The sequence below is a fragment of the Alligator mississippiensis genome, chromosome 7, assembly GCF_030867095.1.
Source record: "Alligator mississippiensis isolate rAllMis1 chromosome 7, rAllMis1, whole genome shotgun sequence".
Taxonomy (NCBI): domain Eukaryota; kingdom Metazoa; phylum Chordata; order Crocodylia; family Alligatoridae; genus Alligator; species Alligator mississippiensis.
The window spans coordinates 44,113,448-44,185,536 of NC_081830.1; the positions used below are offsets into that span (position 1 = coordinate 44,113,448).

Genomic DNA, 72,089 nt, shown 5'->3' on the forward strand with positions numbered 1-72,089 from the left:
TTTGTGTTCTGAGCTGTAGGAAGTTGGCTTCAGTTCTGATGATGAGGTTAAGTTAGCAAGGTTTGGTGCTTGTTTGAATTTACAAACTGCTTACTTCCCCTTTAAGACAAGCACACCAGTTTTAGATGGCTAATTTTGGAGAAAAAGTTGTATGTGGTGTGTGAGCACAAACAATATTCTGATAGACTGAGATGCACAGGATGGATTTTCTGTGAACCAAATGAACTGGAAGTCTTCATCTGTAACTGGTGCAGGATATATCTAAGTTCTGCTGAATCAGTTTCTTACTTTTAAAATCTGGTATCTGCAGTTGTTAGTGGATTCGTGTTGCATTTTACTCTGTCATTTGTTACTAGACATTTAAGAGGTATTTAAAGTATCAATATTCAGTTTCTTCCTGAGTAGAAATCACTGTATTTTTAAAATGCTGTGCAATGGCATCAGGTTTTATTGATACATCTATACACACACCTCAAGCTGTTTCACTGGTGTTTTCTTCTTTCATAGCTCTCAGAACAATAAAACAAAACAAAACCTTCATCAAGAAAATGTGCAGAAGTAGAAGCACTGTCATTTTGGTTGGCTGGACCTTTGACTAAATAATTTTGATGCATAAATTTGAAGTGAAACATGCAATTTTTGCAGTCTTTAAAATGCTTGACTTTGGCACTTTCGGATTCTCTTTCAGCTGCTCTTTTGGCATACCAGCTCCAAAAATGATTGTTACTATTGCTTTCAGTTTTAGCCATGGCAATTTCCACTGTCACTGCAAGCCACTGATCCATTACATCTGTCCACAAATATAAGCTTATCTTGGAGCTTCTAGACAAATATGACCTAGCTCATTAAGGACACTTTTACACATGCTCTGGTGGTGAGGGAGTGTGTGGAGGGGTGGCAGCACTTTAATTAGAACGCCTTTGAAAGCCACTTTAATTAAAGTGCTGCTGGGTCTCCTGTATCAGCATCCCCAAGCTTAAAAATGACAATGAGGAGCTTGACCTCAAGCTCATTCAATGACCTTTAATTCAAGGATCCTCCCTGCCATTTTTAAGCATGATACACAAGACACAGGAGGTTGCTGGAGTGTGGCAATTACTAAGGCGCCCCAGGGAGTGACTAGGAATAACGGGTGTAAACTAATTGAGAGTGTATAGTCACCTGGCTGGGGTCATCTGACCTCGGTCCTCTTTCCTGCCAGGGGCAGAGGGTCAGACATGATGATCCATTGTGGTCCCTTCTGACTCTACAATCTATGAATCTATAAATCTATGACTGGCCTATGCACAGTCCTTCAGGCCCCCACAGACCCTACTCTACATGGCCTCTGGCTCGCTGTCCCACACCAGGCCAAACTCGGCCTCTGGCTCCTCTCTGGGCCACTACTCAACCCCTCATTGGGGCCACTGCTCCGCCTGCCACAACAGGCTATATATAGTCCCTGGACTGAAGAGAGATAGAATTTATCACTTGGTGCTTGGTGAAAAATGACTTCTGATCAAGAAAGTAAAATGTGTAAATAAAGCTTCATATTTGAAATCTAATCTCTTTTCCAGCCATTCAGTTGTCCCAATAAGGTATCACTCCAAAAAAATATCCTTGCCTCTCACAAGTGCCATATAGCCATGCAGGCCAGGCATAGACATTATACTTTTAGCAGTATAAGGGATTGGAAACTGATTTATACCCATAACAGAACAGAAGTTTGGCACAGACCCTTGTTTAAAAATGCTGCAACCTGGTTTAAGATTTCCTCCCTCCCTCCCCCCACAGCCACCAAAGGGAAAATGTATGTTTTGTTAGCAATAAATGTAAACTATGCCGCTTACAGAAAACTGTATAACTTACATCGATTCAGCCTTGGGCTTTCTGAACATCTGTGCCTAGCTGCAAAAGCTAGCATGGTGTATTACAAAGAGTGCATACACTCTTTTAGACAAAATCATCAGTATGCTCTAATATTTGCTACTCAGTCATTTCTTAATTTTTTTCTGCGAGACATGAACTTTCCTGAAATTTTTTACATTTTAGCAATAATATTGTCAGCTATTTTGTATGTCAGTTGTGTTATTTTGATTAGTCTAATACCATAAACTCTTCTTTCTTTCCAACAGTTACACAGTCTACCCTCTGCCCAGGTTTGAATCCACATGCGGTTCTGTAGTCTATACCCTCTGTAAACTGGAGACACTTCACTGCTCTAATTAAAAGCTTTGTACCTAGGAAGATAATATCTGCTACCAGCTTTTTCTTCCAATATTCACTATTACTAAAACAGCATTAATACAATTATCCTTTTGAGACACAGAAACTCTCCAAAAGCTTTTTTACATGCCACATAGTGAGACTTCTCTAACGTGCCCTTTTATTCCTTAGCTTTTTATTGGCAATATCTGACATACATGCTTTGAACTTCTGAATCTTTTTTGTTTTATGCTCAGTGTTCCCAGGAGTTCTATTGTTGCTGACAGTCATAATGCTATGATTATATTGTCTTTAGTTACCTGGTTTATTTGCTGTCTTTGACTTGATGTATCTAATTGTCTCGATTAACTGGCTGAGCTCTACAGTCACTTTGTGGTAGTGATATTATGGGTAAGTATAGATAGTAAAAATGCCTGAGGTTCAATCAATTCAGTCTTTGCAAGTTAGTCTAAGCTGCAGAGATTGAACTAGCAAGCAAGCAAACAGACATTCACTTTTGAATCAGGAAACGCAGGCGCATGCTTTTAGTGACTCAAGCCAAAAGTCATGGGGTGCAAGAACACACCTCCCAGTCTACCAGCTCCAAGGCTTTTCCCCCGCTCCCTGCTCCAGAGGAGGGGGCATGGCCAATCCCCAGCCCAGAGCTAGCTGGAGGGTCTATCTGGCAGGGGAGGGAGCAGCACCTGCAAGGCTGGGCGGGGAAGTAACGACATTGATTTAATAAAAGCTTGAACAAAAATAGTTCTCTCTGAAGCAAGCATGTATTAAACAGAAGGGAACAACCCCACGGAGTCCTGTTGGCTGTGATCATGGACCTCAAATCCCAGAGGCACCTGGAAGCAGGAAGAGGAAGTTATGAGCAGGGTTTTGTCTGATTTTTAAAAATTCCCAATTTTCATGATGATTTTGTGATGAAAAGTAGCCAAATCCACATTTTTCCATGATTAAAATGAAACATCAGTGTGTGTGTGTGTGTGTGTGTGCGCGCGCGTGCGCGTGCGCATGCATGTGCGTACTTGGTGTTTCATTTAAGTCACAGAAAAATGTGGATTTGGAGTTACTTTTGAAAATGGGGGATTTTTTAAAATCAGAGACAACCTGAATCCCTGGTGATGAGCAACCCTATAGAGTCCTGCTGCTGTAGGTCTGGACTACAAATCCCAGAGACTTCAGGGGCAGCAGGAAGAGTAAACACACAGCCTATGCTGGGATGCTGGAGGACTCTGATTAACTTAAACCAGGAAGAGGTCTGGGACAGAATTTTTATAAACAGGTTTGACCCAAAACAATTAAGTCAAATAAGGCAGACAAGGTTCCTTGGGTGAATTTGATATCTTTTATTAGACCAACCTAAATGGTTGGAGAATAGTTATTAAGCAACCTTTCGGGTTCAAAAACCCTTCGTCAGGCTAAGGAAGCTGCAGCAGTTGGTGTGTGCTCTTCCTGGATGGAATGAAAAGTAAACAAGCCAGGGGCTGGGCTGGGGAGTCAGTTGCCAGGCAGATTGTAATGTATCAAAAATCCAATGGCTATGTTTAGTCCCTGATCTCTAGTATCCAGCAGGTTGATGAAATGGAGCTCATAGGCTCGTCTCTGGGATGTGTTGTGTAAATTTCCCTTGAGGATCAGGACTGAGAGATTGGAGAGAGAGTGGCCCTCCTGTGAGAGATGTGCCCACACCATTTAGGTTGGTCTAATAAAAGATATCAAATTCACCCAAGGAACCTTGTCTGCCTTAAGTCTAATAATACATTCAACCAGATTTATCTTAAACCAATTTCAGCTGTTTTGAAACTAGTTTATATGCTCTGCACTTTTGTTCTTGTACATGTTTAAACAAGTTTCTGAAGACTTAAACTGGTTTATGTGTAACTTCTGTTCCTGACCTGTGTCTCAGAGCTTTACATCAACACTGCGACTTACACTTTGAAGGTGCTGCTTCTCTACTAGACAGATCATGTTGCAATGAATATATGAAGCATTATTAGTAAAGACAGTATAACGAAGTAGAAGAGGGAAGGTACACCCTCATATATATATATATATATATATATATATATGCACTATTACAAAATAAATATACTTCATTCCAAGCTAAGTTGCTTTTTGATATAAAAAGGCAGCCTTAAATCCCTATTTGTGAATTGATTTTCAGTTGAACTCTACCATTTTGAACTCTTTTGCTGTTGATCAATATTCAATACAAATATCATGTCATCTTTCAGCTGACAGCCTATGTCTTACTTGTTTCATTTTTATCATGTTTGTTTTGACTTTCAAATAGTTTTGAAATATAAATACCTTGTACCACAATTTCTTTACAGCATTAAATAATGAACACCCTCCTCAAATCTCCAAAGTGTCTAAGGTATGAAAATAAGGTATTGTGGAATAGATACCTCTTTTGATAAATATGGAAGTAGTTTGGTGTGTGTACTCACATTTCAAAATTTGAGAAGAACTGTTTGAGAACATGCTGTCTTTTCATACTACATGGTCTAAATCAGGTTTTAATTTTTAAAATATCTTCTTTTTAAGCTTTCATTGCTTGTTGAACAATCAGATACATGACAAGTAATGGTGTTTTATACTTAGTTAAAAAGGGTTTTTTTGTTTTGTTTTAATTTAGCAGCTCTTGCTTTTCCCATCTGAACTTTCATCAGACCCTGTTTACCACTAACTTCACACACCTCTAGACCACATAATACCTTAATTATTATGGGGCTTTAAGGGTGCTTGAGTGTCAATATTTTACAGCCTTACTGAAGTCCCAATTTGAGAGAGTTGAGCCACTTATTTAAATTAGTTCAATGAGTTAAGTGAGTCAGTTCATTGCTCTCAGTCCCATATCAAATACATACTTTTATCCATTTCTTTTTTCAAACCAATGGGGCCTACAATGCTCTGTCAAGCTTCATAAAATTATATTGTAGAACTTTTGTTTAACTGCACCGATGGGCTTTTTTTTTTTTTACCCAGTTTTACCTATACCCATCTAATTTCTGTAAGAAACCCCCCCGATAACAACCACAGGTCTCTCATCAGAAACACAATACTGCTGTTCTAATAAGCTATTTGATTTAAAAGATTCAGAGTTCTTGAAACTATACAAAGGGTTTGCCCCCAAACATCCATTATGTTTAAGACACAGGCTCTCAACAGAAACAGTGCTACAGTTATTTTCTACTAAAAAATTATTTGCAGCCACCGACTTTATATTAAATCACACATGTGTTTATCCCCTCACCATACTATCTAATTTAAATTTTATGGATTTCTTCCTACCAGGATTTTGTAACATCTATTATACAGCTTAAAAATCAACATATATCATTTACCATCAATATATACCATTAAACAAAGAAAGGAGATGTTATCTTAGCACAGGGACAGACAAAACTGTTACACTGAGTTTAAAGTTGTGCGAAGAGCATATCATTCACGAGGGCTGTGCGAAATTTCACTGGCTGTTTCATTTCAACACTGTTTCGACTCATTTCGAGCACAAAACAGTGAAATTGAAATGAAACAAAGGGCTTTGAAACAACCTCAAAAAAACCAAGGACAGTCTAAATGTTTCACGCTTCGAAGCAGCCCACGTGAGTTCCCCTCCCCAGCACTAGGATTGATCAGGCTGGGCAAGGGAACTGAGCCCGATCGCTCAGTTCCCCTCCCCAGCACTGCAATCCATTGGGCTGAGGAAGGGAACTGAGTTCCCTTCCCCAGCCGAATCCTAGTGCTGGGGAGAGGAACTCAGCTGGGCTAAGTTACTTTCCCCAGCCCAATGGATTGCAGTACTGGGGAGGGGAACTGAGCGATGGGGCCCAGTTCTCTTCCCTAGCCTGATGGATCACAGTGCCGGGGAGGGGTACTGAGTGATGGGGCTCAGTTCCCTTCCCCAGTTCAATCAGGCTAGGGAAGGAAACTGAGCCCGATTACACAGCTCCTGTACCCCTCCCAGGGCTGTGGCCCCTAATCTGCCTGCTGGATGAGAGAAACCAGGTGCTGCTGACTGGGACCAGCGGCATGCTGGTGCTGGTTCCAGGCAGCAGCATCCAGCTTCCCTCCCTCATCTGCCAGGCAGATCAGGGGCCCGCAACCCCAAGAGGACTGCCACAGCCCCTGCAGCCCTCCCAGGGTTGCAGACCCCCAATCTGCCTGCTGGACGAGAAAGGCTGTTTTGACTTTCCCCATTATAGACTATGGGTGGAACTCGAAACAGCGGCAAAAAAGCGCCACTGTTTTGATTAAATGAAACAGAGCAGAAGTTTTGAATCAAAACGCAAATCAAAATGGCATGGTGCCGTTTTGCAGAGCCCTATTATGCTCCAACTGATCCATTGTAACTCCATGTGTTTGTTCTAATCTTACATTAAGTGAAAGTTAAATTGTTGCAATAGCCCTGAATGAAGCAACTACTTAGTTACTGTGATTTCTCCTCTCCAATTCTACTTTCCGCTTGGTCTCTTCCTGGGATACTTCCTGCATATATGCACAATGTCTTCTAGCATTTCTACCCAAAAAATTGTCTTGCTTTCTTTAAGGGCCAACTGCCTGACTTCTTTCAAAACAGCAAGTTTTACCCAAGACTTCTCATTCAAGGAGAGCAGGCCTTCCAGATCATCCCCTCTAGACTGTATTCACACACAGAGTCATAGAACTTTAGGGCTGGAAGGGACCTTTGGCCTGTCATCTATGAAAGGTACTGCCATAATCATAGCATTTGTTTTTCTATGTTTGTGACTTTTGTTTAAACAAAAGATTTGCCTCTCTCTCCCTTGTATTTTTCCCAGCGATTGAGGTCATACCCTTGTCCCAACATGTGACGGTTTGGACTGACAAACCTACCAGCTCATTAAATTTAATAAACTAAAGTTGTCACTAGCTTCTCCCACTCTACAGCCCCCAAGTCTAGAGACATTGGTTTCTGGCCAACTAATAACCAGAGGGCTGTTTGGAAATACAAGCTTTCCTGATTTCTCACACTGGAAACGGGGGCCTACAGCATCCCTCTTTTGACAACAAGCTTCTTGTCGCTGGGCCTCAAAATAAACTTTCTGCATTTGTTGGGCTACTCCCAGTATCTCTTGCTAGGTCTACTGATACTGCAAAAGTTGTAAAAGGACCACTCAGGTCTGTTGTTACCAGAGGATCTTTCTCCCATCATCTCTACTGATAGGCAAACTCCACCAGGAGCTTTTCTGCCTCAATCTCACTTTCTGGTCTGCTCACATTTCCACCACAAGGAGCCAGCAGTTTGCCTGTTTCCCTAATCTGAGGAGGGTTTACTGCCACACCCAAGTTCCCTTTCACAGATTTAGTCTTCAGCAGAGTATAGGCAAGGCATCAAAGTGAACGGAGCTCTGCTCATCCTGACGTACTGCTCTTCCCCATCATTCTCCCTACTTCACAACCTACTAGAAGATTTTGCAACCTTCCAACAACCCTCTGCAGTGTCTTTCTGTCCCTTATAGGAAACACTTCCTATCTGAGTCTGCTAACTGGACAGAGATAGCTGGACCCTTAGGTCTTAAAGTGAGAGACCATCCTGGACAGCCCCATTTTAAGGTTGCTTCTCCAATGATAGCCAATATCTCAGCTCTTACCTCAGTCCCCCTTCTTATTGGCAGTATCACAGACTAAAAGTGGACCAAGGACCTCACCACTAGGTTAAAAGTGAGGTTGAAAGTGATCTCATCACTAGGTTAAAGATGACAATGAAATAGCTCATTTCCCTTGATCAAGCACCTACACTGGGATAACTGCAGACAGATAACACCTAGCAGTATAAGTTAGACCAGTGTAGCGTTTTACATCTGTTGTTTTTTTTTTCCCCTACAGGTAGTTCTACACTGGATTTGAATAAATTATACTGGTGTAGGACTGTTATGTACTGGTGTAGGACTGTTTTCATTGCATTGTTACAAGCACCGATAATACTAGCAAAAAGATGTCAAGTGGCTAGGCGCTGTCTCAGCAAAGGAACAAAGGATAAGTAGTACATGCTCAGCCTCTTTCTGCTGTCATTACTGCTGGGTTTCTAAAGTGCTCAGCCAAGAATACCTCACCCCTGGAACACTAGTAGGAATTTAACTGCTTGCCAATTAATTGCTTGTTCTGGGATGAAATAAAAAAAAAAAATTTATGATATTGTTGTATCTGTTATTTCCAGAAAGTCCATTTCAAAATGCCATGGTTCTTTTTTTACAATTTAGTGAACTCCCCTTTAAGTTGAAAATGTTAAATATTAAATGTTGATTCCTATCGAGAGAAAATATAATTTAGGTGAGAAGCATTGCAACAGATAAAATTGGTAACGGATACACAGGAGACTAGATTAGTGTTTCTCACCCTTTTTTATACCAGGACCCATTTCTAAACATCAATGGCCAGCCCTGACTCAGTGCCCCACACTCCTGCCCTGCTGCCCCCCACCCCCAGGCCTCTGCTCCCAGCGTGTGAGGCAGGGGGCGGGTATGTGTGGGGCCTGGAGGCCCCCAAGCAGGCTCTCACAGGCTGAAACTCTGACAGCCTGCAAAGGAAAAGCCACAGTTTCCCACATTTTTTCCTTTAAAAGAGAATCCATTTTTTAAAGTTTGTTTGTGAACCTTTCATATATTCTTGCAGCTCACTTTAGGGTTGTAGCCCACAGATTGAGACACCCTGCTCCAGATAAGCATCTATAACTAAGAGGAAGTTCCATAATAGAATTCAGAAAATTTTGAGCATGAGGAATAAATTTCTCCACTACTGCATTGTGGCTTCAGATGCGTCTCGTGTGGGGAAAACTTTTGGTCTTCAAGGAAAGCAAATTCAAGCAGAACAACATCTGTGTCTACTAACCATTCTCCTTGGTGTTCAGCTAATCAAGTCTGCACTGAAGCTTCTCTTGTGAACTAAAACCTTTTTTCAGAGATAGAAAGAGGTAAGTTTATTCTTTCATTTTCATTCTTATCCAATTTCCACAAAGTTTTCTTCATAATTAGCCAGAAGGATTTTCAAGGTAGGTCAATATTTAAGGTTAATGTTAGAATAATTCATTATCTTAAAAATTGTTAAAGCAATACTTCAAATGTTATCTGCCTTCGTAGACCTTGGACTTTTATTCTAACTTTTGTCAGATTCTAGATATTATTCTATCATGCATCTTCCATTAAGACTGAATGATTCAGGTTCAGGTAAATATTGCATTTGTCTGAGTAGCAAACAATATATACATCATTTTGATAGATAATATTTGCACATCTGTAGCATTTTGCAAATGAGGATTTTTAAGCATTATACATCCGTAAATAGACTTTGTCTGACCACAATATGTGTGGAAGGTAGTGCTTCCTTCTCCAGTTCTTAAATAAAATAACTGAATCACAGGTTGGTAGCTCACTGGGATCAGGGTCATCCTTTTATTACTTGCAAGCCCAGGGACTAGCATCAGGAACTGTTGGATGTAGGATCCACCATAGTACAAATAATGATAGGAACCAATGAGAGCAAGGCACCTAGTTCCTGTTCCCTATCAGTAAGAGTTTGGTGCCCCATTTTCCCATGTTCTCACCAAAATTTAGCCATAAACACTAAAAAGTGCTTATGTTAGAAATACTGGGAACAATTAATTTGAGGACTGTCGATGCTGACACGTTCTCTGACCATAATCTAACACCTGACCCAGCTCAGGTTCTGATTCCGGTGGGATTCTCTGGGAAGTCTGATTCATGTTATAGGCCATCTCCGCTATTAAGCCAATATTTCTAATTCTCAGACTAGAATTTCTCCTCTTTCATTTCCCTCCCTGATTTCTGGGAGTTATAAAGCAAATGAGGCTGGTTTTATTTTTTCCTGTTAGCATTTTTTTTTCCTGTTAGCATTCAGATGTTTTTCCCATTAATTTTTTTCAGTTAAAAAAAAAAAGTATGATTCTGTTCCCACTGCATCATACTGAAGATAAAGCTATTCAGATTTCACACCCCCACTGTTGACTGCATTGAGCATAAGAAAGGAAGACACATTTTACGGACTATATAGGAATTATATAAGGGATCTGGCTAATGGGCATCATGGATCTGGCTAGTATAATATATTGGTGGGATTCTTAAAGATAGTGGAAATGCAAAAAAATATTGTTTGGGTATAAATAAGAAGAAATGCATATGCCTCTGCATGACAGAATGTTGATCTCTGCTGGGAAAGTCCCACACTGGGGAGTGTGTAAGTGTCAGAGGGTAAGTGTCATACACAGCATCAGACACAGCTTGGCAGACAAAATAGTGACTCATGGGCTCCAAGGTAGCATTATTTTTGATAGAAGAGAAGTACATGCATTAGAGGAATAGGACAGAGAAAAGTAGTCAAATAGTGAAGGAATAGTTTCAATGTAAGGTCCAGGACTTGTTGGAAGGAGACCAGTGCATTGACCACAGCCTTCTTTGCTTGGCAGGGAAAGGTATTAAATGTGTGGAGGTGGGAGTTGTTTCCTGCTACAGAAAAGAAAAGAGTAGGTTAGTTGTTTGCAAACCTGTTGACAAGAGGTAGAAAATGGGCTGACTGGGAGCCATGAGAGAATGGGATGCAATGAGGTGCATCAGAGAAAACAGGAAACCAAGAGAATATTGCAACACGTAAACATGCTGAAAGTTTCTGTAGTTTGAAAGACTGAAAGGATTGTGGGAGTTTCTAAAAGGGAGGAAGGTAAGACAAGTGCACCATTTAGCTATGGAATGAGAATACCAGAGAAATCATATAGTGCACTGGATATAGATATTAAAAAGTGGGTAAATTACAACTTAATCAGTCACACCTTCCATCACATAGATCTCAATTCTTTTTCAGAAACTGCTTGTCATGGAGAGCTGCAGCAACATCAGCAACAACAGCACAATGCAGGAGAATATCAAGCTCTTTCAACAGATATTTAACATCCCAGTTTTCTGTTTTGGAGTCATTTTTAATGTTTTTGCCTTCTGGGTGTTCTGCTTCAAACTGGAAAAATGGACAGAAACCAGAGTGTACATGATCAACTTAATCATTGCAGACTGCTCCCTGCTTTTCACTTTTCCTTTTGTGATGTATTTTGAATGGAATAACTATCCCAGAGATAACCTCTGCTTAGCAATACAGACGATACTTTTCACAAACTTTCCCATGAGCATCTACATTATCACTCTCATAGCAGTGGATCGATATATTGCAATAAAACACCCTCTGAAAGCAACTACCTTACGGTCTCCATTGAAGTCAGCCACTGTCTGTGCATTTCTTTGGATAACTATAGCAATGTATGCTTACTTCAAACCAGTTACCACAGAAATGGGGACATTTTGCTTTAAAAAGAGCTCTTTTGAACCTTACTACAGAATAATATTATCATGTATTGTGGGTTTCTTTATCCCCCTAGGAATCTTGAGCTTTTGTTCTATACAGGTCATCAGGTGTCTCAAGGAGAAGACAAATGCAACCCCACGTGAGGAAAAGTTAACTCAGAAAGCTCTCTACATTATCTCTGTGAACCTGAGTGTATTTATCATATGTTTTCTGCCTATTCATGTTGCTGTGCTTCTTCACTTTGCAATGGAAGTATGTAAAGCCACATGCTCCACACAACGGAAGGTTAAAATATTTGTTCAAGTGGCTGCAGGGATAGCACGTTCTAACTGCTGTTTGGATGCCATTTGTTATTACTTTGTAGGCCAGGAATTTAAAGAAGCTTCTTCTCTGTTCTCGCATTTTAAGTCTCTGCAACGTAGGGCAAATTGAAGCCAAAGGACAGAGCAAAACACAACCATAATGACAATGTGAAAACGTATGATACTGGCAGTTCCAGAACTCAGGTAAGACTGTATTCCATCTATTAGGCATCTAAGTAAGTGGCATTGAAGCATCCAAGTGCAATCCTATCCCACCATGCTTGAGTTCCTGAAACGCCATGATGATGTCTACTTTTGAAACACCCCTTAGAGAGAGACAAAATGCATTACAGCCCTGAAAAATATTATTCATGAGGAAAGGCTGTAAAAACTAGGAATATTTGGGGGGGGGGGGACATTGGATAAAAGCCATGAAATACCTGAAAAGTGATAATAAAGAGAGTGGATATACATTGTTCTCTGTGGTTCTAAGGGACAGGACTAGCAGAAATGGCCTCAGACTGCCACAGAGGAATTTTTGCTTGCACAATAGGAATAAATTTGTCACTGTGAAGTGGGCTAAACATTAAAATAGGCAACCTAGAGATGTGGACTCTATCCCTGGAAATTATCAAGAACAGGTTAGGCAGACACTCGAGTGAGATAGTTTAGTCAGGTATCATCCTGCATTCAGCAGTGGACTGGACTAGATGACAACCTGATTTCCCTTCCAACCCTATTTTCCTATGATCCTATGACGTTAGCCTTAAAACAAATCAGAAGAGGTAATGGGGAAAATTGCATTTGCAAATATCCAGGGCCCCTAACAGGATGAGGTAATATCATTCTTAGAGAAACCTAATAAGAGGAAGAGGTTCTGGCCCTAATGTCACCATTGCTGTCTGATAGTCTCTGGCCCATAATGTCTGTAATTAACGCAGATAATAATTTTTAGTTGCAAAATGTGCCTGGATTCTGATCTCATATACTAGCCACACAACACAAAAGGGACTGAAATGCAGTTCCTGTTGATACACTGCTGTCACTGAGATAACAGTCATGTTCAGTGTCTCCTTTCAATGACAGAGACTAAACACGATATACAGAGCAAGGTCTGTTCTTGTTTTTTCTGTGCTGTTCTTTGTATATGCAGGACTGAATAGTTCACTCCTACGCTGTAAATTGGAAAGACATATAACTATAGCATGTGATAAACTGGAAGGAACCATGATTTCTTTCTTCCATGCAAGTGTCAATTAATTTCTTATACTGCAGTATATATATCTGTAAACATAAAACAAATGATGCTATATTGGAATGCAAATATCAGTATTTTCATCTTTCACCTTACTGTCTGTTTACATAATATGTCATACACTATTTTCTTGTTTCTCGCAGGAAAAAAAATGTAAATTTGGAAGACATAGCATCAGCCTCTTTCTGTAACCCTAATTGCCATTACTGCTGGTCAAATACTGGTAGAGATGAGACAATGGCTCAGTTACTATACGTTTTGTGTTAGTTTGGTACGCTGTTATAATTTAAAATTGTTAATTGTTTAATTGTCCTTATAAATAAAGATTATGTGTTTTATACATAAAGATGGGGACAGAATTGTGTGAAAATTAATGAAATATAAACAATTAAAAATTAGAAGGGATGTCTACAAAAAGTAAAGACATGATAATATGGTATCAGTAAGTGAATTTCTAAACAGCCTTGTCTATGGTCTGATGATTATTCTTCCACTGTAGTAACATACCTCAGAGCACTCCCAACAATCTTGTTGGTGCTACATTTTGATTACAGACAATGAAGGGAAACAGAAAATTAGCCAATGCAAACAATCATTATGCAAATCATTAAGCAGAAGCATACCAGGTCAGCACTGTGACCTGGGTAGTGACTGCATATTGGACTACAGCTGCAGAGCCAGCAGCCAGGCCAACAGTCAATGTATTTGTATGCCCCCCACCTCTCTCCCCCCAACCCAAGTCAGCACCTGCAGTTGGTTTAATAGGAACACACACATCTTATTTATGCCCTGTCATAGATTCATAGATGTTAGGGTCAGAAGGGACCTCAATAGATCATCGAGTCCGACCCCCTGCATAGGCAGAAAAGAGTGCTGGGTCTAGATGACCCCAGGTAGATGCATATCTAACCTCCTCTTGAAGACCCCCAGGGTAGGGGAGAGCACCACCTCCCTTGGGACCTTGTTCCAGACCTTGGCCACTCGAACTGTGAAGAAGTTCTTCCTAATGTCCAGTCTAAATGTGCTCTCTGCTAGCTTGTGGCCATTATTTCTTGTAACCCCTGGGGGCGCCTTGGTGAGTAAAACCTCACCAATTCCCTTCTGTGCCCCGTGATGAACATATAGACAGCCACAAGGTCACCTCTCAACCTTCTCTTGTGGAGGCTGAAAAGGTCCAGGTTTTCTAGTCTCTCCTCGTAGGGCTTGGCCTGCAAGCCCTTAACCATACGAGTGGCCCTTCTCTGGACCCTCTCCAGGTTATCCACATCCCTCTTGAAGTGCGGCACCCAGAATTGCATGCAGTACTCCAACTTCAGTCTGACCAGCGCCCGATAGAGGGGAAGTATCACCTCTTTGGATCTATTCGTCATGCATCTGCTGATGCATGATAAAGTGCCATTAGCTTTTCTGGTGGCTTCGTCACACTGCCAACGTATGTTCATCTTGGAGTCCACTAGGACTCCAAGATCCCTTTCCACTTCCGTGCCACCCAGCAGGTCATTCCCTAGGCTGTAGGTGTGCTGGACATTTTTCCTCCCTAGGTGCAGCACTTTGCATTTCTCCTTGTTGAACTGCATTCTGTTGTTTTCTGCCCACTTGTCCAACCTGTCCAGGTCTGCTTGCAGCTGTTCCCTGCCCTCCAGCATGTCCACTTCTCCCCATAGCTTTGTGTCATCCGCAAACTTGGATAATGAATTAAATAATGGACTGAAGGAATGTAGGAGCATGTTGAGCGAATGAGAGTGCTTTTTGCCAACACTTTGAAGTTTGGCTCTTGATTCAGATGTTGACAACACTGGTACGTGGAGTTTGGCTTGTGTCAAATTTCGGCTCATGAATGGTGATATCATTTACAGACTGGGACTGACTAATTATTATTTGGGGTTTGGGGCTTCCATCTTCTGGTGGAGCAAGACTCTGTTTTTCTTGTTGTATGGGAACCCTGAATGATTGATTATAATGTCTATGATATAAGGCGGGGGTAGTTAACCAGGGGTACGCATACGCCAGGGGTACTTAGAAAGGAAGTAGGGGGTATGTGCAGGCAGGCGGGGATGGAGTGTGCCCTGGGGCATGATGGTGACATCTTCCCCTGGTGACTTCTCATACTTTGCTTCTTACCCGGGGGAGGGGTGCACCGGGCACCCTACACAGCACACCACAATGCCTTCCCGGCCCCCACCTCAGCTCTCTCTCTCTCTGTGCCCACTCCCAGGAGCAGGCCTGGGGGGGTGAGGGCAGCGGTGCCCCTCTGTGAACCACACACACTCCACCTGGCCGGCTGGCAGGGAGCAGGGCTCACACATGGCAGCCGCTACCACCACCACCCTGCGCTGCTGCCACTATGCCCCATGCAGCTTTCCTGTGGCTGGTCACATATGCAGCTCCACATGCTGCTGACATGCCTTGCATGCCACCCATCAGCAGCCTGTGGAGCCACGTGTGTGACTGACCATGGGAAAGTGGCTCAGGGCACTGCAGCAGCAGCATGGGGTGGTGGAGGCTGCCATATTCGAGACCCGCCCCCCCCAGCTGGCCAGCTGGGCAGTGCATGTGCAGCCTGCAGAGGGGCACCATTGCCCTCACCCCACCCACCCCCAGCCCTGCTCCTGGGAGCAGGCACAGAGTTATACTCCCCCCCATTCTTGATCTGGTCTTCCCCAGGCCCTTTTCTCTCCCCTACCCCACCCCTTCCCCTCATGCACACTTACCTTCTGGGTAGGGTTGTGTCTGCATCTCTGTGTATCTGTCTGTATGTGTGTGTGTGCATGTGTCTGTGTCTGCATCTGCATGTCTGTCCCTGTCTGTGTGTGTCTGCGCCTTCATGTGTGTGTCTGTGAATGTGTCTGTGTCTTTGTATGTGTGTGTGTGTCTGTCCCCTGCCTACCCAGCCACAGCAGGCACATGGCATTGCATGCCTCTTGGGGCACTGGGATGCAGAGTCCAGCCTGCAGCAGCAGCTGCCTCCACCCAGCACACAGATCTGGGGGGCATGTTCCCCCTGGATCTCTACCAGGGTGCACGCAACAGCAGGAACTGCCCCTCCCTCCCCGCACCTCCTAGATGAACTGCTTTCATGGTGCAGTCCCACACTCCACCCCGGCTGTGTTGCACTTGCCCCTGCCCGTGCCCCTGCCCCTGCCCATGCTCCAGCCTCGCTCCCTTCCTCACCGTGGGGTCCTCGATCTGCACCCTCCCCCCCACCTCTTAAAACCAAGATAAAAATATAAAGGGGTACATGAGCTGAAACTTTGAGGCAGAAGGGGTATACTTGTTAAAAAAGGTTGAAAACCCCTGGTATAAGGCATTGGAATGGTAAACAAGGTGGTAAAAGGTACTCAGGAATGAATAAGGTGAAATTTAGGTTCATTTGATTGATACTGGAATACTGGAGCCTTTACACCATAGTAGTCCAAACATGATATCAAAATAGCAGTGCTAATGCTTCTATGGTGCAACATCACTGGATGCTCTGAGGGAAGATCCAAGATGGAGAAGAAAGCACCTGTACCAGCCAGCTCTAAAAAGGCAAGTATAGTGTGCTTGGAGTGGGGTTGGGAATCTTTGGCATTGGGGGATCCTTGAAGGTGTTATTTAGGGAAAAGGAAGGAGGGTATTTCAAAAGCAATTTTATATATTCCCTTGACATGAAGTTTGCTATACCCCATCAGGTTCTGTTCCCACTGGAAAGGCAGAAACCAGTGCTCTAAGAAGCCATGGTTTTGTAATAAGATCTCAAACTGGATTTCAGATGAGGTTTAGTTCTTCAGCATGCTTCTTTGTACTGCTCAGTTTGAGATGCTTTGATGTTGACTAGCTACAGAGAAATTGCAATTTAAAAAGAAAACAAAATACACGTTCTGGTATGGATAACAAAGTGCAAAAGTGAAAGTCTTTGCTATTAATTCTGGGGATTCCTAGTGAACACATGAAATACTTTTAAAAGACTATAAGGCGATAAGAGAATTAGCAAAATTAAAGTTTTTTAACTCTGAAGATAACTACCCAGTGAAACTTCTGGGCACTTGGTAGGGTCTCCCTGATCTGACTTCTTTAAATCAGCAAAGAGGCTAGCTTCTATTCCCCCTATTAGATGTCTAAACAGTACTAAGGCCTAAATAGTATTTCATCCACTAGATGTTTTAATACGTAGGTGCTGGGAAGGTCCTGATGTAGATGACCAGAATCATGACAACATCCTATTTCGCTTGTGGAAACACATATGGCCAAATCTTATTTCTTTTTATGAATGTAAATGTCATGTACGCAGCCATGTAAGTGCTGTTCTTGGCACACATTTAATTTGGGATTCACCTCTGTGGACTCAAGAATGCACGCTTCAGAGAGCATGCTCTGTAGTGCTGTGTTTCTACCAGGCAACTCAGTAGTGAAATAAAATCACACAGTTATAGAGGTGTAAGATGGAGTGAATCCTGACAGCTAAGTCTCAGAAAGCCATAACCAACAGATACTAGACAGTAGAAGAAGAGGATAAAGATCCTGTCATGTTTTACCCCAATTGCCCACTGTTGAGAGCACTTGCCCTGAGAGCAGGAAATCCAAGTTCAAACGCCATCACCGTGGAAGATGGGGTTGTTCCCAGGTTGCCAAAGCGTCCAACCAATCATATCTCAGTTTTAGAACCTTAGCTGGGATGAAGCTACCTTCCAATTAAATGTTTGTTCTTTGACTAAATAAAAGGTTTATATTCTGGAGATGTCAGTCAGACCTTTTGCCACTGGAAACTCTACTTGAAAATGCTACAGCACTCTTGTCACAATGTACTGAACTCCCCTTTACATTGAAGACTAGGACTACGAAATGTTGATTCCTTGCTAGGTAAAATATAACTTGGGTGACAAAACATATTACAACAGATTAAACTGGTATAATGGAATCAGTAGAGGGCTTTAGATAAGGATCTGTCACTAAAAGGAAGTTGCAAAATACCAGCCAATTCATAATCAGACAGTTTAGAGGATAAATAGGACATTTCTTTACTACTGCAGAGTGGCTTCTGCCATCCCTGAGCAGTGGGTGAAAAGGTCTTTGTACTTTTGCTCTGTGCACAAAGTAAAAGCAAGAAGAACTGTATCTGTGTCTACTAGCCATTCTCCTTGGCATTTATCTAGTTAACTTTGCACTGAAGCTTTTCTTGTGGATTAAAGTCTTTTTTCAGGTAAGTAGATAGAGGGAGGCAAGCTAATTCTTTCATTTTCATTCTTATGTAATTTGCAATATGTAATTAGCCAGAAGGTTATTCAGAGTTGTTCAGTGTTTTAGGTTATTAGTAAAATAATACTCTAACTTTGAAATTGTTAGAGTGGTACGTTAAATGTGATCCGTCTCCACAGACCTGGGACTTTAACCATAACTTTTGTCATGTTCTCTTTGTTTGTTCTCTCACCTATTTTCTGTTAAGACTGAATCATTTGCCTTTAGTTACCAGGCTTTTGTTCTAAATAACAAACATTCATACAAACATCGTTCTGCTATAGAATAGAAAGAACATATTTGCATGTCTATGGCATTTTCCATGGAAATATTTAGAGCTTGACACAGCCATAAGTAAAGTTAGTCGTACAACAGTCTGTGAGAGGGACAAGTGCTGTTACCTCTATTTTACAGATGGAATAACTAAACCAAGAGTCTGTAGCTCTGTGAGACCAGAACCATTCTTTTATTACATATGTGGCCAGGGACCTGAGGGGAGCTGTTACACCTAGGATCCATTGATACACAAATAATGACAGTATGACAGGTTTGCAAACAAGGAGAGGAAGGCACCCAGAACCCATTCATTGTCACTATAAGTTTGGTGCCTAATTTCCTCACATTTTCTTGAGAAATTAATACTAAAATATGAAGCACTGCTAATTTAAGGAACATTATGAACACTTAAGTTTGAGGACTGTAAATACTGACAACAAACTTGCAAGCTCTGAACAAAATTCCTGCTGTAGCTCATGTTCTGATTCCAATGGAAGTCCTTAGATTAATTTCATTGCATGTTTCATGTGGCCCCATCACTGGGTTCTAAACAGCAAGTCATTCTAACTCATTAAGTAACAATGTCTTTGGTGATCTTTAATTATTAAATCTTAAAAGCGATTTACTTCTATGTATCCATGCATGGAATGCAAATATATTTCTTGCAATAAATTACTTTAAACAGTTTTAATAGATGACAGATTAGGTCTAAATTCTGCCATCATTCACGCTATCATTGCTACTAAGCCAGTATTTTTAATTCTGAGATTGGATTTCTCCATTTTTATTCTTCTTTCCTAATTTCCAGAAGGTATAAAGCAAAAGCTGGTTATATATTTCCCTGCTAGCATTCAGATTCTTTTCCTGTGCATTTTGCTCCTGCCAAATCCCAGTGTCCTCGATGTTTCATGTTTGCTGAATAATTACTTTGTCATTAACAAGTCGTTGCAATCCAGACTGCAAAGTTCTTATTTACATTGGGTAGCTCTCACTTATGTGTGTATTCTCATTTATGTCAATCGAGCTGCTCACCAAAGAAATCAAGGTTGAACAATGCATAATTTTGCACATTCACACACACATCAGGCAGGATTGTATAAACTGTAATCATCCTGAGTGGTACCTCACAGCACAAACACTCACACCTGCATGGGAAATCAAAAGGTTAATTGGAGAAAGGGGATGGGAAAAAAAGAATTATCGGGGTGTTGATAAAAATCAATGAGTACAGCTCTGATTCAGACAGATTTCTGGTTTCTACTGAGACAGTCCCAGACCACACCAAACACTGATATAAAAGCCAGACATAGCCCAGTAGATAGAGCAGTGACCGTAGGCACCAAGGAGCACTGTTTAAGATAAAAAGCAGGTAAAAGCATTGGAGGAACAGGGCAGGGAAGAGTAGCCAATTGATAGAACTGCAGTGTAAGATCAAGGAACTTTTTGAAGAAGAGTGGTGCATTGGTCACAGATGTCTTTTGTTGGTTGCTTGGCTGTAAAGGAGAAGGTATTAAAACTGGAGAGATGGAAGAAGTCTCCTGCAATAGAGAAGAGTGGGTTGGTCATGTGCAAATCTGTTGACTGGAGGTAGAAAATGGGCTGACATGAAAAAGTTGTGAGAGGATGGGATCTAATGAGGTACTTTGGACAAAACATGAAAAACGGGGGAATATTGCAATATGTGGAGATACTGGGTGTGTCTATTCAAGATGCTTTATTACACAGTAGACTAATCTACTGCACAGTAAGGTGTCCCTATGTAACCATACACAGGAGCTACTGAGCAGTAGTCTATTGCACAGTTTTCTACTACCTGTAAATACAGGTAGATTGACCACCAGTAGCTACTGCATAGTACCTTATGGTTACATAACTGACTGTGCACAAATTACTCCTGGTCAGTCCAGGCACCAAGGGGTGAGAGAACTCACCATTCCCCTGGGCACCTGCCAGATGCCGGGGCCAGCTCTAATCACAGAGCTAGGGTGCACACAATGTCCCCTGACTCAGCAGCAGGCAGCTCCCTGCCCCTGGCTCTGAGGTCAGAGCCAGGGCTGCGACACTGTCCCCTCCCACAGGCAGCTGCCTGCTGCCAGGCCCAGCCCCAATCATGCAGTTGTCCATGGAAGGGGACAATGTTGCAGCTCCAATCTCAGAGCCAGGGACCAGGAGCTGCTTGCTGTGTAGGCAGAGGACATTCTCCCTGCCCCAGCTCCACAATCAGAGTAGGGGGTTGGCAGCAGGCAGCTGTCTGGGGCAGGGATAGGGGAGGAGGTAGCTGCCTCGGAGGTGGGACAGCTCCCTCCACCTCCCAGAATCCAGGCTGGCACCTGGGGGGAGCCTAGAGCTCCCTCTAGCTGCCATATAGTAGCAGAGCGGGGCAGGAGTATCCCTGCCCTGAATTGCTCACATCGGGCACATCCAGATGAGCGTGCACATGCCTCTTGCAGCATCTCAAAGCCTTTTGAGATGCTACAAGAGGCACACTCAGGAACAAAAAGATGTTTCCTGTGCTGCAAATTTGCAGTGTGGGGGCAAAATTAGACCCCTGGATATCCAGCGGTCAAAAAATACCCTGGGTGAAAAAAGCAGGGCAGGTCCTGGGCCGTGCCCTGAGGCAACCAGAAGCTCAGGTCCTCCACAGACATGCTCTGGTAGCCAGCCAGGGCATCTCTATGAGTGGCCCTTGACACGGTGCTGAAGCATGTGCCGCAGGGAGCTTGACCTGGGCTCCGTGCCAGTAAGTAGGGGAGGGGAAGGAGAAGGGGGGAGGGGACCATGAGGAGACCCCTGCCAGCCCCAGCCCCTGCCTACTCCCTGAGCTCCCCCAATTGCTGCCCTGCCCAGCCCCAGCCCCCACCTGCTCCCAAGGCCCCCAATTGCTGCACCTCCTGGCCCCATCCCCCTCTGAGTCCTGCAGGCCCCCCGATGGCTGCCCCACCAGCCCCAGCATCCTGACAATTAAAAAAAAAAAAGCCCTGCACTCATAGACAGTAGCAGCTGCTGTCAGGGGTAACTGGGGCCTCTTGGCAGAGCCCGCCCCCCCTCACAACACAGAGCAGCAGGGGGCAGCAAGGATTGGTCCCAGCTGCCTGGCACCCACACTGCCGCTGCCCCATTGTGCAGGTGAAGCCTGGATTGGCAGGGCGCTGCATGGCTCCATGCACTGTCAAGCAGCTGGGGCCACTCAGGCTGAGTGCTACCAGGCTCTGGGTGACAACCACAATGCTGGGGGGCTGTGCTGCACAGGGGGGGCTCTTCCCAAGAGGCCTCAGTGGCCCCAACAGCAGCTACTATTGTCAATGAATACGGGGCTTTTTTTTGCTGGGGCCAGGTGGGGCAGCCATCAGAGAGTCTGGGGGTGAAAGTGGGGGATGGGGCCAGGTGGAGCATCCATTGGTGGGTCTGGGGGAGCAGATGGGGGATGAGGATGGGTGGGCCAGTCATCGGGGGGTCTGGAGGTGCAAGCAGGGGGGGCAGAGACAAGCAAGGCAGCCATTGGGGATACTGCAGGAACCAGCGGGGGTTGGGGCTGGGCAGGGCAGCAATCCAGGGAGCTGAGGGAGCAAATGGGGGTGGGGCATGTGGGCCCTGCAGGGGAGGGTAGCCCATGCAGGAGCCATGTGGCCCCTGTTGGTGGTGTTAGCTCTTGTTGGGGGGCTCTGGCCCCTGACAGGGGGGCTGTAGCCCTTTGGAGGGGGAGTCCATGAGCTAGTCCCCCACGATCCACCCACACATCCCATAGCCCCTCACATCCCTCCACAGCCACCCATATCCCCCTACCTGTGTCCCCACCCCACTTCTGCAAACCCCATATCCCCCCAGCACACATCCTGCATGCCCAGCTGCCAGACAGAATGACACCTGCTGACAGAAGCTGTGGCTGCAAGGGCATCTGTCCCCACATCCTGGTTAGTTAAAGGCTCAGGGGGAGCTCTAACTTCTCTATGGTAAGAAAACCAAAGGCAAACAGCAAAACATATAGGTATTTAGAATTCATTTTATTAAGATGATAGAAATATTGGTAGGCTTCCAGATTGCTTTAACACTGTAGATATATAAATAAAATTGCCCAACTGATCACTGTCTCTCTGTCTCTCTCTGTCTCTGTATAGTGGTCTTTTGTTTTAATTGTGGAGGCACATTGATTTCAAGGTATTTTTACAGAGTGACTTTGGGATTTTTTTATCAGGGATTTTTCAGTTTTCAAATAGGGAATACCAGAATTCCTGCTAGGGAGGCCAGTGGCAGGACACAGGCAGAGGAGCCTGCTTAGACCTTGCACCTGGGACCCAACTGAAGGTGGCTGACCTCCTGGCCAATTGGGGCCATGAGGACATGCTTTGACAGTTCAAAGCAGGCCACTGCACTGGGAACATCTTCTAGGCAATAGCTGCCCAGATGGCTGGGCAGGGGCACACATGGAAGTAGTGCCGCACAAAGGCCAACTCTACAGCCACAGCCCACTGGCAGCTGGCCCAGAGGGGCAGATGCCTCTACTGGGTGTGCAGTCCCCATCCAGGTCTGGCAGGTGCACAGCAGATCACAGCCAGGCAGCAGCGCCCACTGCCAGACTGCTGCAGTGGGAAGAGGGTGCAGGGAACTCTCAGGGCTGCTGCAGCTGTCCAGCTGGCACAAGGGGTAGTGTCCCCAGGTACCAATTGGCCAGGCCCCAGAAGCTCCTGTCTGTTTGTATCCTTCAAGTACCGTGGACCCTAAGGCCCACCTGGCTAACTAATAGCCCCTACTGTGTGAGGCCAATGGGTGAAAGATACAACAGAATTCTTGGGACAACAAAGGCAAAAAACAGAACAGGCGTAGTGTGAGGGTCAAAGGGTCAAAACGTGTAAATGAGTGTGCCTGAGGGGGACACTGATCAGAGCCCCCTGGGTCACACCCACCAGTCCTCAAAGGCATCCGAAGAGACAGTGGACACCTCCCACTGGTGCTCTGCCCTGAAATGTGCACAGACAAGTGAGAGGAAAGTGGCCCTGCAGTCTCCAGGCACCTTCCCGGCCAAAGCCTCCTTCAAGTACAGGACCCACTTTGCCAGGGCCAGGAGGAGGTTGAGCAGGAGGTCCTGGGACTTGGTGGGGCCACAAATGGGGTGACCAAAAACAAAAAGGTGAGGGGTGAAATTCAACCAGAACCTCAGGAGGAGGTTCTGGAGGTGGAAGGACTGCAGCCTGGTGCACCCTAGGGTCATGTGTGCCAGGGTCTCCCTCTGCCTACAGAAGGGGCAGGAGACTGGGGTGTCTGTGAAACTTGCCACATACATGCTCATGGCAATGGCTCCATGGAGGAGCCACCAGCTGGGGTCCCTGGTGGCTTGTGGGATGAGGGTGGAGTACAGACTCAGCTGGGATGCCCCAGCCATGCCCTTGCCAAGCAGGTCCCACCATCCCCAGAAGTTCGTGAAAGGGAGTAGCCCTGAGCTACTTGCCAGTTCAGCTTTGGGGCCAGGACAGAGCAGCTTTTTACACTGCTGGGGCCAGCATAGATGCTGGTGCCAGGCTCTAGCTCCCCCTGGCTGCAGACCCAGGAAGAGCCAGGCAGAGTTATTTTGCCCCAAGGGGCACAACTTGCACCACACCAAAGTGCATGTCTGGGCACATGTGCTGAGACAAAAAGCCCAAGTTCAAATTTGCACCACTTCTATTTGAGCTGCTGCAAGGCCTGTATGCCTGTATAGACAAGCACTCAGGGAAAGCTTACTACACAGTATTTTACAGTAAGCTTTCTGAGCATTAACTGTGTGTGTAGACATGCCCACTGAAAGTTTCAGGAGTTCAGAGGAGAGAAAGGCATGTGATGTGTTCTAAGAGGAGGAAGGGGGAAAACTGCTCCATTTAGCTATCTATCATAGGCATGGCACAGCTGTGCTGTGACCACTGAGTATCCTACTTGATAGTCTAAGTATTTTGCTTTGGAAGTCCAAGTACTCTTTGGACAAACTTATGCTGTTGGAATGAACTGAAAATGAAAAATCCTTTGGCATATACTACCCTGTGGACAGTTGAAACTGGGATGAGGACATCAGAGAAAACACAATCTCTACTGGGCATAGTTATTTGAAAAATAAATAAGTTATAGCTTAATCAGCCACATGTTCCCATTCATATCTTGTAATTCTTCTTCTGCAGCAACTGCTTGTCAGGAGCACCTGTGGCAATATCACAGTGCAGGAGAAAGCCAAGTTTTTCAACAGATTGTTAATATCTCAGTCCAGCTTTTTTAGAGTAATTTTTAATGTCTTTGCCTTCTGGGTATTCTGCTTCAAATGGGAAAAATGGACACAAACCAGAGTGTACATGATCACCTAAGTCATTGCAGACTCCTCCCTGCTTTTCATTTTTCCTTTTGTGATGTATTTTCCATGGAATAAACATCCCATAGATAAGCTCTGCTTAGCAATACAGATGATATTTTTCACAAACATGGCCATGAGCATCGACATGATCACTGTCATAGCAGTGGATTGATACAATGCAATAAAGTACCCCCTGAAAGCAACTACTTTACGGTCCCCGTTGAAATCAGCTGCTATCTGTGAAGTTCTTTGGATAACCATAGTAATATATGCTTACTTCAACCCTTGATTTGAAAAAGAACAGGAAGGATTTTGCTTTCAGAAGAGATCTACTGAACCTTGCTGCACAGCAGTATTCTCATGTATTGTGGGTTACTTTATTCCCCTAGGAATCTTGAGCTTTTGTTCTGTACAGGTCATCAAGTGTCTCAAGAAGAAGACAAATGCTATACCTCATGAAGAAACGTTGACCCAGGAAGCTCTCTACATTGTCTCTGTTGACCTGGGTGTACTTCTCACATGTCTTTTGCCTTTCAATATAAGTCTGCTGCTTGGCTTCGCACTGGATGTAGTTGGAACTGTATGCTCCAGTTGACATTGTTAGAACATGTATTCAACTAGCTACAGGGATCGCACAGTAATTGCTGTTTAGATGCCCTTTGTTATTATTTTGTAGCCAAGGACTTTAAGGAAGCTTCTTCTGTGTTCTCCCTTTATGAGTCTCTGCAGTCTATGGCAAATCAAACCCAAGAGACAGAGCAAGAAACTAGCATGCACTTTTGCTATTGCGCATTAGGGCAACCTAATGTGCACTTCCTTAGTACCTTACATTAGAGATAGTAAATTGAATACAGAGTAGCAAAAGTACATTAATGAATGTGTAGATGTACCAAGTGTCTTCTTATGATGACAGAGACCAATCACAAGCATATTCTGTTCTTGGATTTTTTGCTGTGGTTTTTTTTACATATGCAACACTGGACAATTCACTAGCCCCTGCTGTTATCTGGAAACGAACATTACTAGAGGATGTGATAATCTTCATAGATTTCATAGACATTAGGGCTGGAAGGGACCTTGGAAGATCATCTAGTCCAGCCCCCTGCCCCAGGGGCAGGAAGTCAGCTAGGGTCAAAGGATCCCAGCAAGATAAGTGTCCAAACACTTCTTAAAGAAGTCCAGAGTAGGTGTTTGCACCACTTCTGGAGGGAGTCTATTCCAGGCCTTGGGGACTCGGACAGCAAGGAAGCTTTTCCTTATTTCCAGCTTAAAATGGTCTTAGAGGAGTTTGTGACCATTGGACCTTGTCATTCATAGATTCATAGATTCATAGATTGTAGAGTCGGGAGGGACCACAATGGATCATCGTGTCTGACCCCCTGCTGCTGGCAGGAAAGAGGACCAAGGTCAGATGACCCCATCAGGTGATTATTTAGCCTCCTCTTGAAGACCTCCAAGCTAGGTGATAGCACCACCTCTCTTGGAAACCCATTCCAGATCCTGGCCACCCTTACTGTGAAAACTTTCTTTCTAGTATCTAACCTAAATCCACTCTCAACTAGTTTACACCCGTTATTCTTAGTCACTCCCTGGGGCGCCTTAGTAAACAACGCTTCCCCTATTCCCCGTTGACCTCCCCTAATAAATGTATAGGCAGCCACAAGATCTCCCCTCAGCCATCTCTTGTGAAGGCTGAAGAGATTCAACTATCTCAACCTCCCCCCGTAGGGTCTATCATGAAGGCCACTAATCATGTGAGTGGCCCTCCTCTGGACCCTCTTGAGATTCCCCGCATCCCTCTTGAAGTGTGGCGTCCAAAATTGGACACAGTACTCCAACTGTGACCTGACCAGTGCCGCGTAGAGGGGGAGAATCACCTCTTTTGTTCTATTAGTCATGCACCTGCTAATGCACAACAAGATGCTATTGGCCTTGTTGATGGCCTCGTTACACTGCCAGCTCATGTTCATCTTGGAGTCAGTTATGACTCCAAGATCCCTCTCTGCCTCCGAGCTGCTGAGAAGGACACTCCCCAACCTATAGGTGTGCTGGGGGTTCCTCCTTCCCAGGTAGAGTACCTTACATTTATCTTTATTAAATTGCATCCTATTTCTCTCTGCCCATTGAGCCAACCTGTCCAGGTCAGCCTGAATCTGCTCCCTGCCCTCCGGTGTACTAACTTTTCCCATAACTTGGTATCATCAGCAAACTTGGAGAGGGTGCTCTCCACGCCCTCGTCCAAATCGCTGATGAAGATATTAAATAATATCGGTCTGAGGACCGAACCCCGGGGGGCCCCACTGCCCACCTGCCTCCAGGCCAAGAAGGAACCATCCACCACCACTCTCTGGGTGCAGTCCCTAAGCCAGTAGATCTCCCATGACCACTGCCTCCCTCGCCTGTGTGGTGTCTGCTTGCTGCCCAGAGAATACATCGTCTAGCTGTTGAGCCTGATGAGGAGGCCTGTAGTAGACCCCCGCAACCAAGTCCTTTTCCCCTGGTCCCCCCCGGATCCTGACCCACAATGCCTCGGTGTTCCTCTCTTCCACCCCCGCCTTAATGGTGGAAGATGTATACTGCTCCTTAACACAGAGTGCTACCCCCCGCACCTTTTTTCCCCACACTGTCGCACCTATACAACCTATACCCCTCAATGCCTACCACCCAGTCGTGTGTAGAATCCCACCATATCTCGATTAGTTTGACTAGGTCATACTGGGTGCTAGCAAGCAAGAGTGCAAGCTCCTCCTGCTTGTTCCCCATACTCCTGGCATTTGTATAAAGACATTTTAGTCCCCCAAGGGGGGCTCTTGGTGCCCCTGTGCCTTGATGGCGTGTGTTCCCTTTATTATTTACCTGGTGTGGTCTGGTGCCTTGTTTATGGCTTACCAACTCCTTAATACTTACCTGGTGCGATCTGGTGTCTTGTTTGTGGTTTACCAACCCTGGGCTCTCTTCGACCACCGGTTCCCCAACCCCCATCGAGCCTAGTTTAAAGCTCTTCAGAGGAGATCAACCAAACTGTGGGTGAACAGATACTTACCTCTGAGAGAGAGATGAAGATCAACATCTCCCAGGAAGCCTCCTCCCTGGAAGTGCTGGTCATGGTCATCCATTGGGGCACTCTGGTGAACAGGCATTCCCCCAGATCCTGATACACATATGTGATGTACTTACAGGCTTCCGCCAGGTCCCCTCTGAGCCTGTGCTTTTCCAGGCTGAAGAGTCCCATGGCTCTCAGCCTGTCTTCATAAGGCCTATTCTCTTGCCCTCTGATCATGAGCGTGGCTCTCCTCTGGACTTTCTCAAGCTTCTCCATAACCTTCTTGAATTGTGGAGCCCAGAATTGGATGCAGTACTCCAGCTCCAGCCTCACCAAGGCTGAGTACAGCGGGAGCATGACATCCTGAGATTTACTTGAGATGCATCTATGGATGCAAGCCAGAGTTAAGTTTGCTTTCCCAGCTGCAACATCGCATTGGTGTCTCATGTTCATCTTGTGGTCAATCATGACCCCCAAGTCTCTTTCGGCCATGGTGCTAGTGAGCGTAGCACTGCCAAGCCTATAAGCATGCTGCAGGTGGAGGGTTTTCCCCAAGGTGGAGTACCTTGCATTTGTTGATATTAAATGTCATCAGGTTTGTATCTGCCCACTTTTTAAGCCTATCCAACTCAGCCTGGATCCCCAACCTATCCTCAGGTGTGGACACTCTACCCCAAAGTTTAGTGTCATCGGCAAACTTCTGACACCAGTATCCACATCGTTGATAAAGAGGCTAAAGAGAACAGGTCCAAGGATGGAGCCTTGGGGGACACCACTGGTCACAGAGCACCATGAGGATTCACTTCCATCGACCACCACTCTCTGGGTCCAGCTTCAGAGCTAATTCCCCAGCCATCAGACTGTGATGTACCCGAGGCCACAGTTGGCCAATTTTTCCATGAGGAGATCATGGGACACCAGATCAAAGGCTTTTTAAAAGTCCAGATATATAATGTCAATCTCTTCTCTTCTCTTACTATCCCTTGTCCAGGTGATATGTCACCTGGTCATAGAAGGACATGAGATTGGTCAGGAAAGACATACCTGCAATAAACCTGTGCTGGCTTTCCCTCAGGATGTTGCCACCTGCCAGCTTGTCAGTAATGGTCTCTTTGATAATATTTTCCAGAATGTTTCCAGGGATTGAGGTCAAGCTGATTAGCCTGTAGTTCCCTGGATCTACTTTCCTCCCTTTCTTGAAGATGGGCAGAACATTCAGGTACTTCACCTGAGCGCCAGGAGTTTTTGAATATCTTTGCCAGTGGCTGGGCTATGACTCCTGCCAACTCCTTAAGTACTCTGGGGTGCAATCTGTCAGGACCAACTGACTTGAAGGTGTCCAGCTTCTCAAGGTGTTCCTCTACATGATCTACACCAATGCTGGGTATAAATTCACCCTGGCCGTTCTGCATCATGCTAGGCAGAGCGGTCCCTTTGGGTTGATGAAAAACTGACATGAAGTACCCATTAAGCAGGTTGGCTTTTTCCGGGATGTTGGTTGTCAGTTGTCCCATTTGGTTTAGCAGGGATCCAATGTTATCCTTGCTTTTCTTCCAACTTCCGACATATCTAACAAAGGACTTCTTATGTCTTTGATACGTGTAGCCAGGTGGAGTTCGGTTGCAGCCTTGGCTTTTCTGGTTCGCTCCCTACAGGTATGGACCAGTGCAGTATAATCCTCCTTTATGGTGATTCCTATCTTCCATCCTTTATAAGCTTCTTTTTTGGCATAGGAGGTTCACGAGTTCCCTGCTGAGCCAAGGGAGTTGCTGTGCCCTTTTGCTACCTTTCCTCCAAGATGGGATGGACATCCCTTGTGCTTTTAAGAAGGCTCCCTTAAGAAGCAACCACTCCTCTTGGACTCCTCTCCCTGTTGAGTCATGGCCCCTTAGGGCCTCAACAATAAGCCTCCTGAGCTGATCAAAGTCAGCTTTCCTAAAGTCAAGGGCTTCTGCATTGCTGACTGACTTGCCAGGTTTGCAATGGATAGTAAAAGCGATCAGCTCATGGTTACTGCCTCCCAGCTTTCCTTCGATTTTTAGGTTGCTGACTAGATCATCCCCTTTAGCCAGTACCAAGTCTAGCAGCACTTTACCTCTTGTTGGTCCATAGATTTCTTGGGTCAGGTAGAGCTCACCCAGGCATGTGAGGAACTTTTGTGACCATTTGGATTTGGCTGAATGCTCTTCCCATGAGATGTCTGGGTAATTGAAGTCTCCCATGACAACCACGCACCGAGAGCGTGTAGCCTCAGCCAGTTCCCTGGTGAATTTCTGGTCAACTTCTTGTTCCTGGTTAGGAGGTCTGTAGCAGACTCCTACCATTGTTGTGTCCCCTGTGCCACGTTCCCCATGTATCCCCCAGAGGGTCTCCAGTCATCCTCCCTGGATGCCAATGTCACCTTGCAGGGACATGTAGCTTTCCTTGACATACAGAGCTACACCTCCACCCCTTTTATCTGCATGATCTCTCCTGTACAGGGTATAGCCGTCTATACCTGTGGTCCAGTCATAGGAGGAGTCTTACCAGGTCTCCATTATTCCTATGAGATTGTAGTCATTCTTGTTTAGTAGGAGGCCCTAACTTGAAGGAAGCAAGTTTATTTCTTCAGTGAAAGTGTCTATAATACTGCAGTAAATGTGTGTGAAAGTAAAAAAGCAATGTTGTACTGGGATACAAATACTGATGTGTACCCGTTCTATAGTATAATGCTTCCCAATTTGCCAAATGCTACTTTCCTTCTGCCCCAGCCAAATAATATAAATGTGAAGGATGTAGTTTACATCCTTTTTTTTTCTGCTTGTCTAAAGACCATTAGCACCATTCAGAAAATGATGTATATAAGGATATGGCTCTGTTATTGTGATATTAAGCTTGTGTTAGTTCAGTACATTGTTACAATTAACAGCTATCAATTGTTATATTGTAAGTATCAGTTAAGAGTATGTATTTTTAAGAATGAGAGCAAGATGGGGAGTGTATTATGTGCTATTAAAATTATGGTAGTAAAAGAATGATATTAAAACTGTGAAGGTCCAGAAATTATGCAAGGCAAGAGTTTCTTATGGTAGTATCTTTTATTTGACCAACTATATAGTTGGGATAAAGTTAGATAAGCTTTTGAACAAAAAAATAGCCTTGCATTCAAGGCTCCCCACAAGAAGTCTGCATGTCTTATTTTTATCGCAACTTCAAAGTTGATCCAGTAAAAGATACCACCCTAAGAATCCTTGTCACTGTTAAAATTAGTAGGTAAATGATGAAAAATGAGAAGTTAAATAGTCATACCTGTAAATGTAAGGATGTGGGAATGAATGAATTTCTAGGAAGCTTAGTAATGAGATTCTAGATATATTTGTTAGACTCTGTCACCTATAAATGGAACAGTAGTAGCATATTTAATAAGCCCTCCCATCTTGCTGTTGCTATTTCTAGATTACAGACAATGACAGCAGGCGGAATACTACCCAAGGCAAACTGAAGTAGACATTGAGTAATGAACTGAGTGAACAGGAAAAATGCTGTGCAAATGCAAGCACTTTTTGCCAACGCATCAAAGTTTGGTTCTTGATTCAGATATTGACAGTGTTGATGCGTAGATTTTGGGCCTGTGTTCTATTTCTTTTCCTTAATGTTCAGAAAGGTAAGGAGAAGAGTTTTTAGACAAGCTCTGATAACTTCTTGTTTGGGGTTTGGTGCTTCTGTCTTACAGCGAAACAAAACACACTTCTTCCTGTTTTGTGCAAGCCCAGAATACTTGATTATCTTCTGTGTTACAAGCCATTTAAATGTCAAACAGGGTGGTCAGTGGAACCTGGAAATGAATGAGGTGAAATGCACGCTCATTTGTTTGAAGTAGTAACAGCAGGACCATCACAGTGCTGCAGTCCCATGCTGGTTTCCAAACAGCAGTGCTAAAGTCTGCAAGCTTATGCTTCTATACAGCGACCTCCTGGGATGCCCTGGGTGCATTGTGACCCACTGTCCTTAAGGAGATTTTCAGCCCTAGAGCCATTTGGTGAACTTGCTGATATGTCTCAGCCTTTATGCCCCCTGAAATTTGTGAGGTATGCAAAGCACTTCAAAATTGAAGTAACCAGAATGAAGTACCAGGATGGGGCGGGAAAAAATTGTGCCAGGCAGCCATAGAAATCCAGCAATAATGAAGGGTGAGATGGGGGGGGGAGCAGGTGCTTGGGATTGTTGGTGTGGTGAGAATGCTATTTAGTGCAAGGGAAAGAGGATATTTTAAAGGCAATTTCAAATTTAGCCCTGACATGAAATTTGATACACCCATCAGATTCTGTCCCCACTAGAAAGGTAGCAACCAGTGTTCTAGAAAGTCTTGATTTTGTAACAAGATCCAAAACTGTCTGGGTTTTGATGGGGGTTGATGTTTTCTGGGAAGGTTTTGTATTGTTCACTTTGAAGCTCCTTGGTGCTAACCAAATGCATAGAAGTGGAGATTACAAAAAAAGATAATTCCTGTGTTAATAAAAAAGGGAAATAAAGCCTTTGCCTTAATGAAGCCAAAATTTCACATCCTAGTGAATATATGAAATACTTCTAAAATACTAAAAGAAAAAGGAAGAATTAGAAAGAACTAAGCTTTTTGTGGTGAAGATACTGGCCACTGGAATATTCCCTGTGACCTTGGTAGATTCTCCATTACGTGACATGTTTAAATCAAGATCAGATGCTTGCTCCTGGTCCACCTATTAGATGTCTACGTGGTACTAAAGACTAAATCTTATTTCACGCATTAGATGTCAGATGTGAAGGAGCTGGAAAGTCCTAATGGAGAGGATCAGAATCACAGTAGCATTTTAATTTGCCTGTGGAGGCACACAATCTTGGTATTCCTTATGCACCTAAGGGGCATGTATGCAGCCACAGCACCACTGTTTTTGGTACTAACGTGCAATTCAGAATTCAGGTCTGTGCACTCAGACCTATACACTCCACTGAGCATTTTCAGTAAGGCTGTGCTTCCTCCAGGCAGCTGAGTAGTGCAATAAAATCACCTGTTAAACATTTCATAAAAGCCACAACTAATAGGTGTTAAACATAAGAGGAGGATAACAGTCCTCTCACATTTTAGCCCCAAAGTCTAGTGTTCAGGGCACTTGCCCTGGAAATAGAAAAATCAACTTCAGGCTTTGCTACCTATGAAGGATGGGGATTGGTACTAGGTTGCTAAAGCATCCAGCCAATAATAATTCAGGTATGCTAGTAGGAATGAAGCTGCTTACCAATTAAATGGTTGTTCTGTGACTATATAGAAGGTAATCTAGGTTGTAGCCACATTGGTTACAAGTAGGCAAAAGGAAGATTTACATAAATAGAAGGTTAACATTCTAGTCATGTCATTGTCAGACTATTTCCTGTGCGAAACTAATTTGAAATGCTATGGGTTTTCTTCCACCATTTACCTAACTTCCCTTTAAGTTTAAAAGTTAATACTAAATTTCCTTGCTGGGAAAACATAATTTATGTGAAAACTGTATTGAGGCAGATGAAATAGAAATAATGGAATCAGTAGAGGGCACTAGATAAACATCTCTCACCAAGAGGAAGTTTCAAGTAGACAAACTGGACAGTTTATGGCTTAAAAGGGTAATTCTGCACTATTGCAGTGTGGCTACAGATATGTCTGAGCACTGAAGAAAAGACTCTTTGGACTTTTGCTCTGCAGAGAAACCAAGTTCAAGCAGAACAGCATGTGTGGCTACTAACCATTCTCCTTAACATTAGATAAACAAGTCTGCACTGAAGCTTTTCTTGTGGATTAAAGCTGTTGTTCAGAGAAAGAGAGAATCAAGTAAGTTCATGCTTTCATTTTTATTCTTATCTAATTTGCAGTTTTCCTAGTATTTACACTGAAGTATATTTATAGTTGTTCACCTGTCAATCTTAAAATTGAAATAATGCTTTAATCTTAAAACTGGTAGAGAAATACTTCAATTCCAATATATCTTGGAGTTTTACCCTAACTTATGCCATGTTTCCTGTGCTTGTTCTTTCATGCACCTTTCATTATATTTAATTACTTTGTTTAAGGTATTTATTGGGCTTTTATTCTAAGTGGGTACATCTACACAAGATGCTTTACTGCAAAGTAGCATAGCTTACTGCACAGGATGTACTCTGTCCAAGTTTGCAGATGACACAAAGCTATGGGGAGATGTAGACACGCCGGAGGGCAGGGAACAGCTGCAAGCAGATCTGGACAGGTTGGACAAGTGGGCAGAAAACAACAGAATGCAGTTCAACAAGGAGAAATGCAGAGTGCTGCACCTAGGGAGGAAAAATGTTCAGCACACCTACAGCCTAGGGAATGACCTGCTGGGTGGCACGGAAGTGGAAAGGGACCTTGGAGTCCTAGTGGACTCCAAGATGAACATGAGCCGACAGCGTGACGAAGCCATCAAAAAAGCCAATGGCTCTTTATCGTGCATCAGCAGATGCATGCCAAATAGGTCCAAGGAGGTGATACTTCCCCTCTATCGGGCGCTGGTCAGACCGCAGTTGGAGTACTGCGTGCAATTTTGGGCGCCACAATTCAAGAGGGATGCGGATAACCTGGAGAGGGTCCAGAGAAGGGCCACTCGTATGGTTAAGGGCCTGCAGACCAAGCCCTACGAGGAGAGACTAGAGAAACTGGACCTTTTCAGCCTCCGCAAGAGAAGGTTGAGAGGCGACCTTGTGGCCGCCTATAAGTTCATCACAGGGGCACAGAAGGGAATTGGTGAGTATTTATTCACCAAGGCGCCCGCGGGGGTTACAAGAAATAATGGCCACAAGCTAGCAGAGAGCAGATTTAGATTGGACATTAGGAAGAACTTCTTCACAGTTCGAGTGGCCAGGGTCTGGAACGGGCTCCCAAGGGAGGTGGTGCTCTCTCCTACCCTGGGGGTCTTCAAGAGGAGGTTAGATGAGCATCTAGCTGGGTCATCTAGACCCAGCACTCTTTCCTGCTTATGCAGGGGGTCGGACTCGATGATCTATTGAGGTCCCTTCCGATCCTAACATCTATGAATCTATGAATCTATGAATCATGTGCATCTACACGTGCACATGCTTACTGCACAGTAAACCTTGCAAATTGCAAGCAAATTTGCTACTTGCAGATGCAAGTAGCAAATTTACTTGCGATTAGTTACTATGCAGTAGTGCTTTTGTAGATGCCTGACCAGGAGCAAATCTGGTCCCAGTCAGCTGGACACCAGAGGGCAGGATACCGCTCCCTGCCTGGGGAGCTGCCTATTACTGGGGTGGGCTCTGCCACCAGAGCCTAAGCAGGGACTATGTCCCCCTGACCCAGCAGCAGGGAAGTCAAAGCCCCTTGCTTCTAGATCACGATCAGGGAGTGGGGACTGAGAGATCTTTATCTCCCAGCCCCCCCACTTCACCATTGCAGTTGGGGAGTGGCAGGTTAGGAGATCCTTATCTCCCGGTGCCTGTTTCCTGGTCAGAGGCCAGTGCAGAGAGATCCTTATCTCCCCGTGCCAGGTTATGACCGCAGGGCTGGTGCTGGGTAATAAGGATCTTCCAACTCTGGCCCCATGACCCTGGAACTGGCGCTGAGCTCCCTGCTGGAGGGGGGTGGGGAGTCTATTCCCCACCCAGCTCTGCAGTTGTGGAGCTGAGTGTCTCCAGCCTGTTCCCCACCCAGCTCTGTGATTACAGAGCTAATTAGGGAACAGACACTCCAGCCCCTGCCCTGAGATTACAGAGTGGGGGTTGGAAACTGTCCCAGTCAGGGGCAGGTCCCAGCCCCATGCCCCAATTGGGCAACTGAGGCACAGGGCTTGGAAAGAGCTGCAGGTGTGGGGAAGGTCCCAGCATCCTTCCCTGATCCACTGGTGGGGCTAGTAGTGAGCCCCTGGTGGGGTGGGAGCCTTACTGGCTAATTCAAGCAGGGGGCTGGGACCTGCCCTTCCCTGCAGCTCTTTCCAAGTCCCCTGCCTTGATCAGGGAACTGGGACTGGGAGCAAGTAAACTGCTCCTGGATCAAATGCATGTGTAGACACATGCAGTAACAAACAATTTATACAAATATCATTTTGCCATGCTATAGGAACAATATATTTGCATGTCTGTCACATTTTCCACATAAGGATTTGAAGTGTGATACATCTCTTAGTAAGTTTAGTCTTGCAACACTCTGAGGGAGGAGGGAAAGTGCTGCTGGCCTCATTTTACAGATGAAATAACTGAATCCGAGGTTGGTAGCTCACTGGGGTTGTGGCCATCTTTTCATTACGTGTGTGCAAAGAGGAACTAGGAGAATGGGGCTGTTACATGTAGGATCCATCACAGTACAAATAAAAACAGTAACACAATATTTGGAACCAGAGAGTGAGGCACCCAGATCCTTTTCCCTGTCAATAGAAGGTTGGTACCTAATTTTCTTAGGTTCGCTTGAAAATCAAATCCTAAAATACTAAGCAGTACTAATTTTAGAAACATTGTGAACAATTAAATTAGGGTACTATAAATGCCAACGACAAAACTACAGCCTCTGAACCTAATCTAATACCTGATCCAGCCCATGTTCTGATTCCAGTGCAAACCTTTGGATTAATTTTCTTGTGTGTTGGTCTGGCCCCTTTCTTGGCTACTAAACAACATTATGCAGCCATGCTATCTTCAAGAAAGTTTAATTATTAATTCTGAATAGCGATTTTATATAACACTGTATTAAATATAAATGTGTATATATTTGCTCTAAATTACCACAAACATTGACTAATGGACCACAAATTAAGTCTGATTCATGCACTAAGCTATCATAGCTATTAAGGCAATATTTTAATTCTGAGATTAGGATTTCTCCTGTACTCTTTCCTCATTTTGGGGATAGTATACAGCAGAGGGAAGCCAACCTTTTTAGCAGGTGTACTACAAATTAGCCCCACACCTTCCCTGAGTGCCACTCCAATCCCCTTCCCTTGCCCAGTCTGCTGCTCTGCTTCCTGCTTACTTCCCTGCACTCCCTGCCTGAACTGCTACTTTGCTTTCTGCTCCCAGCCCTGTTTGTCAATGTGCTCCCAGCTCCCTCCTCAGTCTGCCATGTATTACACACACAGGATGCCCACACTACTTATGGCACTTGTGCTGTAGGTTGGCCATCCCTGTTGTAAAGAATGAGGGTGGTTTAATTTTTTTACTGTTACCACTCAGGTTCTTTTCCTGTGACTTTCTCTTCTGCCAAAATCTCGTGCCCCCCAGTGTCCATGTTTTGAAAATATTTTTCTTTTTGTCAACATGTCATTGATATCCAGACTACATAGGCCTGATTTGCAGTGGGGAGCACTCACTTCTCTATGTAATCCCATTTGAGGTCATTTAAATGTTCACCAAAGTGACAAAGGTTGCCTAGTACATCTTTTTGCATATTCACTCATGCAGTGCAGGATTTTGCAAACCTTCACCAAAAGAACATAAGAAGTGTGGTACTGGGTCAGACCAATGGTCCATTTCACCCAGTATCCTGTCTTTGACAAAGGTAGTGGATGATTTAGAGGGACAGCAGATGGACAGGGTATATCTAGAGTGGTCTATCTCTTGTCATTTTCTCCCTGGCATCCGTGTCCTTGGTTTAGAGATGCCAGAGAAACATCCCTGACTATTCTGTTTAATAGCTAGTAATGGATCTATCCCTAAGCCCTGGCTCACCACCCTGAAATGGCATCCCATAACAGAAACTTCAAACTGAGAATCAAAAGGAGTCTTATACTAAAGTCCTCCTCAATGTGAATAAAGGAGACAGAATCTGGCTCTTGAACATTTAAGGCCACATTTTGATGTTCCTCCTCAGTATCTGCCTAAGTAAGCCTCCAGTGGGCAGCGCTGGTGATGTTCTTTCCAAGCCTGTTTCCTAATCATAAGGCCAGTATATCATGCTAAAGATGGGGCTATTCCACATTCTGCACCCCCACTATTGCCAGGGGTGAGGACAAGAAAATCGACACATTTTATGGATCATACCTAGGAATTGGTTAGCCTGTGCAGCAGATTGAGTAATAAAATGCTGCTAGATGTTTTGAAGGCATGGCTAATTGTTGATAGATAGAAGAAATGTGTGATCCTCTGCTTTAGACAGGCTTCTGACCTCTGTGGGGAGGGCCCCAGACCAAGCAAAACACTGCCTATCCATATCAGACAGGGACTGCCTAGTAGCATAAGGAGGGGGCACAAGAACAGCAGCCACTGGTGCTGCCAGGCCACCAGCATCTGCCCAGGATACAGACCATTGCAGTTATGTTGCTATGCCCAACAGATAGAATAGTGAATTAATAATTATTAATGATACTAGAATTATTTATGATACTAAGGGTGCTCATGCATTGGATAAACAGGGCAGGGACAGAAGCCAAGTGGTGGTTAAACATTTGTGGTGTAAGATCAAGAACTTCTTGAAGAGAGTGTGGTGCACTGGTCACAGACTGCTTTGTTGCTCATTTAGTACTGAGAGAGAAGCAGGCATTAAATGTGTGGACATGGAAACAGTCTCCTGCCACAAAAGCGAGAAAATGGGGTTGGTCATTTGCAAACTTGCTGACTGGAGGCCACAGGAGGATAAGATCTGATGATAAAACAGGAAGGAGAGAATATTGCAATATGTGAACATACTGAAAGTGTCAGGAGTTCAAAAAAGAAAGAGGAGTATCTTAGCTAGCTAGCTATCATCGGCGGGGATCTTTGTTTTCTCTGTTTAAGAAATTGTAAATTCTCTGATTAAAACCTCCTCAAATCCATGTTTTTCTGTGATTAAAATGAAACGCCACTATATACATAGGCATCAGTTGAAAACAATGTTTTATTAATATAGTTAATATAGTTACAATTTTAAAGCAATTTGGAAGGCTACCGGTGCCTCAATCACTATAATAAAATTAATTCTAATACCTGTACATTTTGGCATTTGATGTTGGGTTTTTTATCATGGAAAATCAGAGCTCTCCCGGCCCCCTTCTCTCACCAGGACATGAATCCAGTTGCAGCTGCCTCTCTCCCCGCTCCCCACTGCCCTGCCCATACCGTTGACCCTTACTCTCCACCCACTGCCCCCAGTCCTGCTGGTGCCCCCCAGTCCTGACCCACTTCCCCCCTGCCCCTTCAGGTGCCTGTCACTCCTGACCAACTACCCCCCACCCCACCCCACCCCACCCCTTTAATCTGAAGATTATGAATATTAAATGTTGATTCTTGTCAGGAAAAAAAATCATTTGGGTAAAAAACCTATTGCCACAAACAAAACTGGTATAATGGAATCAGTAGAGGGCACTAGATAAGAATCTGTCATTTAGACAAAGTTTCAAATTAGACAGTCCAGACAATTTGAGGCTCAGGAGAGCATTTCTGCATTGTTTAGTTTAGCTTTAAATGCGTCTCTGGTGTGGGGAAAAGAATCTTTGGACTTTTGCTCTTCAAGGAAAGCAAGTTCAAGCAGAACAGCATCTGTGTCTACTAATCGTTCTCCTTGGTGTTCAGATAATCAAGTCTGCATTGAAGCTTTTCTTGTGGACTAAAGCCCTTGTTCAGGGAAACAAAGGAAGGCAGGTAATTTCATTCCTTCATCTTTGTTCTTATCCAATTTGCACCATGTTTTCTATGTCATTAGCCAGAAGGATATTCAAGGCTGTTCGCTATTTACGTTTAATGTTAGAATAATTCTTTAGCCTTAGAACTGCTTTCATAGATCTTGAATTCTTGCCACAACTTTTGTCAGGTTCTGTGCACTTGTCCTCTCATGAATCGTCTGCTAAGATTGAATCACTCTTCTCTAGGGAAATGTTGTACTTCTATGCTAAGTAGGAAACAAATAAGACACACAGAATTTTGAAAACATAATAGGAGCAATGTATTTGCATGTCTGTAGCATTTTGCAAAGAAGGATTTTAAAGCATTATGCATTGATAACTAAGCTTGGTCTTTCAGCACCAAGAGGTGGGCAAGTGCTGTTATCCCCATGTGATAGATGGAATAACTGAATTAAAGATTGGTTGTGCATTTGGATCAAGATGATCCTTTCATTACATGTCTGCCTGGGAACTGACCCCATAGAGCTGTTAGATGCAGAGGAGGATTAAGGTGTATTGGGACCCTGGGGAAACACAAAATTGGAGGCCCCCTGCCCCTACGGGAGCTGGGCTGCAGCGGAGGAGAGGGGCCCCTTCCCTTCCTGGTGCTGGTGGGGAAGCTGGGTGGACCCTGCTGGGCTTGTGGGGGAAGCACATGCCTGCCTCTTCTCCCTGCTCCCTGCCTCCCTTCTCCCACAATGGCCGAATGTACACATGCGCACACACACACACTCACACAGGCATGCAAACACACACAGGCATGGACACAGACACAGGCGTGCACTCTACTTTCACTCACTCTCTGCACATGGACACAGACACAAGTACCCTCTCCCTGCCATGAATACAGGCACACACACAGGTGCGCGCACACACACACAGATACACACACACAGATGCATACATGCACACACACACACACACACACACAGATCATACACACAGCCATATGCACACATGCATGCATGTGCAAACAGATGCACACACATACACATGCCCACATGCACACGCACACACACGCACACACAGATGCATACACACAGACAGAGACAGACAGAGACACAACAAATACATGCACGCACACTCACACTTTCCCCTCGCAGGACCTCTCCCCTCCCCATCTCTCGATCACTCTGAGCCAGCCCCACACCACCCACTATGAGCTGCCCATGTCTCCATCTAGTTCCCCACCTGCCCCTATTAGATTTACCTGCAGGTAGCTGCTGCCCGGCTGTGTCCCCTGCCACTGCACAGATGCACAGGGCCAGGCCAGGTCAGGCCAAGAGTGTCGCACCAGGAGTGCCGCACCGTGCCGGCAGCGCTGGGAGGGGTGGGTACAGGGGGGCTAAGATGAATTTAAAGGGGCTATAGTCTGCCAAGGCCTCCCCCTCAGTGCCACTGCCCGCCTGCCCGCAGAGGCATGGCATGGTGCTCCTGGCGCATCCCCCACCCCATTGGTGGAGGGGCCCTACTTCCAGTTCCCAGGGAAGCAAATACGAAAGCCATGGTTTTAAACTTGGTGCCAATTTTGAAACCATAGCTTTCACTTCCCTGCTAATGAAGATCCCAGGTGCTCCAAACTGGTAGTGGCCCCTGGGCCCAGGGCCAGCTGGCCTGTCCGTTACGTCACCTACGGATCCACCAAAATAGATATAATGACCAATAGTATCACAGGTTTGGAATAAGAGACAAGCACCCAGATCCCATGCCCTGTCAATGGAAGTTGTTGCCTAATTTCCTTTACTCATCTTGAAAACCTAACCCTAAAGTACTAAGCAGTGCTTATTTAAAAAACATTGTGAAAAATTAAGTTTGAGGACTATAAGTACTGACAACAGACCTATGTTCCCTGAACCTAATCTAATATCTGATCAAGCTCATGTTCTGATTTTAGTAGGAGTCCTTGGATTACTGATAATTTCATTTTCTGTTGGATCTGGCCTCATCTCTCGGTGCCTAAAGAGGAGTTATTTCTAAATTATGCTGTCACTGTTTCCAGTTTCCAGGGAAGTGTAATTATTATTTCTTTATATCAATTAATGTGTATACACCAGCTGCAAATATATTTCTTGCTCCATATAACCGAAAACACTTTCTAGCAGACAACATATTGAGTCTGATTCATAGTCTAAGAAATCATAGGTTTTAAGCCAATATTTTAAATTCTCTGACTGGAATTTCTTCTTGCCACTCTCCTCTCCTGATTTATGGGAAGGACAAAGCATGGGAAGCTGGTTTTATTTTTTCCTGTTAGCATTCAGTAAAAATACTAACAGAAAAAATACAGATCCTTAAGGATTCATGTTTTCTGAATCATAGATTCATAGATGTTAGGGTCGGAAAGGACCTCAATAGATCATCGAGTCCGACCCCTGCATAGGCAGGAAAGAGTGCTGGGTTCAGATGACCCCAGCCAGATGCCTATCTAACCTCCTCTTGAAGACCCCCAGGGGTCATTTCTTTGTCATTAACAAGGCACTGTAGTCCAGATTGTACAGACCCCTGTACAATCGCATTGGGGAGCTCTCACTTATCTGTGTAGTTGCACAGCCGGGGTGGAGTGGGACAGGGCACGGGACAGAGCTGTGAACAGCTCATCTGGGGGACACGGGATGGGCGGGCACAGCTCCTGCTGCTACACGCACCCTGGGAGGGCACAAGGGATGTGTGCCCCCAGATCTGCGTGGGGGGAGGTGGGTTGCAGCTGGGGCTGCCACAACCCACCTTCTTCCCAGCAGGGGAGGGCTGGGCCAGGCTGTGCTCAGGGCAGATAGTGGCAGCACTGGGAGGGGGCTGCAGCCACCCCAAAATCCACCTCCACTGGGCACCCCCTGGATGAGCCACTTGGGGCTCCATCATGCACCCCATTTGGAGGGGCTGAGTGCATGTGCATGTACGCATGTGCTCAGCCCCCACAAATATTTTTTTCTCCCTCTGCCTATGCACAGAACATCAGTGTAAGTGCCAGGCATAGCCAGCTGATAAAATAGTGACCCAAAGGTTTCTTTGTACCATTGTTTAAGACAGAGAAGTGCAAACAGGGGAGGGAGAAGTAGCCAACGGGTGGTGAGACAGTTGCAGTGTAAGATGAAGGAGCTTTTGTGTATTGGAAGCGGATGTCTTCATCAGTTGCTTGACTATGAAAGAGAAGAAGGTATTAAAACTGGGGAAATGGAAAAGGTATCCTGCCAAAGAGGAGAAAAGCGGGGTTCAGTATTGCAAATATGTGACTAGAGACCACAAGAGTATGAGAACTAGTAAGGTGCATCAGAGCAAACAGGAAAATGGGGGAATATTGCAACACATGAATATACTGAAAGTGCCAGGAATGCAAAGGAGAGAAGGAGTGTGATATGGTCTGAGAAAGGGAGACAATTTCACTATGTAATTATCTACCAGAGAACAGCTGTGTCGCTACCACTGATTATCCAGTAGCTTTTGTGAGGGTGCAAACAGAAGTGACAATTTTTGCCTGATCTGGCCACAGAAAGCAATTTATAGCTGTGGCCAAACACAAGTGCACAGCTGCAAACTGCTTATAAATGGCCAAGTGAGTGAAAATCTGACCTTTCATTGCATGAGGTATTAGATAAAGATGTTACAAAATGTAAGTCATCTGTAACTTGTGTTTGCAGAGCAAACAGCCTGTCACTGTTTTCAGAATGGGAGGGGGGAAGGGAGCAGAGGGCGTTTAGTCCGAGAGTTTTTTGGTTCCCCCTGGAAAGTGGGGCAGGTATATTATAACCCGCCTAGGTAGGGGGACTCCAATTCACCTGCCCCACCCTTCAGCACCAGCTGGGGAGCCCCCAAAATGAGCTCCCTCCTCTGCCTTTCTCCACTCTCATCCTGAAAACAGGCAGCACTGGCAGAGCCCTGGCCATTGCTATGGGAACCTAGCTGCAGGCTCCCAGCCAAAACTATATTCCACTCTCCCCTGAAACCAACCATGGACTTCTGTTTAGTCTGGGGTAATGCTGTAACTCAGAACGCTTGGTAAAAATCAGCTGGGAGCTGCACTTGTGTCTGCACCTGAATGTCCAAGGACTTTCGGATAAACTTCTTGTGCTTCAGAAAGGAAAAATCCCTTGAAATCTGCTCTCTGTGAAGACAATACTACCTTGGATGAGGACATCAGAAAAACCATACAATCCACTAGGAATAAATATTAGAAAAATGATTAAGTCATAGATTAATCAGCAACATGTTCCTTCTTATATCTCTTCATTCTTCTTTTGCAGCAACTGCTTGTCATGAACATCTGTACCTACAACCCTAACAGCACACTGCAGGAGAATGTCAAGCTCTTTGAACAGATTGTTAACATCCCTGTTTTCTGTTTTGGAGTCATTTTTAATGTCTTTGCTTTCTGGGTGTTCTGCTTCAAATTGGAAAAATGGACAGAAACCAGAGTGTACATGATCAACTTAGTCATTGCAGACTGCTCCCTGCTTTTCACTTTGCCTTTTGTGATGTATTTTCAATGGAATGACTATCCCATAGATAACCTCTGCTTAGCAATACAGACAATATTTTTCACAAACACACCCATGAGCATCAGTATTATCACTATCATAGCAGTGGATCGATACGTTGCAATAAAGTACCCCCTAAAAGCAACTACTTTACGGTCCCCATTGAGGTCAGCTGCTCTCTGTGCAGTACTTTGGATAATCATGGCAATATATGCTTACTTCAACCCTCGATTTCAAAAAGGAAAGGAAAAATTTTGCTTTCAGAAAACATCTTATGAACCCCTCTACATAGCACTATTCTCAAGTATTGTGGGTTACTTTATTCCCCTAGGAATCTTGAGCTTTTGTTCTATACAAATCATCAGCTGTCTCAAGAAGAAGATAAATGCAACCCCTCATGAAGAAAAGTTGACCCAGAAAGCCCTCTACATTGTCTCTGTGAACCTGAGTGTATTTATTATATGTTTTTTGCCTTTTAATATTGGTCTGCTTCTTAGCTTTGCAGTGGATGTAGTTGGAGTTGTATGCAACACACGACTGAAGATTAGAACTTTTATTCGTGTGGCTGCGTGTGTAGCAAACATTAATTGCTGTTTAGATGCCCTTTGTTATTACTTTGTAGCCAAAGAATTTCAGGAAGCTTCTGCTGTGTTCTCCGTTTTTAAGTCTCTGCAGTTTAGGACAAATCAAAGCCAAGAGACAGAGCAAGTGAACATGTAAAAATGTATGATACAGGCAATTCCAGAGCTAGGAAAAGATCTTATTCTGCCTTTTGGGCATCCATGTAAGTGATATTCAAATATTTGAGTGTGACTCCATCCCACCATGCCCAAATTCCTGAAAAAACATTAATATGTTTATTTTTGTAACACTCCTCTACCTTAGTCTTAAAGCTAAGTCACAAGAAGCAATAAAAAAAGAAAAGGGCAAGGTCACTTTTTGCATTAACCATTTTTCAGGACTCGAGTGGGATGGAATCATATTATACTTTGAGACACTAAATAGGAGGTATAACCTCAAGCCCTGATGTAAATACTGATGTCTAATAGTCAGTTCAATAACCGTTATTAAAAGGTTCACTCCCCCTTCCTGGAAAATGGAAGGAAACCTAACTATAGCATGTGATAAATCTGGAAGGAAGCTGTGACAAACATTTTTTAAAAATAAAAGGAAATGCTGTACTGGAATGGAGATGTTTCCTTTTCATGTTGCAAAACGTCTGTATTATTTACCAAATGATTATTTTCCTGCTGGGCCAGTTAGGTGATACAATGTAAATTTGAATGATGTTGCTTCAAACTTTTCTTTTGTTAGCCAACGCTGTCAAATATTATGTACTATGAAAGTGAATAAGTTAAAAGCAAGAAGTTAAATAGCAATACCTATAAAATGTAAAGATATGAGGATTTAATATCACTGAATGACTATCTAGGAAGCTGTCATAAGATTCTAGATATCCTTGTCTACGGTCATAATCTGTTATCTTTATGTCGTACAGTTAGAACATTCTACATGACCAGCCCCAGTGGTCCTGTTGGGGCTATTTCACCATTACTGGGCACATCTACATGAGATGCTTAACTGCGCAGTAGCATATCTTACTGCCCAATAAGTGGCGCATCTATATGTGCGCTCATATACTGGGCAGAAAAACCTCTAATCATGAGATATCAAATTTACTTGCAATTAGTTACTGCTCAGTAATGCACATATAGACTTGACCCAGGAACAGATTTGCTCCCAGGCCATCCCTGCCACTAGGGGGGCCATCCTCAGGCTAGCCCCAGGACTCTGGGCTGGGATCCTCTCCTGCCTCTACGGCAGCCCCTGCCTCAGGCCTTTAAAAGCCTGCAGGCATTTTGAGTCCTGGGCACACCAGCAGGCAGCCTGAAGTGACTCCAGGCTCCTGTGTCCCCCTGGGCAGGCCACAGGTCTGGTGCCTCTACCTGGTACTGCAGTAACACGTGCCTCCCAGGCCCACGCTGCCCAGGGCTGCAGGCTGCTGTAGGCTCCAGCCAGGCCTGGCAGCCCCCTGCAGGCAGCATCTGGCTGCCAGGGCCAGCTCTACCTGCCTGCAGCCCACCCCCAGCAGCCTGCCCTGCACTTGCAGGTGCTGCAAGGCATTGCCTTTGCCACACAGCTGTCAGTCCATCACTGGGCCCATGCTGGGCACTGTGGCAGCTGCCCAGGCCCAGAAGCACAGGGACAGGCTCAGGAACTGGCACAGGACCCATGATGGCCTCATGATGGCCCACACCAATGCCCACACCTGTGCCTACTGCTTGGGGTCACAACTGATTGCAGGAGGAGACTGGTAACCTCGTGGCGCTGGGGTGGGGCAAAGCAGAGGTGCAGCACCAGTTTGAACGGGGCAGGCGCTCCAATGCCCATGTCTGTGAGAGGCTGTCGGGCTGGATGCAGGAGTGCAGGCACAACCGGTCAGCAAAGCAGTGCTGCATAAAGGTAAAGGCCTTGTCGGCATAGTGGGTTGCCATCATTGACCATAATCTTCAGTCGAGGAATGCCCATAAGTACATGCTTTTTATGTGGCAACTGATAGACATCCTCATGCTCTGGGACCCAGACTGCAACCACGCTGTCTACAGCAGTATGGGTGGCCTGCCCAAGCCTCCACCCTGGCCTGGCACCCACAGTGACACATCACCGGGGGAGGGCACCTCTGGCATCCAGCAGCCCATCTTGCTGAGCTCCCCAGCTTCAGTCTCCACCAGCAGCTCGGAGAGCCCAGGCCAGTGCCTGCTGTACCAGCTCTGCAGCCCCAGCACCCACCACAGGCATGGCCGACCATGACACAACCAGCTACCGACAACACAAGATCCTCCCCAGGAGGGGACCCTGTCCAGGCACCCACCTGCTGCACCACACCATTTGAGAGCACTGCCTGGAGCCACATGCCATCACCAGATGTGACCACATGAAGCCTCCAGCCACACCAGCCCCAGCCATGTGGTAAGGCCCGCACTGGGGGGGAGGGCCCTCCCTGCCCCTGCCCCTGCCCTCTGCCCCAGCCCCAGCCCCAGCCCCTGCCCTCCACCCCAGCCCCTGCCCCTGCCCTCCCAGTCTGCCCACAATCCCCTGGCCCCACGTTCCCACCCCAAAGCATGCAGGGAAGTGAGATACAGTGCAAAACTGTGTCCGTGTGCCTGCAGCTAGGTGGGTAAGGGCCTTTTGCATGTCAAAAAACACATTAATGCCAGTGGTGATGTCCTCCACAGCTATGGGAGGCAGGGGCATGAAGCAATGGAGGTTGCAGGCCAGCCTGGGTTTGCCCCCAACACCATCATAGCTCAGGATCCCATGCCAGGTATGCAAGTATGCATGGGGCACCTGGTGGGCAAAGGATGAGGAGGCTTGGAACTGGGCAGACAGGGAATTCCAGGCACAGCTCCTGTCTCTGGAGCACAAGTGGGTAGAGGCACTGCAGGAACAGAATGACATCCTGGCCTGGATACTGCAGGCCATGGATGACAACCGCTGGGCACCATTCTGGCCCTGACGGTCGCCTTTATGCCACCCACTGCCCAGGCCTCACCCTAGCCTTGCCTGCCCCTTGACAGCCACCTGCTACCCAGCAGCAGGCCCCCACCTGGGCCTGGGAGAAGGTGCTGCACTGCTTCCAACAGCCAGGAGCCTTTGCCCCAGACCCTACCCTAGGTCTAGCACCACCCCTTTGGCCCCTGCCCTGAGCCCAATCCCATTTCCATGTGGGTGTGGAGCCACAGCTGCCTGCAACAGGGCCAGGACAATACACCAGCCCTGCTGGGCCACAGCACTACCTGCTGGAGGGGGAGCCACACACGCCAGAGGAGCACCTTGCAGATGTTATGCAGCATGCAGGCTGTAATGATGACCTAGGGAAGGTTGTCTTTGGCAAACTCAAAGCAGGCACTGAGGATGTGCCAGCATGCCTTCTGACAGCTGAAGGCTCACTTCATCAGGACGCAGGTCTGGCACAAGCAGTGGCTAAAGTGGGCCTGGTGGGGGTCCAGTTGGCTGGTGTAGGGCTGCATGAGCCAAGGCAAAAGCAGGTAGGCAGGGTCCCCAATGAGGAGGGGCAGGACCACAATGGCACCCAGCTATAGGTCCGGCATCCCCAGTGCAAAGTGCCCATTCTCCACTAAGCGCAGCAGACCAAAGTTCCTGAAGATGTGGGTGTCGTGGGTCCTGCTCACCCAGGCAGCAGTCATGTGCATGAAGGCTCTGCGGTTGTCCACAGCGGCCTGTAGCACCACAGAGTGAAAGCTTCTCCGGCTGTAATAGGGGCAGTCTCTAGGGGGCAGGAGGTGACAAGGATGAGGCTCCCATCCAGGGCCCTGATGCACTGGAGGAATCATAGCTCATAGAACCCTGCCACCACCACTAGGGGGGGTCATGCATGTAGAGCACAGTGTCCTCCAGCACACCTTGGAGGGTGCCACACACCTTCAGGATGGTCTCCCTGGCAGTGGCCTGCCCATGCCAAACAGTTGGCCAATGTACTGCAGGCTAGCAGGCATGCCCAGCTTTAGCAGGGTGAGGGCCAGCCAGGTGTCCGCAGGGAGAGGCGGCCACATGCCCATTTGCTGCCACTCCAGATGTAGCTGGAGCTGCTCCAGGAGGTCCCAGAAGGTGGCCCAGGTCATGCATGAATGCAGGAAGAACTGGAAGTCTGCATAGTCACAAAACTATGATGTGATTGGAATAACAGAGACTTGGTGGGTAGCTCGCATGACTAGAGCACTGTCATGGATGGGTACAAAGTTCACAGGAAGGGGAGAAGAGCAGGAAGAGGTTCTCTTTATGTAAAAAAGCTGTATGACTGCAGAGTTCCTATATGAAACTGGAGATAGGCCTGTTAAAAATCTCTGGGTTAGCATCAGAGGGGAGAGCAACAAAAATGATGTTGTGGTGGGTGTCTACTCCATACTCATCCTGACCAGGAGGATGAGGTGGCTAAGACTTTCTTCAAACAGCTAACAGAAGTTTTCTGATCACAGGCCCTGGCTCTCATGGGGGACTTTAATCACCCTGGCATCTGCTGGGAAGGCAATACAGCAGTGCACAAGCAATCCAGGAAGTTTTTGGAGAGTACTGGTGACAACTTCCTGGTGCAAGTGTTAGAGGTGGCAACTGGGGGCTGCATTTTTCTTGACCTACTGCTCACAAACAGGGAAGACTTGGTGGGGAATGTCATAGTGGATGGCAACTTGGGCAGCAGTGACCACGAGCTGATTAAGTTCAAGATCCTGAGGAAAGGAAGAAAGGAGAGCAGCAGAGTAAACACCCTGGATTTCAGAAAAGCAGACTATGACTCAGGGAACTGATGGGCAGGATCCCCTGGGAGGCCAGTCTGAGGGGTAAAGGAATCCAAGACAGTTGGTTGTATTTTAAAGAAATCTTACTGAGGGCTCAGGAACAAACCCACTTGATGCACAGGAAGAGTAGCAAGTCTGGTAGAAAACCAGCCTGACTTAGGAGGGAACTCTTCAGTAAGCTAAATCACAAAAAGGAAGTTTATAAAAATGGAAATTTGGACAAAGGACTAGGGAGAAGTATAAAAGTATTGCATAGACATGCAGGGGTGAAATCAGGAAGGTCAAAGCGCAACTGGTGTTTCAGCTAGCAAGGGTGAAGGGTAACAAGAAGGATTTCTACAGGTATGCCAGCTGCAAGAGGAAGATCAAGGAAAGCGTGTGTGCCTTACCGAATGGGGAAGGTGACCTAGTGACAGATGATGCAAAAAAGGAAGCACTCAATGCTTTTTTACCTCAGTTGTCACAGGCAAGGTCAGCTCCCAGTCTACTGCATCGGGCAGTGCAGTTTGGGAAGGAGGTGATCAGCCAACAGTGGCAAAAGAACAGGTTAGGGAATATCTAGAAAAGCTGGACATACACAAGTCCATGGGCCCAGATGCGATGCACCCAAGGGTCTTGAGAGACTTGACTGATGTAACTGTAGTGCCACTGGGCCATTAACTTTAAAAGCTCATGGAGATTGAGATAGGTCCTGGATGATTGGAAAAAGGCAAACATATAGTGCCCATCTTTAAGTTAGGAACTATTTAGAAAAGGTGGATATATACAAGTCTATGGTGCCAGATAGGATGCACCCAAATGTGCTGAGGGAGTTGGCTGATATGATTGCAGAGCCACTAACCATCATCTTTGAAAATTCATAGCAATTGGCAGAGGTCCTGGACAACTAGAAAAGGGCAAATATAGTGCCCTTATTTAAGAAAGGGAAAAAGAAGGATCCAGGGAACTACAGACTGGTCAGCCTCCCTCAGTTTCTGGAAAAATCATGGAGCAGGTTGTCAAGGAATCCAAGCACTTGAAGGTGGTGTTTAGAAACTGTCAGCATGGATTCACCAAGGGCAAGTCATACCTGACCAACCTGATTACCTTCCATGAAGCGATGACTGGCTCTGTGAATGCAGAGGGAACAGTAGATATGATATACCTTGACTTTGGCAAGGCCTTTGGCAAGGCAAATTAAGATGTCACCCTGATTCTGGTCATCTACATCAGGACCTTCCAATACCTACACCTTAGACATCTAGTGGGTGAAACAGGACTTAGCTCTGAATACCATTTAAACAACTAATCAGTAGAATGTGATCCAGCCTCTGATCTTGATTTAAAGATGTCAATTGATGGAAAAAACACTCACCATCATTAGGTCTAAATTTAGACCTAAACCTCACTCCAGCCCGCATCTTGAATCTGTCCCACTGGGCAGCTACAAGAAGGTAATATGTGGGGTGAGGGGAAAAGGGGAAATAAGTAAAAATTGGGGAAAATAGTAGGGGGATTAATGAGATGGGTGCTTTCCTGGTGAGGTGAATATGTCCATTCTAATTGAGTCCCTCCAAAGCAGAAATATTTCCAGTCCTATCTGTCCATGTTATGTAAGGACTAAAAAATGCTAGGTACATCAAGAGCAGGGTTGGAGGTTGTCTCACTTGTGGTCTAGTGGTCATGTAGCCCTGTGGGATCAGGCCAACTCTCAGGATGTCAATATTGCGCTGTTAGACAGGAGGGTGTGACACAATTGCACATATACAAACACACAAATCAATTAGGTGCACACACACACACACACTACCAGCTCAGGCACATACACATCCCAACCAGCCTAGGCACATGCAAAGCTATCACCAATTCAAGCACATGTACTATACACCCCAAAAGTTAGACACAGATCACTAATTTGTATATCATGCACACAATGCCATATATATATATATATATATATATACACACACACACATACACCAGGTAAGTTCCTAACTTGGATGGTACAGTGTGTATGTGTGTGCTTGGGGTACAGGTCAGATGAGAGAGAGAGAGTTAAAGTGTAGGGAGTGAAAGTTGCTACAACCGAGATTAGAACCAGTGGACTACAGAGAAGCGGGCTGAGGAACTGAGGCTTGAGGTTTACTTACGGTAGACTAGGGCTGGAAATTGAGGCAGACAGCTGAGATACTGGGGTGGGGCAGATAAGTGGTGGCAAGGAAGAGGCAGCCAGGAAAGAAACTGAGGCAGTTTGGGGGGGGGGGGGGTGATATCTACCTATCCAGGCTGGAAAGGGGTCCTTGTCCAGTAGGTGTTGTCCAGAGGGGGGTCGCCGGCAGGGCCTCTGGGTGGATAGGTGGTGTGGCATGGTGCTGGTCCAGATGGAGAGGGCATCCCACTGGGTCTGTCTTCACTGCCTCTTTTATAGGGGCACACCTTGTGTGACCCTAGTGACAGGAGGCATGCCAAGGCAAAGGTCAGCCCCTGGCGCACTGAGCATGTGTGCTCTATGCAGGGAATATGCAGTTTCAGGTGTCTGTAATGGTGGGGTACAGTGGTAGAGTTGCTGGTTCCACAGGGTCTTTTGTCTTTCAAATGCTGGGTCTCTGTTCCTGGGTGAGGTCCGTGGTTCCTGGATGAATCAATGTGAGGTGATGGCCTGGTCATTACAGGCCATTCAGTAGAGGCCTGCTACCATTGTATTTCAATCATTCCCAATCACTCTCATTCATCCGGGAACCAGTTTACATGAGAGAGATCATACAGTTGCAACACAGGGGATGCCTGGGCAGAGGACACAAGATGGACACTTGACATACAAAATGGAAACTTGACATTAGTTTGGTTCACTTACAAACACAGGCCTAAACCATACAATATCCATATGAAACAATAAAAATCAATATGAAAATGATAATACAATATACAACACTAAAAATCAATACAAACCTAATAATACAATATAAAACAGTGGATATCCAAAACCAAAAACTTGCTACCCAAATAAAAATGTTAAAGCTTATCCTAAGTCTCAGCTTGTTTATGCTTGTCTATAGGAAATAGAAAGGGAAAGAAAGAAAAGCCAGAAATAACTGGGAAAGGGAAGGGCATGCATATCTATCATATATATATAAAGAAAAACTGGGGGTATTGCTCCAGTCAAAGCAGCTTGTTGAGAAGCCAGAAATATGGCTGAAACTTCCAGGTGCTGGGTGGGATTGGAGGGAACTCTAAAGGAGTGGAAGACCTTCATCTCCAGTTTCTTAACCACTAAGCCAAAAGACATGAGGCCTTCCCTTGCCATTTTACTCCTGGTAGGTACTCAGGGGAACAGAATCCCAAACAGCACTTCAGTGCCAAAAATCCAGTTACACAGGTACATACCTGCCACTAGGTAGGTAAAGAGAAACAGGACATAGCCTGGAGTTCTCCTGTACATACAATGGGGCATGAGTACTTATCTCAGTTGTATCCCCAGATACACACACCAAGGTTCCTTCTAAGCTGCGTGTGTGCATGGCTGCACGTGATTTAAAATCTTGCAGTGCGCTAACTTTTTAATGCCACGTATCTGCCTGGAGCTGGGCGCGGAGCGCGGCAGAGGACACTTACTGGAGGTAAGTTCCTCACTTCTCATGCGGGGCAGGCAGTGGCTTCTCCTCAAGGTGAGGCAGGGGCAGAGGCAGGGGCTGGGGCTGGGGCTGTGGGCTGGCGCTGGGGACCTGCTCCGCCAGCTCCGAGGAACTGCTCCGTTCCCCAGCCCTGACGCCATGTGCCTCCTCGCTTCCCAAGGCGAGGTGGGGCGGGGGCTGAAACTGGGGCTGGGGGCTGGTGTGGGCTCTGACAGCTCTGGGGAACAGATACAGGAGGTATCAGAGGCTGGGTACACTATGAGCTTCCAAAATGCAAAGCTAGCAAAGAGCCTGGACAATTAATATAGCACTAGGACATAGTCATTGACTCCACTAGCAAGCCCTTTCCCACACCATTCTTCCCAGCAGTATACAGAGAGCATTCATCGCTGTTTCCTACCAGTTTTGATTATTTCAATTTGCAAAAGATTTTTATCTGTAATAACAGCAAAGTGAAATGACTCCAGCCACAAGATGGAAACAACCCACAAATTACTGAGAATCAGTGTGCTGAATATTTCTTCGATTTACCATTAACTCTACTAATGATTTAAGTGTTCTAGTTATACCCATGAATAAACTGCTGTCTTGTGAATGGCTTTAGATCTGGAAGGAAATAACACTTTGCATCTCAATCTCAATTCAAAGGGAGGACTGTTTTAAGGATAAATTAGCCTGGTTACAATAAATTAGCCTTCGGTCTATTTGGTCAGGAACGGACTGAAGCGGCGCACTCATGAATTACTACACGTTAGAGGGAACATTCTCTCTCACACACACACACGCACGCACGCACACGCACACTTTTTGTCCAGAGAGGAATCCTGCTTTTCCCTGAAGGAGCACACTGTTCCTAACGGTCAGAGCACTTCCTTAAGACAGGGAAGTCAAGCCTGTTGCAGCTCCCATTCCAGACCAGATCCAGACTGCGGGCCTCCTTGTGGTCTGGATCCAGATCCACCTCTGACAGCAAGGCAACAGTGGGGAGCAAGTTGCATCAGGGAGTTGCAGGGGTTAACGCAGCCATCACTCACCCTGCTGCCACTGAAATACGTCCCCAACGGGCTCCATATCCTGGAATTTGATGCTGGGACCGGCCCCCAAATTCCCAGCCCCTCTAGGATCCCCAATCCCAGATCTATCCCACAGGCACTGCTGGCCTAAGGCCTTAGAAATCAGGGCTCTCTCTCCACCCCGCTCCTACCCTGCCTTCCAAGCTTCAGACTTGCACTGAGGATGGGGGCATGGGAAATTTGAACACATCACCTATGTCTTAGCTTAGAACCCCAATGTTATGGGGCAGATCATGACTGCCAGCACCTTCAGGTCCTTTCCCTCCCAGAGAGCTGGACCGTGGTGAATGAGGTTCATGTGTAGGCTTTCTCATTTCCTGACAGGCAAACTAGAGACTTTGAGGTTTGCTTCTGGCCATTCACCAGGCTTTCATTTCCTCTTTCCAAGGACAGATACACACTTCTTCCAGTTAGGGATTTATAGTCATGTTTTTCTAGAGGCCTCTTCTATCATTAAGAACTGTGGCAGTAGAGACTGCCACTCAAAGGCCTTCCAAATAGTGCAGGCATCTACTCTAGCCCCACAGTGAGGTAGAAGCAAATGAAGAGAAACCCTGTGAGGAAGCCTGTCTTCTGCCCCCAGTGCTTTTTATGTAGTGTCCCGAAAGACTCCATATAAAAAGTGCCCAAACAGCTCTGGGAGCATGGGCAATCCTTCCCACTCCACCTCATTAGAACAGCAGTTGTTTTCTGGGTTCAAAGGCTCAGGATCTGTCTTGGTTGGCCAGTCTCAACCTGAAGGTGCTCTCAGTCCTGCCTGGTCTGGGCCCTGATGATGAGGCTATTATCATGTGCTGTGGAAGTTCTGGGATCAACTCCTCATAGAGGGAGGTGAGCCTAAAACAGTGCTTCTTGAGAACAGGGGTGCCTTGAGATCCTTTCACAGGTGCCATGCGGTTCTGCACAATGTTAACACTGTTAGGTGCAGAAACATGATTCACAAGATAAACTCAGAGTTTTCACATAGGAATCCTCAGTGTTTAAAAAAACCCCAAACTGACTTGTTATGGCCTTTCTGAGTTCTTTGCAATAGAAGAATTTCTCTAATATTTTTCTGAAGTCCAAAAAAAAAAGAGTGAAAAACAAGAGTTGGTATTGTCCAAGGGGTGTTTTTTGCCTAATGAGGGGGTGCCTCGAGTCTAAAAAGGTTGAGACCCACTGGCCTAGGATATGGGTCTCCTCTGTCCTGGGTAGGTATTCTAACTACTACACAGCCACACTAACCAGCTGAGCAGAAGCTGGGATGGACAGACATGTGCTGTCTGTCTTTCATGGGTTTTGGTCAAGTACAATGCTAAAGGGTTTGTGCTGTACTTTGTACCTATAGTGGCCCTGTATTGCAAAGGCCTATAAATTAACTTTGATGCCTCCTGTACAGCATGAGATTGCTTCTGAACACATGCAGTAGGATGAAACTTAGTACTATAGGGTATTTAGCCATATAACTGAAATTTAGGCTGCTACAGGAGCTGAAACAGCACAGCAGCAGGTAACTTGGATTCCCTGAGACTGCATATCACTAATGCAGTAAAAAGGGATTCTTCCTTAAGTTCAACCCCTATTCCACTTGTCTTGAGTTCCTGGAAAACTGGTAACACCTTCAGACTCTAGTACAAAAATGTGATAAGGAGGAGGAAGACACACTCACTTACTGGCTTTTCAAAGACTCAAGCAAGTGCAACAAATTAGCAAGCACTTAGACACCTAAATACCACATCCTAGCTGATTAACTGGAATAGAATCTGAATGTCCTGGGTGTCTTTCTAAAAAAGATGTGGTAGTTCACCTAAAAGGTGTGGCCTTGGCACAGGCACTGCAAGGTGGAAGGCTATGGATTGTATTTTGTAGACTGTCAGATGCAGTGATCATAATGGCTGTTATATTGCCTTTAAAAAAGAAAAAACCTTTGAATCCACAAACAGCTCTTAAATAACTACTTATTCTTGTTTTATAAATATAGTGTCCCAGAGTCCCAAGGGTCCCATGCTTACATTGTACACTAGTGTACATTACTCTGGGATGCAGTGCAGATAATTAACTCATGTTAGGAAAGCAGCCTGTAAGCCCTTATTATAGCCCTCACCACTAGATGGCAGGGAAAAGGTACTAACCTGACTGCCTTGACCAAAAGGGCTTCCTTAAGATGAATGCTGTGAACATATGACATATCAAGGATGCATTGCATTCAAAAGCTTGTCTAAGTCTTTTCCAGTCATGCAGCTGGTCCACTAAAAGATAATCACTCATGAAAATCCTTGACTCTTGCAATGTAGATGATTATATTTTACTGTGTATTTTTTTTCTAGTTGTAGGGAACCTTTAGGCTGGAGTTAAATGAGTTACTTTGCTATATACCATATGTCTATACTACTTTTACGCTAGTGTAAAGGCTGATTACATGGTGTAGTCTGACTTATCCAGGTCCAAATTTTGCATTTTGTTACATCATCTAAACTACTGAAGCTGCTCTGGTGCTGCTGAGGGAAGACTTCAGCTCCCCCTATCAAATTTATCTTTTTGCAGACATTACAGATAACAGTGGATCCAGAAGGAAACTGCATTAACAGCATCACAGTTGCTAAGACTGTTGACATCATTCCAGTCATCTCTAGGATTCATTGTAAACAAGGATGCCTGGTGGGGATCCAGCTGTAAAGTGAACATCTGCACCGAAGCCAGAGCATGGGTGGCCAACTTCATTAGTATAGACTGTTGCCTTTCCCATAACTTGCCACCCACACATTGACAGTAAACAATAAATAGCTACACTGTGCTCAGCTTTATAGTGTACGTACACTTGACGTATTCATACAAACACACACTATATCAACAACTATATTATCATCTGCCTAGCAGTGGGCAGTACTGCAGTGAAGTATCCCCCAAAAGTAAAAGACGTGGGGCTTTTTAGAAAGGCAGCTGTCATTTGTGTCCTTGTTTGGATGTTAGCTGAATGACAGACAAAGAAGTTTAGAATGAATTCAACAGACTCTTTGAAACAAGCATTTTTTTCAACCGTTTGAAACTGCTTGATGCTGTTCCATCAGCTCCCTTGAGATCTTCTTTGTGACTCAAGATTTCAAGGAAAATAAGTCCAACTGAAGGAATCTAGAAACTCTCATGTTTCTGGTAATTTGACACTGTTTTTGATTTGCCTCAACTGAGGTTGCTCATCAGGTTTTGACTGAGTTTTGAACTCAGTGATGGCAACCTGCTCAAAAACTCAAAATGCTAATAGCTCCATCCCCCACCTGCATGGCTGCAGAATCACGAAATCTATCTGCAGTGTGCATGCAACCTGCTTCTGCTTAGCAGCCAAAAAATATTAGGAAGAAAAAAAAGTCAATAATTTACCTGTCTATGTCCTGTTTGCAGTTCCAGTATTTCACACATAGCAGTTGAAGGTAAGACAATGAACTAGTCATGGGAGCAGAGACCAGGACTCTCCTCCCTTAGACAAATGTCCTAATCATGAGTCATATGACAAGTTTTCTCTCTCTCTCTGGCTTAAAGAAACTTGAATGCTTTGCAGCACAGCCAATACTTGAAAGGTGTAAGTGACCCCAGCTCCTTATGCAAAATAGCCTGGAGCATAGTGATTAGAGCACTAGAGTGCAAGATAGGAGTTTAAATTTGTTCAGTCTGAGAAAGGGATTGAACTGGAATCTCCCCTGTCTAGATGTGCACTCCAACTATAGGACTAGCGTATAAAGCAGCTACTCTTCTTTCTGCAGCCATAGTTTAAAAATAGGACCCTCTCTTCCAGGGAGAGCTCCAGACTGCAACTGCCAACTTGACAGAGGTGACCCTGCTGTTTAGGAGAGGTACCTACACCTTAGAGGCACTTCCCTGATCTCAGCTTCTCCTATTAGCTAGCTGGAGGTGGCTCCTTGCTCAGTGATCTGGCTGGCTTGGATCCTGGTCTGAGCCTGTCCTGTAGTGGAAGTCAGGACACCTAACCCTGGGGTCAAATCTGGAGTTCATGTGCCTACAAGTGTGGGACCTACCTTGCAGGCACCTAAATCTGTTACTGGATCCAGCCTCAGCTCCTAAAGCACTTAGCACAGCAGAATCTCAAACCCAAGCCCAAGTGAGATCCATAGATACTAGTATACTACAAAGAGCAGCTTCCTTTTGCAATGAGGCATTATATTTGGTAAGACAAAAAATGTTGATCTTTCCATTGCCTCCAACACCATTCCCCACCCATTCCCTCCCCTCCCTAACCTTCCAGCAAGCTGAAAAATTAGTTATTCATACAACTACATTTTTTGGCCCTTCCCTCCAGACTCACTGCTTCCCAAGCAGTTGCCTTCTCCTGTCCTAGTCTCTGAGTTTCACACATGGAAATCTCTTGGTCTAGGTCTAATGTCTTTTAACAAAATCACATGGTCCTGAAAAGCCCTGAGTCTCAGCCCCCACCAGCTTCATTGAGGCTCCACAGCTAGATGGATGGGAGATCTTCAACCCACATCATGCCCTTATGCCTGCAATTCCTGGCCAGCCAGCTCCAAATCTTTCAATAGAGAAGTGTCATTCCAAGTATCTGCACACCAGAGGCCTCTAATGAGTAAGGTACTGTGGCTTTTTGCCATAGTGATAGCCACTCATGTTATTAGGGAAGCCAAATCTATATTTCATTGTATATGATCACATTTTCATCTTGAGTGTGTGCTTCCTGTTGGAAAAGATGGTCGAGCTCTTGATAAAAGGGTACTGCAATACAGTGCCTTAGAGTAACAGCAGAGTTAATTAGCTTGGGCAGAGCACCAGATAACTGCAAAAGCAAGAAAGCATTTGCAGCTGCATGTCAGCACTTAATGTCAGCTTAATGTTTTTAAAACTCAAATATGAGCTCCCTACCTGTGGAAAGTTGGGGCTAAAAATATAATAGCTACTCTGTTCTTTGTATTAAAGTAGTAGTAAACACAGCCTCTCTACTACAGAGCAGTAAAAATAGAGCAAACACAATGCACAGCCTTACACACTTGTAAGTCACTCCACTCTGTGATAATGTTACCGCTTTGACAATGATAAGTAACTATACACAAGTATAAGTTACAAAGGTGCTTGTGTCCACCCCAATTTCCACCTGGGGTAGCCATTTTTCAACACACATCAGTTTCTTCACCACCTAGTTGATAGGTGCTATAACAGGGCTCCTACAGACTTGCAGCGAGGCTGCTCTGACATGCTGTAAATCCAGAGCATCAGAGCAGACTTGATTAATTGAGTCTGCTAGAGTGCAGAAATTAATGCATTCCAACAGCTGCCAGTGTCACATGTATCAGTGTCCCTGCACTGGAAAATGGCAGTGGGGCACTTTGAACTCAAGCTGGTTTGATGAGTTTTAGTTCAAAGTGCCCCACCGGCATTTTTCAACTAGGGGGCCGCTGATACATGTGACTCTCAGATGCTTTTAATTAGCATAGCTCGCTAATTAAAGCACCCCCCTACACACACACACATGCACGCATCTCCCAGAGCTTGTCTATAAACACCCATAATGCCTATGGCAGGCAGCTAGCTTGGTTGCATGCCCACTCCTTACTAGAGTAAAAGCTAGGGTAGATTACTCCTTGTGTTGAATTAATACAGCCTCCATTGCTATATGGGGATTCAAGCAGTACTGAGGGAGTCAGCTGACTTCATGGCTCCTTATAACCTACCTGATTCCTGATAATCTGTCTCCACTCCACCTATGTGACCCTCTCTCCTTTTTAATTGTTTTGATGTTCTACTAACTATCTTTGCTTTTGGAGTGATGTTGTAGTCATGATGGTCCAGAAAATGTGTGAGCAGGAAGTATTTTTGTGGCGTTTTTGTGGGTGATTCTTGTTATTAGCCTAACATGAAGTTAATAGATAATATCACCCACAAACATCCTTGCCTGTTGCATATTCTTCTTCTGCAAGTTTTGCTGTCTGTTAGCTACTCTCTCTCTCTCCCCTTATTCCACACCCCTCCAGACTGTTTGTAGATCTAGCTAAAAACATTAACTTAGGTATGGAAACATTAACTCAGGTGATAAAAATAACTCAATGAACTGTTGAATGCACTGTCAAGATGCTCAAAAAGACTAATTTTGTTTTCTGAATAAGAGATTTGCATTTCATTCTAGTGACCACAGAAGTAAGGGAAAACATCTTTATTTTTTGCCTAGTTTGTTGCTTCTTTTATTCTTAATATATAATATAGCAAATGAATACACATTCCAATAGAGTTATACTTGTTTTTGCTTTGATCATAAACTGAATAATATAGCCTTAGGCTTCTAGTGTATATATAATGCTTCTAGTTACTTTTTAACTGGGGAAAAATGTGTTGTGTTACATGTCATGATGCACCTCATCACATGTACCCCCCTTTTCAAATCTGCCCATGTATGGGAAAATGTAATTTGTCGTTGGTCTAGGCCACCGTAAGTTGCTACTCACCCGAAGGAATAGGAGGAAGCAGGGCAGACTACCTCTGTAGTAATTCTGTTCATCCATTAGGACTCAATTGGTCACAATGATCACTCTGGGCTGGCATGCCTGTGAAAGCTGTAAATGTAAGAAGTATATACAACTGTGTAATTGAAAAATCAAGACCAGGTTTGAGGCTACATGTTTGCACTCTCTATCTTTTCTTTTGCTTCATGATTCTTAAACTCAAGTGTTAGCTTCCTCCCTGTGGAAAAGCAGGTACCAGAGTAAGATTGGCTTATGAAAACATCAGAAAACTAGCAACCACTGAGCAGGAAATACATTTACCAGTTGTGAAAAACTGTCTGACACAGAAGAGGATGTTTGTTTGAAAAAGCACATCTTGGGTTGTTATCTTCTTGAGCTTTGGATACTACAGAAAAGCTAGTGACTGGGTTTGCAGCCTTACCATTGGATAACATCCATTTAAACAAGGCCTTGCAATAATATCTTCATTATTAAGTGATGGAAAACTAGAAGGGAATGTTTCTATTTTTTTCCTTGTATCCATTTGTGTTTTGCTTTTACCTAATCATTACAGCTCCTCAATTCAATTTGCAGAAGAATTAATGTGATCGCAACAGAGTAAATCTGATTCATTGACTTAGCCTGTTTTTGGAGGACCTGAGCTTCCATATTTGAAAAATTTTAAAAATTACATGCTTATTTCTGCAACAGTTTTCTGGTTGATTTCCTGTTCTTGGTCATATCTCTGTTCCAATATTAGTCTTCTTTTTCATTGTTAAACACGAGTGGCAAAGATTTGGGGTTACATTTGCCCACTGCATTGCTGCTTATGTTTCCATTATACTTTTATCACTAGAAGCCCTGGCACTTTGCTATGCTGCATGCAAATAATGTTGCCAGATGCATTTTCTAATTGCTAATTTATATCTGAACAGGAAATCAGATCTGCACCTGGTAACTGACATAACTGGTTTTGGGGTTTCTTCTTATTCATTCTATTCCTCATGCAATACTGCAAACCATTTTTTTTACTATTTTTTTTTTAACCTTGTCATTCACAGACCCTGGTTTATATTTTAATGCAGGGGTGGCCAATCCATAGCATGCATGCCAAAAGAAACAGAACAGCTGCTACGTGTAACATGCAAGTCTAGGTGTTCAGTACAGGAAGGCAATGCAGTGGAGGTAGAGGGGCTTGAGACTGAATTTGTGGAACTGAGTGCAGGGCAGGATGCTGCTGCAAGAGGAGGTGTTAGGTGTCACTGCCAGAAGCCAGGTTAACCCTTCCTGGGCCCTGCAGCCATCTCTGAATTCAAGGCTTTACATCATCACTCACCAGGTGGTGGTTACAGGGCCAGGAAAGGGTTAACTTGGCTTTTGGCGGTGACCTATCTCTCACAGCAGTATCCTGCCCCTGCTCCACCCTGCACTGCCAAAGGCTTGTGCCACTCCCTCTCCTACACACTTGCATTCTGGTGTCCCAGGGCACAAACTCTATCAGGTATGTCTCTGAAGGGTGCCTACCACAAAGAGGTCCCAATTTTTGGGACTTCAGCAATACTGTGGCTTTCAGTATGATTGTTATTAAAATGCAGTAAATCATGAACCTGAAGCAATACTGCAAGGCCCAAAGCCAAAGCCTGATGGATGAGGTCTTGCCAAATCAGAACCTAAACAAAGCCAGTTACTAATTTAAATCAAATGTAATCATACGGAGTCAGTCTTTTGGATAGCCCAGGAAGAATAGCTAGTTTTCTGATATTTACACAATACATACTTCTGTTTGGCTTTCTGGTCTTTTGGTGTTAGGTGACCTGCAAATATAAATGACAATTGTGACTTACAGTCTAAATACACAATTGTATCATGTTCTATTATGTTTGTTTGGGGTTTTTTTTTTCTAGTAACAGCACCCTCTGATGGAGAATTCAACAAAAAACAGCAGCAATTATATGAAAATGAATTAAATGGTTTGACATGGCTAGCTGACCAAAGTTTACATTCCTGTTTTCCTTCTTGAAGTTGAATTTAATGCTCTGGCTTTTGGGGCGTTCCACTGCAAGCAAAACAAATGGACAGAAGCCAGAGTGTACGTGACCAATTTAATCATGCTGTCTGCTCTTCACACTGCCATTCAAAATGTTTTTCCAAAGAGCAGAAAGGACAAAAGGCACACTGTGCTTCATATTAGAAAACCTTTATTTTAGCAATAGATCTGTAAGCATTTGTACTGTCACCCTTGTAGCAGTTGACAGATATATTGCGATCAAATATGCCTTGAGAGCAAAATACTTGCATCCCTTTTAATGTCTGCTCTGTAGGTGTCTTTGGATATTAACAATAGGTCATATTTATACAGGTTTGCTTGTGGAATACCAAAATCAATGTCAAGTATTTTGCTTTCAGAAGGGCTCTATATATCTTCTCCAAGAAACTTTGCTCCCAAGGGGTTTTTTTTTACATCATTAATCATTATGAGATTTGTTTCATATAGATCATTAAGAAATTCATGAAAAGAAAGAACAGAGTCATGTGATGAAAAGTTAAGCCAGAAAGCTACCTATATTGTTTCTGTAAATCTGATCATGTTTATCATATGTTTTTTGCCTGTTAATACTGGGTATGTTGTCAAATTTATAATGGACACAACCAATGCCAGTTGTTCATCAATACAACATGTTGTGCGGGCCGGGCCCCGATCCCGCTGCCAAGTGCGAGTCGGGGGGGGGGGGGGCGATCCGCGGCCCGCCTTTGCGCACGCGGGCTGTGGCCAGCAGCCTGGGCACGTGGGGTCAGAGAAAACCGGTGGTGAGCTAGAATTAGTCACAAACGCGCAGTGGTTGATTGAAAAGATTATTTACTTACACCCAAAGATGGTATTGGTGTAGGCTGGACAGGTTTCCAGGCACAGCTCCGCTTAAATCCTCGCTAGAGGACTACGACAAATTCAGTTGCTGCCACGGAGTTGTTTAGGCTCCGCGGGTTCGGTTCGGTTCCCTGGGCCCCCAGAGTTGTTTAGGCTCCGTGGGTTCGAAAATTGGGTTTACAGGAAAGGGATACGTCTTGGATTGCGCTCGGCGACGGGGAGAGGCTAGAAGCGAAAGCTCCGTGGGTTCTTTTATTAAGCCTCTATTGCCTGCTTAAGAGAGGCGTGTTGGGTCCGCAAGGGTCCGCAGCGCTTGGAGATCTTCACACAGATCTCCCCAATTTTCTCTCTCTCTCTCCTGATGTTCGTGGAGTCCTCCAACTTGGGCAGAAACCACTCAAGCCTTTTGTACGGCTAGCAAGCCAATAGCTAGCCGCCACGTGTGCCTACATTTGGAACTGGCCAATAATGTGGCGTGAATCCAAATACAAATGGCGGGAACTCCTTTGCAACGTGCATCACTAGTATGCAAAGAAATGCACCCTGCAAAGAAGCTGTAATTTGGCGGGAAATCCCCATTGCACCAGAGTTTTCTCCCGCAGCAGAGAACTCTATCGTGCAAAGAAAGCTACAATCGGCGGGAAAATAATTTAGCAGTGCCGAAGCACACACAAACAAAAAACCACAACTTTGGGTTGTGACACATGTCAACACTTTTGTGCACCTGACCTCACTTCTAGCAACCACAAACTACTGCTTGGATGTCATTTGCTGTTACTTTGTAACCAAAGAACTTCAAGGTGCTTCCTTATTCCTCTGTTTCACACTGCTGAGGTCAAGGACAGTTCAAGGGCAAGACATCATATTAGACCCACAATAAATGCTACTCTAAAATAGTTGCACCATACAACCGCCTGGACATATTACACCTTCAAACTGGTGTGAACAAAACTTTTATTGGGATAAGAAACAAAAAAAGCAGATAGACAACATTGTTCTCTTTTGTATGGTATCAGATATCAACTTCCAAATCTGTGAGCTACTATCTGGTATTATTGCTCAATGTGTGCATTCCATCTACCCCATCTGGGTATTTGTAAAGATTGCATCAGATTTTCAATAGAAAAAAATAAGCCCCCTGCACTGATTTACTTACTCACATCCACTGCAGAATTTCACTGTCAAAATCATGGGTAAACCTATCCTAGGATAATGATCAGCCCCACCGTTTACCCCAAACAACTTTTTACTCAAGGTGTGGGCCTAAAACAAAAAAAGAACATTGTTTTGCAGTGTGTGTGTATATATGTGTGTTTTATATGTATATAAAAACAGGTTTCAGTTTACCTTCAAGGACAGGCAGGGCAGCAACTGCCAAACAAATGGCAGAAATCCTTCAAGGATTATCAGCTCAAAATAGGAAATAATAAAAGGCAGATGTTTTACCTATGGACAGAGGACAATTTGAAGCAAAACAAGCAATATATGCAAAAACCACTGTGCACCTCATGTGACTCAGTGTTGGTGCATTCTATTAACACCATATTCCTGAGCACATATGGATCATGCAAGTATCCCATGAGCAGTTGTTCCTGAGCAGCAGATAGTTCAGGGGCCCCAGTTACAGAAAATATTTTAAAAGTCACAAGAAACTAGGTCTTTGGAAGCCAATGACCATCTGACTGTTACTAGGCTCCTGCACTTCCTGGGTGAATCCATCGAGGACCAGCCATCTGAACGGATGACCCCTGACAGGACTCAAGACTGTTCTATGTGGTTAGAAGTTGCTATTGAATTCAGAATACCTTAATCTATCCATTGTAGTTAGAAGTACACTTACAATAAAATTGCCACTTGAATCGAACTGGACAGGTGTGCTGTGTCTTAGTAAAATTTGGAAGGTGTCCCACCTCCTCCTTAGCTCCCAAATTGTCAGGTAACAAAGGCAAATAAGCTTTCACCTGCTCCATCACATCCTGGTGAGGTGATGCAATAGCAACTTACTTCCTGCAGCTACCTTAACAGACCGTCATGTCCACTCCAGATCCTGCTGGTATTCCCACTGCTGTGCAAAACTGAACTCATTTACAAGAATGTAATCTGCATGTCTCCAGACCCTAAACTTGCTGCATGTAGAGACATGTCAAACTGCCAAGCTCTGCTTCATAAAAATATGCTTGAGTAACAAGAGTTTCTAGGATGCAAACACCCCTCTTTCCCGCATTCAAGTTAGACATGAAAATACTTGTAAAAAATGTTACTTTCTTGTGAATGGTAAATTAATGATTTTTCAATATTTCTGTCATCTATCATATTTTTGCATTTCCATTCTGAATACAAAGAACAGGAAACAAATTACTTTTAATGCATAAATGATTAAGAGGACGTTAGATTATAGAACGTCCATGAAAATATACATTTAACTATATACTGCTACATGTTATCTCATCCATCAAATAGTATACAAGAAACATCACAACTACTCATTCTTAGCATATAACAGAGATTCTGAGTAGATGTTCTGATTTTGATACATAACATGTTATAATGGCAATAAAAATGTCTCATGAAAAGTTATATGAGAAACATTATAAAAGAGTGTGTGTGCTTTATTTGGTGAGAATAATGGACTATGATGATAAATTACTGGAGTTCAATACCTGTCCTCACATTCAATGAAACCTTAACTCCATGAGTTGTACCACTGAAGCCTAACCAGCTATAAAGTAAGCTGAGATGTTATTCCATGTGAATGAACTTGCTAGTATCTGGCTCATAACCAATGGTTGGTGGCTATTTAGCAGTAGAAAAGGAAGACATATGAAACCAGGAAATTCTATGAAATGTTGGGTCTTGAATATTTACATGTTGAAATGAAGCTGAGTAAAAGGCTGACTGAGTGAATAAATGAAGGCATGGGAACCCTTCCTGAACCCCAACCTGCTTCACAAGTGTGCAGACATGAGGAATGGGTGGACTATTAGAAGGGAACATGCCTTCCACAATTAGGGAGCATCCCTTCCACAATTCCCCTGTTGTGGGAGTGGGGGCAATCATCTGCAAATTACTCCTTAGTTATTGCAGCAGTCTAATCAGGAGGTCAGGTCCTATGTCCCTGCCTAAAGTGGCTGTGTATGAAGTTGATTTTACCTCTTTAAGCACAATAATCTAAAACAAGAACATATCAGCATCCACTTCTGAAGGCCAGTCAGACATCAGTCCCCCAAGTTTCTGCATCTACAAGAAAAACACTCCTGGAGACAGCTTCTACCTTTCATAAGATTATTCAAAATGGTTAGCATTAGTAATTGATGCAAATCTCCACATCATTATCCAGGCACCCTCTTTATAACCATGTATGACATTCTGGTTTACAATGTCACAATGGCTGGCAAGGGGTCACAACAGTTTGTGATGAGACTGGTGTCACTTCTCCCCCCAACATAAAACAGGCTGCCAAAAGACATTTTTCAAAGAAATAAAGAATACTTTAATTTAAGGTGAAACCATGTGTTGGTGGAATTATTAAGCAGTATTTTGGTAGGAGAAAAAAAGGTTGCATCCATGGAAAAACCTGAAGGAAAACAGAGTCAGGGGGGCGGGGGGCCTGCCCAAAGGCAAGTGGGGAAACTAGCACTGTGGCTAGGCGGGGAGCCCCACTTTGCCACGGGAGACTTTAACTACCCGACCATCTCGTGGGAAGAGCAGTCGGCCAAATCCGAATGGTCACAAAGTTTTCTCATGTGAGTGGATGACTTCTATCTGATGCAAGAAGTCTACTGGCCAATGAGAGGTAAAGTACTTCTCAATCTGGTACTGGCAATGGGGGATGACTTTATCAGTGACCTAATGATAGAAGGGAAGCTGGGTGACAGTGACCATGAGCTGATCACCTTCACCATCCGTCATGAAGCTGGCAAGTCAGTCAGCAATATAGAAGTCCTCAACTTCAAGAAAGCTGACTTTGACAAGGTCAGGAGGCTTGTCAGCGAGGCCCTAAAGGGCCTCAGCCCAAAGGGGAGGGGAGTTCAGGATGAGTGGTTGCTCCTCAAGGGAGCGATCCTTGATGCACAAGCAAAGTCTATCCCATCTTGGAAGAAAGGAAGCAAAAGGGCACAGCATCCCCCTTGGCTCTCCAGGGAAGTAGCAGACCTCCTGCATCTAAAAAGAAAGGCCTACAAAGGATAGAGGATAGGATCCACCTCCAAGGAGGAATATTCTGCACTGGTCCGGACCTGTAGAGACCAAACCAGGAAAGCCAAAGTTGCAACTGAACTCCAACGGGCTACAAGTGTCAAGGATAATAAAAAGTCCTTTTTTAGATATTTGGGGAGCCAGGGGAAAAGCAAGGGCAGTATTGGACCCCTGCTAAACCAGATGGGATGACTGATAACCGACACCCATGAAAAAGCCACCTTGCTAAATGGGTACTTTGCGTCGGTCTTTCACCAGTCCCAAGAGAACTGCCCATTTCACCCTGTCCATTACAGGACAGGAAGGCCTGGGTAAGGGTGATTCCTTACCCTCCATCAACACTGACCTTGTGAAGGAACATCTTGAGAGGCTGGATACCTTCAAGTCAGCTGCCCCTGACAGCTTACACCCCAGGGCACTCAAGGAGCTGGCTAGCATCATAGCCCAGCCCCTGGCATGGATCTTCGAGAACTCCTGGCGCCCTGGTGAAGTACCTGAAGTTTGGAAGAAGGCCAATGTGGTGCCTATCTTCAAGAAAGGGAGGAAAGTGGATCCGGCAAACTACAGGCTTATCAGCCTGACCTCTATCCTGGGCAAGGTCTTAGAAAAGATTATTAAAGAGGCCATTCTTAACAGACTGGACAACGGCAACATCCTGAGGGCTAGCCAGCACAAGTTTGTTGTGGGTAGGTCTTGCTTGACCAATCTTATTTCCTTGTATGACCAGGTGACCTATCACCTGGACAAGGGAGAGGAGATTGATGTCATATATCTTGACTTCTTAAAAGCCTTCGATCTGGTATCCCATGATCACCTCTTGGCAAAACTGGCCAACTGTAGCCTTGGGTCCACCACGGTCCGCTGGCTGGGGAATTGGCTCCGTGGTCAGACCCAGAGGGTGGTGGTTGACAGAAGTCAATCATCATGGTGCCCTGTGACCAGTGGGGTCCCCCAAGGCTCTGTCCTTGGACCTATATTTTTCAACATCTTCATTAATGATGTGGACATTGGAGTCAGAAGTGGACTGACCAAGTTCACCAATGATACCAAACTGTAAGGTAAAGCATCCACACCTGAGGACAGGGAAGCAATCCAGGCTGACCTTGACAGGCTCAGCAAATGGGCAGATGAGAACCTGATGATGTTTAACACCAAAAAATGCAAGGTTCTCCACCTTGGGAGGAAAAACCTGCATCATGCTTATAGGCTTGGCAGTACTATACTGGCTAGCACTTCAGATGAAAGGGATTTGGGGGTCATGATTGACCACAAGATGAACATAAGCCTCAATGTGATGCTGCAGCTAGTAAAGCAAGCAAAATGCTGGCTTGCATCCATAGATACTTCTCAAGCAAATCCCAGGACATCATTCTCCCGTTGTACTCGGCCTTGGTGAGGTCACAGCTGGAGTACTGCGTCCAGTTTTGGGCCCCACAATTCAAAAAGGACATGAAGAAGCTTGGGAGAGTCCAGAGGAGAGCCAAGTCTCTCGCTGGGGTTGTAGAGAGGCAGCAGCAAGGCTCCAGACTTCCATACATAGATCCTGAGGTGGTGCAGAGTCACTTGGAAGAACTGGATGCCTTTAAGTCGGCAGGCCTGGATGGGCTCCATCCGAGGGTGCTGAAGGCACTGGCCGACATCATTGCAGAGCCACTGGCGGAAATATTCGAATGCTCGTGCCGCACGGGCCAAGTCCCAGAAGACTGGAAAAGGGCTAACGTGGTCCCCATTTTCAAAAAGGGGAGGAAGGAGGACCCGGGCAACTATAGGCCAGTCAGTCTCACCTCCATCCTTGGTAAAGTCTTTGAAAAAATTATCAAGGCTCACATTTGTGAGAGCCCGGCAGGGCAAATTATGCTGAGGGGAAACCAGCACAGGTTTGTGGTGGGCAGATCGTGCCTGACCAACCTAGTCTCTTTCTATGACCAGGTTACGAAACGCCTGGACACAGGAGGAGGGGTGGATGTTGTATACTTAGACTTCAGGAAGGCCTTCGATACGGTATCCCACCCCATACTGGTGAACAAGTTAAGAGGCTGTGATGTGGATGACTGCACAGTCCGGTGGGTGGCGAATTGGCTAGAGGGTCGCACCCAAAGAGTCGTGGTGGATGGGTCGGTCTCGACCTGGAAGGGTGTGGGCAGTGGGGTCCCGCAGGGCTCGGTCCTTGGACCGATACTCTTTAATGTCTTCATCAGCGACTTGGACGAGGGAGTCAAATGTACTCTGTCCAAGTTTGCAGATGACACAAAGCTATGGGGAGATGTGGACACGCCGGAGGGCAGGGAACAGCTGCAGGCAGACCTGGATAGGTTGCACAAGTGGGCAGAAAACAACAGGATGCAGTTCAACAAGGAGAAATGCAAAGTGCTGCACCTAGGGAGGAAAAATGTCCAGCACACCTACAGCCTAGGGAATGACCTGCTGGGTGGCACAGTGGTGGAAAGGGATCTTGGAGTCCTAGTGGACTCCAAGATGAACATGAGCCGGCAGTGTGACGAAGCCATCAGCAAAGCCAATGGCACTTTATCGTGCATCAGCAGATGCATGACAAATAGGTCCAGGGAGGTGATACTTCCCCTCTATAGGGCGTTGGTCAGACCGCAGTTGGAGTACTGCGTGCAATTCTGGGCACCACACTTCAAGAAGGATGCGGATAACCTGGAGAGGGTACAGAGAAGGGCAACTCGTATGGTCAAGGGCCTGCAGACCAAGCCCTACGAGGAGAGACTAGAGAAACTGGACCTTTTCAGCCTTCGCAAGAGAAGGTTGAGAGGCGACCTTGTGGCCGCCTATAAGTTCATCACGGGGGCACAGAAGGGAATTGGTGAGGATTTATTCACCAAGGCGCCCCCGGGGGTTACAAGAAACAATGGCCACAAGCTAGCAGAGAACAGATTTAGACTGGACATTAGGAAGAACTTCTTCACAGTTCGAGTGGCCAAGGTCTGGAACGGGCTCCCAAGAGAGGTGGTGCTCTCCCCTACCCTGGGGGTCTTCAAGAGGAGGTTAGACGAGTATCTAGCTGGGGTCATCTAGACCCAGCACTCTTTCCTGCTTCTGCAGGGGGTCGGACTTGATGATCTATTGAGGTCCCTTCCGACCCTAACATCTATGAATCTATGAATCTATGTGCATGATAAGAGGTCAGGAAAACTGACCTTTTGATGAGAGGCTGAGAGCCATGGGCCTAGAAAAGCGCAGGCTCAGGGGTGATCTGGTGGCCACCTATAAGTTTATCAGGGGTGCTCATCAGGATCTGGGGGAACGTCTGTTCACCAGAGCGCCCCAAAGGATGACAAGATCAAATGGTCACAAATTCCTCTGTGACTGTTTCAGGCTAGACATAAGGAAGAACTTCTTTACTGTCGGAGCCCGCAAGGTTTGGAATAGACTGCTGCCGGAGGTAGTTCAAGCACCTGCCTTGAATGACTTCAAGAGACATTTGGATGTCTATCTTGCTGGGATCCTAGGATCCCTGCTGACTTCCTCCCCTTTGAGCAGGGGGCTGGACTCAATGATTTTCCGAGGTCCCTTCCAGCCCTAATGTCTATGAAATCTATGAAATACTGGAGCTACTGCTCACAGCAGCCATACCCAAGCTCTACTGAGAGTCCCCACTTTGCTGTTGATTGTTCACTGACCACAGTCTGACTCAGGCTGACTGGTACTCACCAAAGGGTTCACATTTATTCATTGGAATATTTTTTTTAAGTGACAAAAAGGCTTATAGACCAAACTAACTGTAAGAAAATCGTCAATTTTGTCAAAGTTTTTACCAGTAAGAAAAGAGGTATTTTGTTTCTCAAAACTAAAAAGATTATTACAGGCACTTGATTATTTTTTAAACCAAACCGCCCAAAACGTTCAGTTTCATTTTCCAACACAATATAAAACAGATTTCTATGAAACATATGGCACTTCTTCATTAACTTGACTATGTATGAATAGACAGATGTAGCTGGAAATTCTCTGGTAAAGTTCATTTTAATTGGAAAATGCTGATTCATGAGAATCTGCAAACTGTCATTTGAAACATCTTTGGTTCAACAAAACATTTCTGAGCCCTGCCAGATCTGCCCCAGTCAGGGATTCTGAACCTGTGGCCTTTTGACAGTCTGTCTGGTGGGTCTGCCCTGGAGCCACAGACACCAGAATCCGGGGGTTCCCCCTGGTAGGACAGGCCACTGGACAGATCTTTTCAGGGCTCCAGAGCTTAGAGGCATGGCATCCACAGCTTTGGGGCAGATCTGCCAAGATTCATAGATCATAAGGCTGGAAGGGACCTCAGAAAATCGTCAGGTCCAGCCCCCTGCACCAGGCAGGAAAGACAACTGGGGTCAGGTGACCCCAGCAAGATGACTGTCCAGTCTCCTCTTGAAGATTTCCGGGGTAGGCAATTGCACCTCCTCTGGAGGGCGTTTCACCACCAGGACAGCCAACCAGTCCTATACTTCCAGACTCTCTGCCATCAAGCTGGGAGCTTGGAAGCCCTGGGAAGTCCCAGCTGTAACTGGGGCTTAAATCGATCATTTCCACAGCAGGGTGTCTGGAAGCCTTGTAATCTCACTGGGAGCCAGAGCAGTCAGCAAGAGCAGTCAGAGCCTCAGAAG

The 72,089-nt window shown here is 45.1% G+C and overlaps 1 protein-coding gene and 1 long non-coding RNA gene across 3 annotated transcripts; one reads left to right on the top strand and one right to left on the bottom strand.

The window, feature by feature from the left end:
• The first annotated feature begins 33,281 nt into the window (after positions 1–33,281).
• Positions 33,282–45,170, top strand: LOC109280966 (G-protein coupled receptor 35). Of its 2 annotated transcripts, none has more exons than XM_019478699.2 (2): positions 33,282–33,744; positions 43,750–45,170. In XM_019478699.2, exon 2 carries the CDS (start codon positions 43,762–43,764, stop codon positions 44,701–44,703), a length of 942 nt encoding a protein of 313 aa, XP_019334244.1. In that variant the 5' UTR covers positions 33,282–33,744; positions 43,750–43,761; the 3' UTR covers positions 44,704–45,170. The 2 variants fall into 2 exon arrangements, with proteins under 2 accessions (XP_019334244.1, XP_019334243.1); XM_019478698.2 differs by lacking the exon at positions 33,282–33,744 and adding an exon at positions 39,315–39,491.
• Positions 39,487–57,450, bottom strand: LOC132251416 (uncharacterized). Its single transcript, XR_009463444.1, has 3 exons — positions 57,337–57,450; positions 51,555–51,909; positions 39,487–39,738 (listed from the first exon to the last, which is right to left on the bottom strand). It is a non-coding gene; the product is annotated as an uncharacterized LOC132251416 (long non-coding RNA).
• Between the last annotated feature and the right edge of the window lie 14,639 nt (positions 57,451–72,089).

Excerpts from the sequence above, each read along its gene's own strand:
- LOC109280966 (XM_019478698.2), top strand. The coding sequence starts at position 39,315 with ATGCGTCTCTGGTGTGGGGAAAAGAATCTTTGGACTTTTGCTCTTCAA. Across the intron at positions 39,492-43,749 it reads AGGGAAACAAAGGAAGGCAG|CAACTGCTTGTCATGAACAT; the intron begins GTAATTTCATTC and ends CTTCTTTTGCAG.